Here is a 72,089-nt window from a genome sequence, read left to right as displayed (position 1 = left end):
GATGATGGGTTGGCAAAGGATGATGTCATGGAGAAGATGAGGACAAATGTGGGAAAAAGTTCAGATTGGGAAAAGTCCAGAGTTCACACTAGGAGTCAGCAGAGCTCATGGAGTTTCAATAAGCGGAATTCAGCTGAGTTACCAAAAAACTCTGCAGAATTCCAGTGAGTTTCACGAATGGGCAAAATTAGATGAAAGTTGCTCTACAATGTCAAAACAATGGTAGCAGGTGCTATATAACTTTGCATCGAGCCTATACCTTACTTGTGGAAGAGGTCAAGGCCGGGAAAACCCTTGACAGCTAACACTGCAGTCCATTTTTGTCCCAGTGCAGTCCTCAGAAAGAGATGTTCATTTCCTTATTTTTTATCATAGCTATTTGTAGTAACCTGTGTTGTATTTATCTGAATACTTACTCCCTAGCTGTTCAGCCACTGTGAATGTGGTGCATGGAATGTTTCTGTGAGAGTCTTGAATGGAATGTTCGGGTGCCTGAATGATTGAGTATGTCAGTTCGAGTATGGGCTGAGCAGCAGGCAGACTGCTCCTGGTGGGGCTGTATCTCTACTACCTATCTACTTGTAACTGAACTCAATAAATCTACCTGAAACTACATCCTGGCTATGGACTTTATCACTACAGAATTGTGGCGACGAGGATGGGATCCGAACCCACGCGTGCAAAGCACAATGATTGTGTTCTCACGCAGTGTCGCAGTTTTCTTCAGTGACGTTTTGGTGATGTGATCAATTTCCACTGCTGTGGGACACCCAGCTGCACAGACTCACCGTGAGCCATCTGGGCCAATGTCGTCTACGTGCCAAGATCTTTATTTGTGGTGATAGGCATGGTTACTGCGGAAATTTTCATTGTTTGTCATGTTTCCTAAGGACGCCAGCATATCACCTACCCAGGATTTATTTGCTAAAGCAGCGCAGATAGCAATTCAGCATGCATCATCATGTCGCAAGTCCGGGAAGCATGATCATCAAGCCTTTCTTTATTTTTCCTTCAAGAAGCTTTCCAAACTTTTACTAGTGCGCTGCTGCCTCTCATGTTTGGATAACCTACTGCTATAAAATTTTCAAGAAGATTGTGCCTTCTATGTACACCAACACACACACAATGCTTGGGGAAATAGAGCGTGTCATTTCTCCTACTGATGTATAGTGACACACATACCGGTTGTATTGGTTACATGTATATTGGGGTCTGGTGTGTTGTTGTCTAGTTGACTCGCACATATGTTATTATTATGTTCTTTTCTCTGTAAATTTTTAAAGTGCTTATGTTCATCTTCACTTGTCCACAATGCATGTCTTATTTTCTGACACTTGCAAGTGTTTTTTTTTTTTTGTCATGCACTGTTCTTTCAAATCAATGTTTTAGGTTGTTCAGGTCCTCTGTTCTTATAGCTCTCTTTATGGGTTGTTCCCACAAAGTGCATGTTACATTAGGGGCAGTTAGTTGGGTTTCAGTCCCATTTTTTGCTCACACTACTAACCTCCACATAAGGTTTCTAATGGATACAAGTCCCATGTTTTTTAGGGGGGTTCTCGTCCCATCTACGCAATTTGTAGTGGGTTTTATTCCCATCCACGTGGTTCCAATGGGTACAAGTCCCATGTGTTACATTGTTCTGTGCACATATCTAACCTTAACACAAGGTGTTCTAATTGTTACAAGTCCCATGTGTTACATTGTATGTTCACACTAACCTCCACATAGGGGTTCTATTGGGTTTTTAGTCCCATGTGTTTTATTGTTCTTTACACTTATCTTATCTTCATTTAGAGCTTCTAATGGGTTTGGGTCCCATGAGTATTATTTTATGTGCATAGTTGTGCACACTTGTTGGTTGTCTTCCCCTAGGCCTGATTAGCTGTATGGTTAGCAGCTAACATTTCTTCCACCTTAACCTCTTTTTTTTTTGTTCATGTTTGGTGTAGATGTTCCATGTTTCTGGTCCATTTATTCACCTGTATGTTGGGGAAAGTCTGTTTGGCTGTCCGTCACCCATTTCTAATGTTTTCTTTAAATAATATAGGAGGATGATTGGTGGGTAATGTATATTTTATGTATATATATCTTTGCATCTCCTCTACATTGTTCATTCTTATTGCATGTACTTATTGTACATCTCATGTATATTTTCTCTGAATTTTCTTTCCTTTCTCTTGTACTTTGATATTGACCTTTTATGTCATTGTCTCTTTCTATTGTACGTATTCTTGTATACCTCCATTGTATTTTCTTCTTTTCTCACACCTGATTTTCTTTGGTTTCTTTGCTATGATCCTTTCACGCTTTGTGTCCACTTTCTTCTCACTTTTTCTCTACTTTTCCATTTGTATTTTTATTGGGGTTCCCTTCGTTTGAACCTTCCTCTTCTTGGTGGTTGCTATTTTTGTTTTATAGAAGAGTGGAAGGTATGTAGTAACCTGTGTTGAATTTATCTGGTTACGTTCTCCCTAGCTGCTCAGCCAGTGTGATAGTCACATTGTAGGAGTCTTGATTGGAATGTTTGGGTGCCTGGCTGCTTAAGTATGTCAGTTGGAGTATGGGCTGAGCAGCTGGCAGACTGCTCCTGGTGGGGCTGTATGTCTACTACCTATCTACTTGTAACTGAACTCAATAAATCTACTTGAAACTACATCCTGGCTATTGACTTCATCACTACACTATTGTTTAGAGGCAGCACCGTCACAGCAGTGTGTTAAATTCCTAAACAATTATATAGAGAAATGTAACTTTCCTCTCTTGTCTTGTTTCTATGTTGTTTTAAACTATTTACTTCCAGTGCCATTGTTTGCTCTTTCACGTTAGTAGCCACCGTCCTTAACTTCTGTTCACAATCACATACATTTTCAAAAGCAATTAAAGTATTGAATTAATAAAGTTTAGATGATGCGGTGCACAATTTCTGTTCTCGTTCTTTTAATAGAAAAGGAGCGGCTTTTAGCTGTAGCAATGGGATTATTTGGGAATGTGTTTTCAACAATTTGGGTTTGTTCAATATGGTTTTCACGTGTGAGAACGTTTTATCATTAGAAAAAGCTCTAATGTCGTGTCAATGAAGGACGTGTTTCCACAAGGGACCAACTTTGCTCCATGGGTTAAAACCCTTGTATGCTCCGGGTTGTCTACCACTTGACTCATTTTGTTTTTGATTCGCCCTTAAGACAAATAGGATCTTCTTTTTTTTAATAATTCGATTTATTCGTGCAGCTAATAAAGCAATTATCCAGTCCTTGCCATGGCAGCGATCCATTGCCTAAATTCACACCAAGGCCCACATGCATCAAGCATTTTTGGAGTCGCAAACGGTGCGATTCCTTAAAATCGGCCGTTTGCGATTCCAAAAATGCTTTTTTGAGATGCATCATGCTATTTTAGAAATTGCATCTTTTTTGCGATTTCTAAAATTGCGATAGCATTTCAGAAATCGCAATTTAGCGAATTCTGAAATGCTATGCATCATTTGATTTCAAATTGCGAAATTATAAATTGCAAGTGCAAATTACCACGAAGTTGAACCTCGTGGTAATTTGCGAAATTGTTTAAAAATGCACAAAAATGCATTTTTTAAACTGTTAATTTACATAACACATGTCCTTAGGACATGTGTGTATGTAAATTATACTTAAAAGTACATTTCATGGGTGCAGGGGGGGGTCACTTGGACCCCCCTCTCCACCCTTGAAATGCTTTGATGAATTGCGATTTCAAATTGCGAATTCGCAATTCCCATTCATTCCTATGGGCATTTTAGCCCATAGGAATGAATGGGGATTGCGAAATCGCAATTGAAAAATCGCATTTTTTATGCGATTCGGTAAAAATAGCGATTTTTACCGATTTGCAAAAAAAATGCGAAAAAAATCATGCATAGGCTTTTGCGATTTCTAATTTGCGATTCCCTAATTTTCGCAAATTAGAAATCGCAAAAGCCCATATTGATGCATGTGGGCCCAAGTGTTACCGACCTTGGCAGGATGATGAACTCGCTGCAAGAGTATGAGATTATGGGGCACATGCATCAATGGAAATTGCATTTGCAAATGGTGCGAATCGCATAGGGGCACATGCATCAACCTATTTAGGAAGGGCAAACGGTGCAAATCGGTAAATTCGGCCGTTTGCGCTTCCTAAATACGTTTTTGGGATGCATGAAAGAATTTTTCAAAATTCGCTTTTTTTTGCATTTCCTAAAATGAGAATGCATTTAAGGAATTGCATTTGTGTGATTCCTTAAATGCAATGCATAATTTTTTTTTAAAAATCGAATTTTGAAATAGGAAGTGCAAATTAACACGAGGTTGACCCTCGTGTTAATTTGCGAAATGGTTTCAAAAAGCACAAAAATGCATTTTGAAAAGTGTCATGTTACAGACACACATGTCCTTAGGACATGTGTGTGTGAAACATGCACTTTAAAATACATTTCAGGGGTGCAGGGGGGGTCCTTTGGACCCCCCCTCTGCACCCTTGCAATGCATCAACAAATTGCGATTTCCTAAAAAAAGAAATGCAAAACGGCATTGATTCCTATGGGCCTCTAGGCCCATAGGAATCAATGTAATGCCATTCCTTAATTGCGATTCGCAATTAAGGAATCGCAAAATCCGAAATTTAAGAAATCCTAAAAAAAATTTGGATTTCTTGATGCATAGGATTTTGCAATTCCTAAATAGCGATTCCTTAATTTTCGCTATTTAGGAAATGCAAAATCCTACAATGATGCATGTGCCCCAAAATTCGGCCGTTTGCGAATGCTATTCCAATTTTTGGGATGCATTATCATTTTTGTAATTTTGCAATTTAAGAAATCGCAAAATTGCGATTTCTTAAATTGCAATTGCATTTAAGGAATCTCAAATTGAGATTCCTTAAATGCAATGCATCAAACTTTAAAAATTGGCGAATTCGCAAATAAGGGGAGTAATTTACCATGAAGTTGACCTTAATGATAATATGCGAAAACTTTGAGAAATGCACTAAAGTGCATTTTTCAAAGTTCCATTTTACACACACACATGCCCTTGGGGCATGTGTGTGTGCAAAATGTACTAATAGGCAGATTTCAGGGGTGCAACAGATTGTCCTTTGGACACCCCTGCACCCTTGAAATTGCATTCTCAATTTGCGAATTTCTAATGGTGGATCGCAAATTAAGAATGTCTTACCATTCATTTCTATGGACCTCTAGGCCCATAGGAATGGATGGGGAGGTATTCCTTAATTGCGATTCTCAATTAGAGAAGCGCAATTAAGGAATTTTAAGAAATCTCTATTTTTTTAGCGATTTCTTGATGCATTGCAGTTTGCAATTCCTTAATTGCGATTCCTTATTTTTCGCAATTAAGGAATCGCAAAATGCAATATTGATGCATGTGCCCCTATATTCTCATCTGACTAGTGGTTCTCTGTAAAAGATGTCTGTGGTTCAATATCACATGAATAATACAAGACTTCTTTCAGGCTACAGTAGGTTTAATTTCACATTCATTTACGTTTGGATTATATACGTAAAATACAGCCTGCTGCATTACATGCTTCTAGAAATAAAAATTTAAAAAACCAAGGATTTCCAAACAGTGATTAAGAGATGCAAATGTTCTTTTTTTGAAAGATGCCAGCTTAAGCACACTAACTTGGGTTGTCAGGCGTTCCTGTGCAGTGTAGAGGGTAGCGCTGCTGTCCCTTATGGGCATTTAAATAACTCTGTGGCCTCGGGTGACAGGTGGGCGCCTCTGCACATGTTCTGCCCTGCTGCAGAATGATCTCATATCACTATTTCAGACTGCATGGAAAGGATTTCGCCACTTAGTGTGTTTTTCTATTATAAGCTACTGGCTAGAGAGTAAAGAATCCTTCAAATGGAACTGGCCCAGTGGCTGGAGTCGGACAGGGACCATGTCTCTGGCAGGCACTGAGGTACCAACGGGGCAGGGCCTCGCAGCTGCTGGTTGAATGATTGTGTTTGAACGTGCCGAGACTAGAAGGTAGAGTTTAAAAGGGGCCATGTCTCTAGCATACCCTTTACAACAGGTCGAGCCTGGCGACTGGAGTTTGAAAGTGGCTAAATTAGGAAGGCAGGCTACAGACGGGTGTATTGGCTAACTGTGCGCTCTGGGGCCAATCCCTGCGACTATGGTTTAAAAATGTCCAGAGACAGACCTCTGGGATTACATAGGAGGCAGAAGGCCAACACTAGGTTTTAAAAGAGGTCGAGTCCAGGGTTAAACCGATTGCGATAGGTTGGTTTAAAGTGACTAAACGAAGGCTGAACTTTGTATATTATTGCAATCTAGCCTTGCCGCAAACCTATTCATTTCTATAAAAAACGTCAGTACAGATGGCTGTCTATTGGAGCCCAAGAGCAGTCAAACACAGGATGTGCAACATCGTGCAATATTTTCTGATGACCCAAACATGCATGGAGGGCCCGCCTGGAGGAATCTTTACGGGTTCACAAGCTGAAGCAGCTACAAGTGCTGCAGTGTGTATGTGAATAAAACCATTTGTGTACGTGGCACTCCGCTCTGTGCTCTCGGAGTAAGTGTTGTGCGCAAGCACTTGCAGTTGATGTTAAAGTCTCACCTTACGCTTACTGAGCACTTCAAACACCGTAGCCCCATGCGATCATCCAGGGGGCATTGACTTTAATTTAAACATATTCTAGCGAAAACGCCCATTCCCTCAACACAGTTCTAGGCTGTAAACACGCATGACCCTTAAAGCACATTACAAAAGGGTGCAAACTGATAGGATTTATGCCTCCGTACTACGTGCTACAAAACATTGGGTGTTATTTTCTTTCTTTTCTACAGTTAAGTTAAGAAGTTTTATAGAGTGCACGGCTGCCCCAGGAAGTGGGCGTCCCAGTGCTAATAACAACAGAAGGGCTGCAGACGGCAGAAGGAGGCCAACTATGGAAAGGGGGGAATCTAATAACCGTAACTAAAGCACAAAAGACTGACAGAAAGGAAGTGAAATAAACTATACTGAAGAGAGGGGTATAGTGAAGGTAAACTACTCTCTGCGCCAGCACTTGGCGGAGTTTTTTGCTCCACTCCATGTTCCAAGCAGAGCACGGAGTAGCAAAAACTCTGGGAACTCCACCGGCGAAGTGGAGTTTACCGCACACCCCTTGACTTCACACTCAGAAATACGTTGATCAGATTCTTTTTAGTACTGCACCCTGTGAAGTTGTCTACATATGGACAACTGGCCTGCTTTAAACGTTGATGACAGTACTCTTGCTGCCAAAGCAAAGTTTAGCCTACCTCATTTAGAGTCGAGCAGAAGTTCAGCATGTGGATCGCAGAGACTTTTAAATCTCTGCTGCCTATTTACAACTCCGACCACCTACAGGAGAATTGGATGTCAGAGGTTTGGTTATGTGTTAGCCTGCCCAATTTAAAATGGACAAATGCATACCCACTTTTCACTATTCGTCACTACTAGGTAAAACCTGGCAGTAAGAGTCAATGAAAACTGAAAAATGACCCCCCAGCCATGGGAAGAGAAACCTTTTATGGTGAGGCAGTAACTTTTTTTTAAATTTTTCAAAATCCAGCTTTTTTTTTAAATAAAAAATGTTGCATGTTTGGCATATGGATGTGGTCTCAAAGGAGTTCAATGTCATCTGATGCCACTCTCATCAAGCCAGCTGCATTGAATTTGGCTAAATGGTAACTGATATTATTTGTACATGGTTATTTAAAACTGTTACAAAGCAGTTAGAACATGCAACTTTAAAAAAAAAAAGTAATTTGCTTAAATGTCAATTTTTGTCCGTTTTTAAAATGAAAGGTTCATTGCTCCAGGGCACCGTATCAACATGGTCTGGGACTACCGGCCACCCCCCTCCTTACTTCACAAAATGCATTAGCTTAATTCAACAAGTCAAGACATGGGTCTTTGGAAGTCAGGGGGACAGGGCCCCCCTGGCCGTATTTATTAAAATATGAAATAAAATGAAAATTTTAATAAAATAAACATTTTGACAATTATTAAATGCACATTTCAGAACATTAGATTTAACATCCATTTTGACATTGTATGATGGGCTAACCTTAACAAATATCTAGTACAGCGTGTTTCCTAACCAAATCTAAACATCCTGAAAATTAAATGCATTCTAATAATTAAGTCGGACGGCAAGGTCGCTAACCGGTGTCAGATCCTTTACAGCTACGCTCTCACGTTCGAGATGGCGCATGCGCAACCCAGGGCACGTTTCACCCATGTGCGCTCTGAACTCCATTAAACCATAACAGGAGGGCCCACACTTGCGCACCTTGATGACGTCATAGTGTCTGTGAGGGGTGGCTACCAGCCTGAGGAAAGCGTGGACTCCCTCCCCCGCACCCTTCTAAGTAATGGATATCATATCCTGCCCCTGAAGTTCTGGGAGAGACCAATCCCTCCCGACGGGCGGCCCTTTCGTGAATGGGCCCGCCCCCCCCTAAGGACCTTAAAATGCTGCTCACCGATTATGACCTTACCGCCAAACCCACATAATAAATACGACATTGCTATCTAAGAGGGAAAAAAGGCCTAAGGAGAAAATTAGTTAAAACCACAGCAAAGCACAACACATCTACATATGTACATTTTCCTGTAAACGGGAAAAAAGCCTAAGGAAAGAATTAGTTAGAAAACCACAGCAAAGCACAAAGCATATACATATGCACATTTCACCTGTAAACGGGGGAAAAAGGCCTAAGGCAGCAAGCATTCCTTTCCTATGATCCTGGACATCGCTAGACAGTATACCTACCATTGTCTTTACCCCGATTCCGCTAACCAAGGGGATGGAGGGTGGGGAAAATTAAACAGCCCCACGGTGGGGCGAGGAGCGAGCCTGGGGAGCGCGGGCACAAAGAGGCCGCTACCCGCGCTCCCCAGGCTCTTAACCCCTTCGTGGTCGCGGCCCCGCCCTCTCGGCCCGGAAGTGCACAACTACTTCCGGGGCGAGGGGCCGGGGGCAAGCCACCACGAAGGGAACGGGATATGGGAGGGGCCGGGCCCCGCCATGCATGCGTGGGGGCCGATTGGCCCCCCCTTTTCTCATGGTCTGGGACTACCGGCCACCCCCCTCCTTACTTCACAAAATGCATTAGCTTAATTCAACAAGTCAAGACATGGGTCTTTGGAAGTCAGGGGGACAGGGCCCCCCTGGCCGTATTTATTAAAATATGAAATAAAATGAAAATTTTAATAAAATAAACATTTTGACAATTATTAAATGCACATTTCAGAACATTAGATTTAACATCCATTTTGACATTGTATGATGGGCTAACCTTAACAAATATCTAGTACAGCGTGTTTCCTAACCAAATCTAAACATCCTGAAAATTAAATGCATTCTAATAATTAAGTCGGACGGCAAGGTCGCTAACCGGTGTCAGATCCTTTACAGCTACGCTCTCACGTTCGAGATGGCGCATGCGCAACCCAGGGCACGTTTCACCCATGTGCGCTCTGAACTCCATTAAACCATAACAGGAGGGCCCACACTTGCGCACCTTGATGACGTCATAGTGTCTGTGAGGGGTGGCTACCAGCCTGAGGAAAGCGTGGACTCCCTCCCCCGCACCCTTCTAAGTAATGGATATCATATCCTGCCCCTGAAGTTCTGGGAGAGACCAATCCCTCCCGACGGGCGGCCCTTTCGTGAATGGGCCCGCCCCCCCCTAAGGACCTTAAAATGCTGCTCACCGATTATGACCTTACCGCCACAGGCCAGCATAGTTGACCGACTATCTGGCCCCCCCCCGCACCTACCTATAGAAAGGTCATAACTTACCTCCAAAGACCTCTACCCATGCCAGGATATACCTTATGAAAAGGGGCATTCCCCGCCTCTGTTAATGGACCCCGTCCCGCAGGTGGAAGTGCTCCCCCCAGATGCACCCACGAGGTATGGTCTGTAAGACCGGAGTTCTGAGTAACTTGTCCAGCTTGTTGTTGACCCTCTTTACCGAGTGATTCAACGCGCTAACTGAGTCCCCCCCCTCTCTACTGCATTCTCGGTATCAGCTGTGACCATACAATCACGGTCCCCGGTAACCGCTGAAAGGTCATAGGGCATTCCTTGACTCTGTCAACTGGGCCCCCCACCCTGTGAGTAGAGACAACCCCTCCAATAATTGTCAACTCTTCATTATCAGCTGACTGTTAGTCTACATTGTCCCCCTCAGATGCCCCCCTGTGGGATATACTGCAATTAAGGTGTTTGAAATAATTTCTCAATCCAAGTGTTGATCCTCTTTACCGAGTGATTCTTCACCGAGTGACTCCGTGCACTCGCCGAGTCCACCCCCCCTTTTACCTGCAGCCTGGGAAAAAACTGAGCCCCCCCTATGGTGCAGTCTGGGTTTTATATTTCGCTAACTTGCTTGCCAGTGCGATTTATCCCTTCCACCAGAACCCCTTTGCCAAATTAAACCCCTATCATTGTACCCCATGTCATATAATGACTGAGGGTGTGGGGGCATGCCTGTCGAGGGTCCCTGTAGATGCTGTGACCGGGGGTATCCTGGTACTATCAGTGTATCCCTCCCACTGGCGTATTGTGAAGTCTGCTAACCACCCACACCTGGCCACTACGCTCTGGGAAATGTTAAGTGTATGGTACTACTTTACTATGGAAGTCCCCACTTCCCGACTAGGGGTGATGAGGCGTTGCATAGGCCTATTATTCCTGGGGTTGCCAAGGCTAGCATTGCACATCCTTGTGCACTGCCCCATCCCTACCGTTGGCCCTACCAATTGGTAACCTATGAATATACCATGCTGACACTGGTGGCCCTGCGAGCGCAGGCGCCGTTACTGTAGAGATACAATTTCCTGTTAAGGAAAATACTGCCATTTTATGTGAAGCAACATCCCGCTACATTACTGCGGCCAGCCCAATCTAGGGTTTACACACCAAAAACAATCAACCCTGTGCTGGCACCTCCTGCGTCCTTGCTCGCTCGGCCATGAGACTTGCGTTGTTGCTTGCCATCCTCTACCTGACGTACGCATCCCTTGGGCTGTCCACCTGTTGCCGCCGTTGTGGTGTGGAGCACTTCACGGATGTCCACCATGGGCCCGGCCATACATAAATGGAAAAGATAAACACAAACCATCAGTGTTTCTGGCGATAACTGCCGTATACGTGCTCGTCTTACATTGCCATCACATGCTAAGTTTTAGATAAAAAATTAGCGCCCGATGCATACTCATTAACACTTCCAACTGTAAGTGTTCCGTGAGGGTGCCTGGTAGTATGACCTTCATGAAAGCCTAGACCTGTAGTCCACCATAAATGCGATAGCCCCTTAATGATTACTTCAGGACAATACACAGTGTGAAATGTCGTGCAATAGCGCTGTACGATGGGTAGGGTTCCTGGCCTCAGATGCTAAGCCCTAGCTGGCATTAACCCAGTCGGCTGTAACATGGCAACAGAGCCTTTTTAAGGTAAAGGGACTAGAGGGATGTGTTTAGAACAACTACATATACTTCATATATACCTGATGTCAATACCAAACACACTACCTGTACATGGAGCCTAGGGCTTTAGACACCGTCCCACCAATGCCTGTGTGATGCCGCGACTGGGCACCAGGACAACTTTGAAGGTATGATAACAGGGGCCAGGGTGTGTCGTAGTATCAGCACCCAAGAAAGAGGCCATTAGCGTGGAGAAATTCCCACGCTTGTTGTAACTATCAGTTTGGTCGATGCCATTGATAAGAGTTCTAAAAATGAGGGTACTTGTGAGATAAAAGCTTAAATAAGTTTACTGCTAGAGGGATGTGTTTAGAACAAATACATATATTTGTTATACACCTGTCGTGGTTCTCTTCATTTACTCATTCATGAGATTATACACTGGTAAAACAAGCTGCTCTACATTCCTTCAAGACTTAGCCTGAAGGCTGCTCTCCACAGCTACCACTAGGATAGCTTTCCAATAAGGTTGTCTTTAACCTACCATCAATAAGGGTCGTTTGGACTGGTGCCATGTGCCCCCTAGAATAGCGGACAGCATATGCCAGGCAACCTTCTCACACTATGCCCACAAGCACCTCAATGGCTCCCTGATCTGGCTAGATCAATGTTTAAGGCCTTCTGAACCATCTACAGATCAGCTCAAGGAAAAGGAGTAACACTACAAACAAAATGTAAGCAGCGCAGACAAAAACAGGGCTCCTCGCTCAGAGGTAGCACCTCAGATTTCAATAAGAAATCCACTTAGCTTTGGGTAAAATACCCTCCCATCCAAACTGACATAATTAGAGGACAACCCCTTACATGCGCTGCCCTCATTAAAGCCCTCGGAGAGGTATATCTCTGTCCCTACCCAAGGAAGCACCCAGTTTATGTGTACACGACACCTGTCCTCCATGGAAACACAAACTTTAGGGACAATAACTAACGTGCTGCAAGAATTAGGCTATAAAAGAAAGACATATGTGGGTAGTTCTCAAGTTTAGCTGGAAAGCGGCTCCCATATAGAGCACTCAACATGAGCAGCACACTAAATTTCCACACCTCATTAGAGCACTCAGAGGTATATCTCCGTCCCTACCCACGGGAGCCCCCACTGCCCGAAGGAGCACCCAGTTTAGATCTATACAAAAAACCTATCCAGGGGTAAAGTGCTGCATCAATCCTCAAACTTTCACACCTGGCTCTCTCCCATGATCAAATGTTTATATTTGGCTTGTTGGTAGAGTGCAGTCCTAGCCGCCAGGGGTGGCAGCACCGTACCGAATAAACTCATCTTACTAGTTGGTAAGAGTGCAGTGCATAGGTGGCGGCACTGTCCAAAGTAAATTAATATTGAATCTGGAGCGTGGCATATTGCAGCACACCCACTCGAATAGTGTACCCGGGCTTTCTACTGGATAAAGCTAGTTAACTCCACAGTGCTTAACTTGTCAAATAGAAACCTTGGGCCTGGGTCCTAGTCAGGCGGCCATCACAGTTAGCCCCACCCATTGCCCCCGCCAACCCATTAATAATGAACTGTCGCCCGTATTGCGTCAGTGCCATGCTATGTTCTTTCCATACAAGGAGACGCGACCTGTTGTTGGTGGCCGCCATGTTAAATAGAGGCGTACTAGATTGTACTTTATAAGTACTCCCGAACAATCAGTAGTTAGACAGTGTTTTTATCGAAAATAAAAACATTTCTTTGTAGAAGCAAAAACATTTTTTGTGAGGAACCACTATGCTACCGTTAGTATTATTTATACACATACTAGCTATGTATACGGTTCTAGTCAAAAATAACTAACGTGCTTGCCATTTTACGGTGACAAACAATACTTTGATTTTTGTTACATCTTTGGTGTCAGTCAGTCATGTTTCAGTTAGAGTTAACACGGCATGACTTCGCTTTAAAATGTCCGTCCCATTAGCCAATTCTGCTTCGAGGGTACGCCATCAACGTTTTACGTTAGCACATGACGCGCCAAACATGGGCATGCTTCCGAGCCAGGATTTCGTAAACGAAAAAGGCTTGATGACGTGAACGCTGACACTGTTTGATTTAATTTACAGCTAATTTCTGTTGTTTGCCATCCATGTAAACAGTATGCACGATAAAATAGCAGTACATTTTTCCCCTGATGGATTCACCCAGGGATACTCACTTTGGAAGTTCTTTAGGCGATTTTTTAAATTCTTATTATTTAATTTCCTTCCACTATAAACGTCCTCTTTCCACAGTTCTAAAACAGTGATTCTAATGTTTTTGTTTTTACAAAGTACTTGTCGAGTAAGTGTTGACGCCTCCCCTTTATACTACACGCCCAGGTTCCCCATTCCAAGCTGAGGCAAGCGCCCATACTACTCTAAAAAGCATAAGGAGCCGATTTATATGCTCCTCCAGATAGGGCCCCCCAAGCACCTGATACCTACAGTGGAAATTCCTTCAATTACGCGCAAAGCTTTGTAGTTAGCAGCCATGACAGGATCCCATAGTATCGTCAATAAGCACCAGACATGTTCGTTAGATATTTCGAGTCCATTAAACACCGGGTACATGTTACAAACGGTTTACACGGGAAATGCGGCACAACCAACATCCCCAAACTTCATGAGCCAGCGTATTTCATCGCTGGTTACCCCTCAGTGCTTCTAGCATGAAGCGTACCGTTACACAGCCTTAGAAAAGAGCATACTATCTCCCTCTCGTTACAACGCACACGGAGACAACCTGTTTAAAATGAGATAGCCATATTTCTAAGCATTTCACACGGCAAAACGTCTTCCCGTTTCAGTGGGCTGCTCATTCCCGTTGCATGACGTGCATCTTCCTTAATGATGATGCCAGCCTATCCGTCCGCCAAAAAATACAGATAAGCATGACATGACCAAAATCTGGAGATGCCGGGGATTAAACCCCGAGCCCCATACACGCAAAGCATGTATTCTACCATAGAATCAGAACTTTTATTGAAAAGTATAAATAAACTGACAATAAAGTGCCTATTAGTCATATCTGAAAGCAGGCCTGATCACCCTTTGCCTGACATCACATGCTATTAATTCTTTACAACACTTGCTGACGTCATTCAACTAAAAAAGGCTTGCCCCCTCTTTTATCATGTTATATGGTATCGTAACTTGCAATGAATGTTCTGATGTTGACAAACATGTAAATTATAGCACGAAGACCTCTATTAAGAGAGGGCTCTTTTTGGCCTCGGCATGTTTTGAAATCCAACCTCCACGTCGAACACTACAATATATTTATCAGGTTCGCTGTACAGTGAAACCCCTTTGTTTCACCTGCATGGGCACAACACCCGTGCCGAGTACGCACAGGACGACAGCAACCATAACATAGCGCAAATTCATAATCATAGCGCAAATTAAAATTGTGCTCCACATCGGGATAAAAAACCCACAACCATGGGGTTATGAGCACCACACTCTAATCTAGAGGCAAATCGCTCAAACGGGCTAAGCACTACCTAGGGAAAATTACCTATATCCACCGCCCCTGTGCACTGCAGACTTCCATTGGGCAAAACGATGGGTGGCCGCGACGAACGCTGCTCCAGCGTTGCTGAAAGGCTGTCCACCATGCCTCGGGGCCTCCGGATGGAATCCTCCTCCGTTTCGCCATTGTCCGCTCCTTCCCGAGACCACGATCCTCCTCGACTCTGCTTGCTCCCCAGGTACGAGACCGCAGACCTGCAGAGGAAACAAAGAAGAAAAGAAATTACGGGCCGCTGGGGGCCCAACAGCTCGCCCGATCTCCGGTCACGGCAGATTCTCCCGCTCCGCCACGAAAAAACGCTCCTCGATGCCTGGAACTCCCGAAATCACCGCAATCCTCAACAGCTACGAGGCACACCTGCAAGAAAAAACGGGAGAAAATTAAACAGCCCCACGGTGGGGCGAGGAGCGAGCCTGGGGAGCGCGGGCACAAAGAGGCCGCTACCCGCGCTCCCCAGGCTCTTAACCCCTTCGTGGTCGCGGCCCCGCCCTCTCGGCCCGGAAGTGCACAACTACTTCCGGGGCGAGGGGCCGGGGGCAAGCCACCACGAAGGGAACGGGATATGGGAGGGGCCGGGCCCCGCCATGCATGCGTGGGGGCCGATTGGCCCCCCCTTTTCTTGATTTTCAGTCCGCCTTTATTATTATTTTTTTATTTTATTAATCCGCAGTCAACCGTTTTTTCTGTCTTTTCGCTCTTAGCTCGAAAAATGTTGTGACCCGACAATTTACTTTTGCTTTGGTGGGATTAAAGCACAATTTGACCGCCTGCCTACATATTCGGACACCATATAGTTTAATCGATAGATGCAGTAAATTGCACCTCAGGTCCTTTAGTTTAGGGAAGATGCAGATTACATGGATAATATCTTCCTTGCCAGCTTTGCACAAGCGACAGTGTTGTGGAAAGTTTTTTCTTTCCCAAGGCGGCAGATGGGGAGCAGCCTATATTACACCTAGAGGTAATTTTAAAAACGTTTTCTTTATCTTTAGATTCATTCCAATATTAAGATACACTTGAGGTTTCAGTATTGCATAGTGGCTGAGTGTAATCCAGCCATGCGCTCTTTTGGATAGTGTCTTCTTGTCCTCGATAGAAGAGATGATACGTGCTGATTTTTTTGAGATTTTTTTAAAGAAAAAACGGTCACTAGGGATATCCCAGAGGTCTGACAGTCCCAAGATTTGAAGTGATTCAAATAAAAAGTCTCTGGCAGAGGATTTTTGATGGTGAATCAGCTCTTCCCATAGATTTGAGTTTGAAGAGCCAGCCTCAGCACTCCGATTTGTGTACCACGTCGTGACATACAAGCTCTGTCTTTCCAATGTTTGTTTTAGCAGACCAAATTCAAGCCTTGATTTTGGGGCTGTGGAGAAGAATCTAGGTGGAGCTGCGAGGTAGTTGGGGCAAAGGGTAATGCACCCTCAGCATATTGAGTTTACCTGTTGGTCAGTTCTCCAGAAAAAAATCCTTGAAAATGTTTCTAAATACCAGGTTTTAGGGTTATTTGGAGGGGTACACTGTGGCACTTATAAGAATTCTTGAGGACCTTAATGTCACCACTTAAACGCTAGGAGTTACTCCAGGAGAAGCCATGAGCAGTACCCAGGTCAGATACAGTTGAAACTGGTCAACTGGCCTCTTCCATATTTTGGGATACTTTCAGATTTTGTATCCTTGTAGCTCAACAGGAGGTTAGACAACTAACCCATGGAGTGCACATCTCAGTCCTGGGTAGAACTGGGAGCAGGTCCTGCCCATGAAGGATCTCCCCACAGGTCATACCAACTGGTGTAGTATATTTCTATCTTCTACAGGTCATATGAAGAGGGTACTGTGGGCGCTACATTTATGCCCACCAATGGTTGGGGAAACTCCTGGCCATTTTAATCCATGGGGTAAAAGTACAAAAGGGTGATCCTACCCACTTTTGCAGCATTTCCTGTGAGTCCCACAGTAAAAAAAAATCACAGTGCTCCTCTCAACCTAAATCCAAGCAGGCAGAACCTTTCTTCCCTAGTGCAGATCGCCCTGTGCCCATCCAGAGGTGTGACTTTGATAATGGGCAAGTACTTCCTCGTGGCCACTCAATGCTGGTTCTGTAGGCAGCCCTTCTGCTACTGGGATGGGTGACTGATAGCTAGCTGGACAATAGAGAGGGCAAGCCTACGTGTGTGGGACATCTCCCTGACTCGACGTGCAGCTATGCCCTGCAAGATTGAAGAAGAAGATCTGAGACATCACTTTAGAAGAAGCACTCCCTGTCCTGTGTTCAGAAGACCTTGAAGTCACGATCTAGCCACTCTAGAAGGCAGTGGCCAAACACAGGCATTTATTTAACACCTATAAAAGAAAGGGTATCTAAATATATCAGCCCTATCGCTCCGTTGTCAAATAAAAGAAAGTGAGGAGAAACTCCAGTCATCCAGAGCATATGTGACTATTATATAAAAAGGACAGCATATCTCACATCGTCTAGCCAGATTTAATGAGTCACATTATATGGTCCATAGGAAGGTGGTTTTCTACCCTTAACGCCACCAAAATGTACTTTAACAGCATGTTTGGGAAACCCCAGGTCCCAACAAAAAATATTTCTGGATTCATTGTAAGACGTATGTGAGACTAAGCTGGGACAGGAATGTGAGTTCGTAGTGTGAATGTGTGCATGGAACGAATGAAATAGAGAGTGAGTGTACATATGGGCCATATATGGTAAAAAGTGGGTGATGAAAAATGTGCACAATTCTGCAAGTGCTGCAAGATGTTGCCAGACGTTGAATAGAGAGCAGTCCTTGGAAGTATTGGGCCTCTTATTTCACTGTTGTATTTGATTGATGGGCTCTCTCCGTGCCCATAGCCACGAGGCCATCTTGAAGGGTCGGAGGCTTGGGTAACGGGTGACTTTTATTCTTTATGTGATTGAGGAGCATGACCCACTGAAAGCCTACTAAGGACGAGCCAATATGGTGAAAAGGTACGCGTGCTGGCGGATTCGCGCTAACAAACAATTACCGACGATCGTACTGTCAGGAGGGTTCTTTGCTCAAGTCCCTTCCTGCGAAGTTGCAACAACAAGAAATCATACGCACCTGGCTTTTTTGACATTATTTCCATTCATCAGTAGTGTAACCGCCAAAGAAACATGAATCATGCACTTTGCCACAAAAAAGGAGGACTTCCATCTGCCACTTTAAACATAGCGGGGCACTATGGGAACTGTATTTTTATATGTAGCCACATGACCAAAGAACTTTAAAAGCACACTGAATTGCACTTGCCTGTTTGAATCCTGATCTTCCACCTGTGAACAAGGCCTATGGGGCCGAAACTTTAGGAGATTGGAAGGTTTCACTGTGCTGCAAGATGTTGCCAGATGCTGAATAAAGAGCAATCCTGGAAAGTATTGGGTCTCTTATTTCGCTGATTTATATGTACCGTGAGCAAGACCGAGTTTCGGTTGAAACGCCTAGGTTGTGGTCAGTGCTGGATAATTGCACAGAATAAATCTTTGAAAATATATATATAAATATATATCCTGTTGGAGTGCAGAGTTTTCCTTGTTCGAGGAATCTTGGTGAAAAATAATAGGAGGACAAGCCTGTCCTCCGCACCGGCACCGGCTGTGGAAACAGCGTTCTCCTTGGGGCTGTTTGGTATTTGGAGATATATATATATATATATATATATATATATATATATATATATATATATATATATATATATATATATATATATATATATATATACTCCAACATCAGTTCACTTCGAACAGATTGCCCGGACACCTTTTCTGTGCAATTCAATAAAGATTTATTGGCAACAACAACGCGTTTCGGCGGTTAAGCGTGATCAAGGCTGAAACCCTTGTCATAAATGACCTTAAAAACCTGGCCAAAAACAAATGTTGGTTTAAAGACAATCTGAGTAAAGCGGAAAGAGTAGCCATAAAATCATTGGAAGAGGACCCCTCTATTGTCATTCGTCAATCTGACAAAGGGGGGAATGTGGTTGTGTTGAATGTTAATGACTACATAAATGAGGGTAATAGACAACTTAATGAAAAAGATTGTTATGAGGTTTCTTCTTTACAGCAGATTGAAGAAAGCAATAACAAATATTTTGAAATGTTAACAAACTGGCGTACAAATGGTATCATCGAATGGGATGAATACTCCTTTTTGTTAAACAGACATCCGAAAATAGCAGTCTTATATTTACTGCCTAAGTTACACAAAGACCCAAAAAACCCCCCTGGCAGGCCGATAGTATCTTCGATTGGTTCTCTATTAGAGAACATGTCAAGATACATTGACTATTTTCTGGGACCTTTCGTTGAGAATGTACCATCGTACTTAAAAGACAGTAGGGATTTTATCAATAAAATCACCAACTTTGAATGGCAGGATGGCTATTTACTCATTTCATTAGACGTATGCAGTCTGTATACGTCTATTAGACATGAAGATGGCATTGGAGCATGTTGGAAATTTTTGTGCACCAGATCTATCTCCTATCTGAATCATTCTGAGATGATAATCCAAATGATCAGATTTTGTCTGGAACACAATTTTTTCGTCTTTAACGATGTCTATTTTAGACAACGGCAGGGGACGGCGATGGGAACTTGTTTTGCTCCCAGTTTTGCTAATCTCTTCATGGCAAACTGGGAGCAGCAAGTAGAGAGGACTCATCCAATGTACCGCAGCCATGTGAAAATGTGGCTGCGCTACATTGATGATCTCTTCATCATTTGGGACGGGACATGTAGTGAAGCAGAGACTTTTGTGGCTGACCTAAACAGAAATGATCTCAATGTCAGGTTGGAAGGTCACATGGATACCCAGAAAATGGTATTTCTGGATCTACAGGTGAAGGTGCTGAATAGAAAACTTAAGACCACCTTATACCGTAAAGAAACCGCGGGTAACACTTTGTTACACGCAGACAGTGGTCACCCGAAAACCTTGATCAAAAGCATTCCTTTTGGGGAATTCCTCCGGGCTCGGAGGAATTGTAGTACGGAAGAAGATTTCAGGAATTAAAGTATATGCATGAGGAAGCGCTTTGTTGAAAGGGGATATCAATCCTCAATCATAGATGCTGCTTTAAATAAGGCCAGTGAAGTCAGCCACCGATCCCTGCTAACTACCAATGCTAATCTTGAAACTGCAAAAACAACAGAAGTGGTAAGGCATATCTCTACTTATCATTCCAAATCATGGCAAGTATTTAAGACTTTCAAACGCCACTGGAATGTTCTTAGAACGGAACCCACTCTGATTGAAGTCCTAGGTGAGAATCCCAGTATGACCTACAGAAAAGCACATTCCCTCAAGGACAAATTGAGCAAAAATGAGGTAAGCATGAACACAACCAAACCAAGTGACATCAAGGGCTTCTATACCTGCATGAAATGCAAAGCTTGCAGGTATAGTCAAAACATCAAGAAAGTATTTTTTCCTGTAGAAGCAGTTGAAAAACCTATTAACAAACACCTAACATGCTTATCTGAATATTGCGTGTATGTTTTGACATGCCCGTGTTCAAGGAAATACGTAGGGAGCACAATGTTCCCTGCTAAGAAACGTGTCCTTGAACACATGAGATCCATTGAAAACAAGGATCAAACTTCGCCCATCGCACGTCATTTCGAGGAACAACACAAGAGCAACAGAAATTTGCTCAAGTTCTTCGTTATTGACAAGCTCCCTGCCATGAGGAGAGGTGGGGACAAGATTCGCAAATTAAGGCAAATGGAGAACAGGTACATCATTGAGCTCGATACCCTGATGCCTAGGGGTCTAAATTCAGAGGAGGAAATGAAATGGCATCTAGGGGATTAATGTGAACTGCTGTCTGTATGGTTACCTAGGTATTTCCCTTGGATGTGACTAGAAATGCAAATGAGTCTTAGCCCTTAGTCTACTTAGCGCCTTCTGCTGTTTTTAAATATATTCTGTAATTTTAATTTTGTTTCATCACTTTCACTCACTCAGTATAAAACTCATAGCTTAAGTTATTAGTCTCTGGTTATGCATGATATAGATTCTGACTGGCACCTTCTTTTTTCTTTTGTGTCTCACTTATAGGTACTGACTATGTTATGATGCACAGGGAGTGACATCCGTCTAAGCCTATATATACTTGGATTGATACGAATGACTGCCTTATATACTATATCTCACTTGGGATTTCACATGTAACATGCAATGCACTGAACGTAGTGGGCACCTTTCTGTCAAGTCAACTCACAGAAGTTGGATAGTGAAATTTTCCACAGAATTAACAGTCAAATAGAGACAAAGAATGTATGTTGGTTAACCCTTAAAAATTAATACGACAGAATGCAAAACCTCACTGGGGGTCTAAACATGCGAGGCTACCTCAAAAAATTGATGCTTCGGGGCAATTGTATTTGAAGTCTGAATCTAAATGAGAACACAGAAACCGGTTGTTTTCTAAGTTATGATGTCAATTGAATTTTGAAATGTGCATATAACGTTTCTTAATTATTCCCTTTGCTTGTTGTGACACATATGTGGCAATATTGGGCTTATTCATGCCAAATGTTTTTTGATTTATGATTAGGTGCCTTGAACCATACATTTATTCATTTGAACTGTGTGACTAATATATGTGTACTCCATTCAAAGATGGCCACCATATATACAAGCTATGAGTCCTTTGTTTATGTTGCACTTATCACGTGAAACTTTATTTAAATGTTTGTCCATTGGATCTGTAACTACCCGTGATCAAGGCGAGTTTCCTCGCTGAAACGTGTTGGGTTTTGTGATTGCATGACTTATCACGATGCTGCACTTTAAATAAATATGGATTTTGGGAAAAGCGCACTTTGCTGAGAACTCTTTGATTCCTGATATTTCAAGGGGAGTGCATTTCACGTAGCTGCGCTACGTATTGTGGACCTGCATACAACGAAGGGGAACCTTTGCCCCTTAATGCACCGCTGTCCCGGTGTCCCGGCGTTACAAAGGATGTGGATCTAATATATATATATATATATATATATATATATAGACTCCAACATCAGTTCACTTCGAACAGATTGCCCGGACACCTTTTCTGTGCAATTCAATAAAGATTTATTGGCAACAACAACGCGTTTCGGCGGTTAAGCGTGATCAAGGCTTAACCGCCTAAACGCGTTGTTGTTGCCAATAAATCTTTATTGAATTGCACAGAAAGGTATCCGGGCAATCTGTTCATAGTGAACTGATGTTGGAGTCTATAATTCGGGACTGCCGGTGCCCTGCTCGGACCACCCGCGGACAGCGCTCCTCAACTACCGGTACTCGTGAAAAGAAAAAAAAAAAAATATATATATATATATATATATATATATATATATATATATATATATATATATATATATATATACATATTGATTTCCAAAGCATCCTCAATATGAAAGCGCACTCCAACAACAGCAATAGTTTCGTGGCAAACTGCATTTATTCATGTGCAAAGTTGGTTTCTTTCGCCTTACGCATTTCGGGGCTCCAGTCCCCTTGGTCACGGGCATTTAGACATGTAATGGGGCGGAATTCAGTTAAACAGACATTTTCAGCACATGACCTTTTGGTGATCTTCAATTGGCCACCTTTAATCACAGCATAATGCTGCATGCTGGTAATGAAAGTCCGTGCTGCTATTAGAACATTTCTTGCTCAGTGTTACCTATAATAGGCTCTGCTCCATTGCACAATTAAGTATATTTGTGCTGAAAATGTCTGTTTAATGAATACCGTTGAAATCAGTTGTTATGCATGTAATATTGTCATGTAATGACAGATCCAACTTACAACGGTATATTTGGTTATTTTCAAACATCATAAATATTAAATATTAAATACTAAGATGTCAACAAAAGTATATATATTTGTTCAAAAAAATAATATAATAATTTCTAGAAAAATATCAAATGACAGATAAAACTCATGTTATACATCCTAAAATTCATATAGATATAAATATAAATATAAATGGATGGGATAAAATGTATACATATTATATAAATAACCATAAATACATCATAAAAACCAATTGAGTTCATTTCCACATGGACAAATATGCATGTTTAAAATACATCTGTTTTCGAGAGCTGTCGCTGTAGGAGGTGTACGATTATATTTGCAACAACTAGAAACAGAGAAAGCAGTGTAACCTGAAGACCTAAGATAGGGGGTACTAGAGGCATGTAGACAAATCCTCTGTCATATTCAAGCCGGCTGGTTGTTTGGTTTTAAGCTCCAAGATATATCTAGTTTCTAATTGACGTAGCTTTTCTTATTGATTGCCTCCCCTTCTACTTGCTAGTACTGAGTCAATTACATAGAATCTGAGCTCCCGGCTGTTGGATTTGTGTGTGGATTTAAAATGCCTGGCTACTGGATATGTGTTGTCCTGATTAGAGATTGCTCCTAGATGTTGTAGGATACGTTTATGTACCTGGAGTTTTGTACTTCCAACGTACAGAAGATTGCAGGGACAGGACAACACGTAAACAGCGAATTCATTCTAACAGGTTAACAGCTGTTTAATTTTGTGTTCTTTTTGGTCAAAGGGTGAAATATACGTTTTAGTGTTAATACCTTGTTTACAAGCTTTGCATACTTTGCAATTGTAGAATCCACTGTGAGTTTTTAACCAATCTGTAGATTCAATTACCTCAGGGCTAGTTTTTATCAGCTCGTCTCTCATTGAGCGGCCTCTACTGTAGGTGATTGACGATCTCTTGGGTAGATTAGAACCTATTACTGGGTCACTCAATACCAGTGGCCAATGTTTTTTTATTACAGATTCAATCTTCCTATGTTGTTGGCTGTATTGGATCACTAGTCTAAAAGAGTTGACCTTTTTAGATACTATGTTCACAGTAGTTTCATCACTGTTGGGTATTTCCAAGTTGCCCTGATTGTTCCTGTCTGTTAAGAGCAGAGTGGAACGCTCTTTAACCATGGATTTCCTGATGGCAATATCGATTCGTTTTTCACTATAACCTCGTTCTAGAAATCTAGCTTTACTCTCTAACTGTGCTTTCAGTAAGTCCTCATCTTTGCTATGTATCCGCCTTAGCCTAACCATCTCCCCATAGGGGATGCTGGTAATAAGGTGGTGTACATGTGAACTTGTGGCATGCAGTTGCGTCGATTGATGATTTTTCTCGAAATTTTACAAACATTTGGCCAGCTCAGTCCCGCTCCTTCCCTGAAAGGTTGGGGGTGATTGGTGAAGTGGGAGCGGAGAAAAAAGGGGGTCCCAAAACGTGTTTTCCCCATGCAATTTCCCATAGGACCTTTAGCCATGGCTACAGCTCGAACAGCTGAACGGAATTACACCAAATTTGGCAGAGAGGTAGTACTCAGTTCCGACTTGTGCCTTTCGCTTCTCTGGTGTCAATCTGTTGAGTAGTTTCTCTGAAAATTACGGGTAAAGTCATTTATATATCTATGGGCGCGGTGGATCCGCGGATTGTGCGAGGATTGGCATTGTAGCATAAGCGCCTCGTCCCGATCACGCACTCAATTCTAATTGGCTGTCAAGCGGTTGTAAACATTCTGCAACAGGACCTGTTGGCAGCCATTTTGTGCCTCGTAGAAGCAAGGCTGCGGAAGTAAGTGAAATATGTGTACAATAACGTGAACAGGGCAGAGTAGAAACACCCTGAACCCCTCGATCTGCTCAGGGGGTCTCATAAGGACCCATAGGGCAAAAAAAGTAAGGACATTTTTTACTACAAAAATGTTATGGGATGCGCGTAGGATACGCGTATTTTGCCACTGAAAAAAACAAAGCATGTATTTTTGAGATATATATCAAGCTTATGTGCATAGATGTTGAGATAAAGTCATTATGCAGGACAATATTTTTTAGGGCTTATTTACAAAACTCTTGCGCCACTTTTGTGTTACATTTCTCATGTTGAAAGTGACACAAAAGTGGCGCAAGGGGTTTGTAAATAAGCTCTTTTATTTCTAATGCATTTAACTAAAGGTATTGTATATCTAGGCCGCTCTGCCTACCTTTTGTAAACACTGTGGCCCACAGAGTTCACAACTTGAACTCCGCTTTGGTTGGTTACTTGCCGGAAATGCAAGACTACTTTCAAAAGGAGACCCCAATAAAGAGTACTGACTGGTGTGGAACTGCAAGTATGCGGAAGACTTGCAGACTAAGAATCCAGACAGCTTTGGAAGGGAAGAGTTAAGAAGATTGAGAGAGGCTCCTTCTGCTTCATGAGAAGGCCCAAGTACCAGCGGAGCAACACCGTACAACCTCTACTGCACAGCCTAATATTCGTCCCCAATTTGGAACCCTTTAAGAGAAAAAGTAAGAAGGTTGGGAGCTTTGAATGCCATCGTAATACCTAATCATCCATTAGTTATACAGAGATGCACCCTGTATCAGACCCATCTGTACAAGTGTGAATTGGACATTATCTGCCACCAAAAACCCCTCAAATACTTATATCTGTTACTTTTTAACTTTGTCAACTAGTCATATTGATAGTATTTACCTTAAGGTTATCCGTTAAAAATTTGTGAATCTCTAAGGCTTCAAACAACTAGTTCATGCCATATTTGAGACAACAATGTACTCAGCTGGGGGCGTGGCTTGGACGCCGGAGGGAATGGCGGCGTGAGCTCGGAGCTCCGCGCCCGATCCCCACAAATATCTTGGAAATAGGTGCAGAAAAACCCACAACGGCCCCGAAAAAATGGGTGCTCTGGCAGATGAACTCAAGGGGCACACGGAGAACCACCAACGGAGCCGATTGATAGAGATTTGAAGCTAGAGCGCTGATCCGTCTCAAAACGAAGTGAAACAAAGACGCTCCCAAAATGGCGGCTGAGGTGTGATAAAAGTTGACCAGCTACGGATCCACCTTTCTCCTTGAAAGAGCCGGAGCACTGGATCCGGATACCGTCGCCAAACAAAAATTGATGACCCGGGGACGGACTCGGACATATGTCGAAAGGGTAGCCTGCCCACCGAGCCGTCGAGCCCGAGAACAAAGACTAGACAAGATGGCGGTGTGACCCGAGGTACTGAGTCACATAGAAGGACGAAGGCCAATGACGTGCGGACCTACAACCAGCAAAGAGTCGAGGAGTGGTGTGGATTGATGAGGACGAGACGCCCAGGAGAGGGACTGCTCCAATGGTCTTGGCCTGAGTGACCCATGGAGCTCTATAGCAAACCGCAGACCCGAAGCGGACCAGCGAGCTGGGTGATAATCCAGAGAGGATCCGGAGACAGGAGGGGCTGAGAATGCAAAGGTCCCACACCCAGGATCCAAAGCCCGTGAAAAGGTCCGGAGATCGGCAGAAGATCTGATTTGTGATCGGGGGCCGTGGACGCACCTGAAAAAAGGGGCTGAGAAACATGGTGAAGCCGAAGGGGAAGACCGACGGAGCGGCGGCCTCAGATATAGCAGAAGGTGACCCTGCAGGACCCTCTGAGCTGCAGCAGCTACAGAACCGCATCCTGGAAGCCATAGCAGCCACACAAGATACTTTGCAGCAAGATATTACACAAGTGGTCTCGGGACTGGGCCTCCTACGAGTGGACCACAACAAACTCAAAGATAGGGTCAAAGAGGTTGAAGACACCCTACAGGACCTGGCTCCTGCACATAAGACTCTAGAAAGCAGACTAACGGATGCCCTCGATCGGATCCAAGTCCTTGAAAGGCGAGCGGAGGACGCCGAAAATAGAAGTCAGCGAAGCAATGTCCGTATCGTGGGAGTACCGGAAAAGGAGGAAGGGGAGAACATGGTGGAGTTCCTTGATACCTGGCTCAAGACTGTGGTGGCACCAGAGGGCCTGTCGCCCTTCTTCACTCTAGAGCGCGTGCACCGGGTTCCATCCGGACCGCCTAAAACTGGCCTACCCCCGAGACCGATCATCGCTAAATTACTGCACTATAAGGACAGGGACCTCCTACTACAGAGGGCCCGGGATACTGGTCCATTTCAAATGGTGAACAGTGGAGTAACCTTGTACCCTGACTTCACCTTCGAGACACAGCGATTGCGGGCCTCCTTTCTATCGCTTGAAAAGGAGCTCCGGACAGAGGGCACCCCATACTCCTTTCTCTTCCCGGCGAAGCTCAGAGTGGTGATTGATGAGAAGACACACTTCTTTGGCACGGCAGCGGACGCATGGGAGTGGTGGGACACATATAAGGTCCGAGAAGAAAGAGAACGGGAACGAGAACGGGCGCCAAAGGGCCTACGGAAATCGCAACGATTGCGCAAGAGGCGACATGGAACAAGGAAACCATCGGCATCACAAACGGAAGCGGAGCGGAAGGCCGCGCTGCAAGCCGTGGAAACGTTGGCGAGATCCGGAGGCTCCCAATCCAAACAGGACACGGACACTGAGACACACGCCTCGGGCTCGGACTCGGATTTATCTGGAATGCACAGTACCAAGGGCCAGCTGGTGACGCCACAGACATCGGAGACAATCCTGAACAATTGACTCGGAGCTGGCAGGTAGTGGGCAGGATTGCCAATGAGGACCTCACAAACTAAAGAGTGGGATGTCCGGGGGTTGCGAACTGGGTTTCAAGCCTGCTGCTGATCATGGGGAACAAGGGGGAGGGTGCGGGGAGAGAGCTTACATGGCTCCCTTCTGGCCTTGGCCGTGCTCCACTAGCCCTTAAGGCACCCACGGTTACGTCCGTGTTGTAGCAGCACTGTTTGGGGAAGTTGCATTAGTTTGGATGGGATCTGATAGTCCAATATTGGGGCCTGTTCTGGGGAGAGAAATGGGCACACTGTTGGGGATTTTTTCGACGTTTGGCGATTGTTGTTCCAGGGAAAACTGGGTGATGGAAAGCTCGGTATACTCAGTAGAGTTGGGACGGTAGACACCATCCGTGAGGGGCTGAAATTTGATGTGTGACAGGGATTTGACTTACGGGACAATAGCTAATGTAGGTGTATTGAAGTGCATGACCTGGAATGTGCGGGGGCTTCACACGATGCAACGAAGGCATAAGGTACACGCCTACTCAATTCGAAGGGGGGTCCACATTGCGCTGCTGCAAGAAACTCATCTCACGAAGCAGGAGGGGACGGCACTTCAGAGGAGATGGAGGGGACAGGTCTTTCACACTTCCTACTCAGCGTATGCTAGGGGAGCACTGATATGGATTAGGGCGGGGACGCCTTTCCAACCAACACAACACTTAGTGGATCCAGAGGGGAGATACGTGGTGGTGGAAGGCAGGCTTAGAGGGAGGGACATGGTCCTGTGTAGTGTGTACGCCCCGAATACAGAGCAGTCGGCCTTTCTAACAGGGTTGTCGGGAACACTGGCACACTTCCTGGAGGGCCCGATCCTGATAGGAGGGGACTTCAACTCCATAACGGACACGACGCTGGATAGGTCCCACCCACCATTGAGGGACTCCCCTGTTCACCGACTCACAAAGGGTACATTGGAATGGCAGGAGGGATGGGGGCTGACTGATGTATTGAGGGCGCACCACTCAACGACTCGCGATTATTCCCACTTCTCCAGCCTGCATGACCTACACGTCCGGCTTGATGCGATATTGTGCTCGCAGGGTGTGTTACCAGCTGTAACTTGGTTGGAGTACCTCTCGAGGATGATTTCGGACCACAACCCACTAATCATTAACTTGGCCTGGGTGACCGAGGTGCCTAGAGTGCCGACCTGGAAACTAAGACCTGAGACCCTTGAAGACCAGGTATTCCACGCGGCACTGGAGGAGGGTATAACCCAATACTTCACCGATAATGCGGGGACGACAGCCACCAGGGCGATAGAATGGGATGCATTTGAAGTGGTGGTGAGGGGCCAATGTATAACAAAATACGTGGGCGCGCGGAAGGTGCTGCTAGAAGATATCAGTAAGGCAGACTCCAAGTTGCGAGAAGCAGAGAAGAAGCGACCTGGCCGTCCCGACCTCCAAGAGGAGGTTTGCTCGGCTTGAGATGCAGTGGCGGTAGAGGTGGAACGACTTTGTGCCTTTGACCATTGAGCGTACATGCTTAGAACCCACATAGAGGGGGACAAGGCCGGCACACTGTTAGCGTGGTTGGCGAACCCCACGAAGCGATGCTCCCCTATACTAGCTGTAGAAGATGACGTGGGCCGCACCTGTTACTCCCAAACGGAGATACTGGATGGCTTCCAAAGATATTATGAGGCCCTCTACAAAAGCGAACAGGGGGACCGAGAGAATGAGACCGAGGTTTTTCTGGATGTCCTCCAATTGCCCCAGCTAGACGAGGAACAGGCGAAAGATCTGGGGAGAGACATCACCCTGGGAGAGATCAGGAGAGCTGTCAAAAAAATGGCCCGCAACAAAACGCCAGTGTTAGACGGGCTTCCCATTGAATTTTACAGCAAATATCTAGACATCTTAGCGCTGAGACTCCAGACAATATATAGGGAGGCCAAGGCAATGGGCCGCCTGCCCCAATCAGTGCAGGAGGCGTTAGTGATACCGCTCCTGAAGCCGGGTAGGGAAAAAGGCAGCCCTGCCTCATACAGGCCACTCTCCATGCTAACCGCTGACTATAAGCTATTGAGCTCCATACTAGCAGCTAGACTCCTACAGCATATGCCCCGCTTAGTACACGCAGACCAGAATGTATTCATCCCCGCCCAGAACATGACGATCAACATCAGGAGGCTTACACGTCTGCTAGAGAGTTCACAGGCTGTGTCTCAAGCGCCTCTTGTCCTATCCATAGACATCGAAAAGGCCTTCGATAGTCTAGAGTGGGACTATTTGTACAAGGTTATGGACCGATTCGGACTAGGAGAAGGGTATATTAAATGGACGCGGGTCCTATACTCGGCGGCAGTGGCAAGCGTGCGGATAGGGCCCCTGGTCTCGCAACAATACCCGGTGGAGAGGGGCACCCATCAGGGCTGCTCCTTGTCCCCCTATTGTTCGCACTAGCGATTCAACCATTAGCGGCAGAGGCCCGGACGGGAAGACATTTCGAGGGCATAGGTAGCAGAGACGGGCAGCAGTTTATATCACTGTATGCCGACAACTTGCTGTTATTTCTAGAAAATGACACAACAGCGCTGGAAGGAGCAGAGGGATTGCTAGGGCGATTTGGCATAATATCGGGCCTAAAGGTCAACTGGGCGAAAACATGCGTATTCCCGCTACAGAGGGACACCAGTCGTCCTGACCATCGACCCACACTAAACTGGGAACCGACTTGTCTTAAATATTTAGGGGTGTATATATATCACACGGCCGCGGACATGCTCGAGGGTAACGTCGGTCGATGCATGCGAGCTCTGAAGGGCAACATGGCCTTTTGGGCTACGCTCCCGCTCTCTGTAGCTGGCCGCATATCCTTGTTAAAAATGGTTGCTCTACCGAGATTGTTATATTACTTTCTGACACTCCCGGTCTGGATCCCCAGCTCCTTTTTCCGCCAACTCAAATCCCAGCTGACTTCGTTCCTGTGGGGCGCGGGCAGGTGCAGAGTAGCGCTGGCGACGCTCACCCGCCGCAAGGATGAGGGTGGGTTAGCGGTACTACACTTTGAGCTTTATTATGTGGCCGCCCAACTGCAGATATTCACGCAAGAGGTGGCGAGAGTGTACCGAGGCCCGGAAGGTGAGGAGACTAGAGGCACGCCAAGACACGTCTTGGCCTATATAGCCTTACAGTAGAAGATCGCTACCCGAGACCTGACACTTGAGCAGCAGACGTTACGGCTTTGCTGGAATCGCTCTCAACGACGGGCAGGGATAAGGCATCCATATGCCCCGGAAATTCCCCATGGCATGCTGACGGGGCTACCCCATGGGGGTGATTGGTGCGCAACTGTAGCACTGGGAAGAAGCGGGTGTACAGGTTGTAGGTGACCTGTATGAGAACGGGGCGCTCCTCCCATATCAGGACCTTCTAGAACGTTTTAACCTACCACGAGGAGGATTCCTCCTGCAGTTGGCGGTGGTCGGGGCGATGCAGGCGCATTGGGGTGGTGGCCTAACGGAGCCCAAGACGTCCATGGTTTGCGAGTATGCTATGATGGCGGCGGGGACAGTTAAGGTGGTGATACGCCTGTACTCAAGAATGCTCAGTGAAAACCTGTTGCCCCTCACGGCGCTGAAGGCCAAATGGGAAACTGATTTGGGAAAAGATATTCCTGACACGACCTGGGCCCGGCTTGTGTGCCGAGCCCGTAATAGTACGAGGAATGCGAGATTCCAGCTCATCCATTACTACGTGCTGCACAGGGCCTACATGACCCCAGGCAGAATTAAGAAATATTTTGGGGTGGCCAAGTCGGCGTTCCCTCGCTGTACAACGGAGGGGGCGGAGCTGGAACATATTCTATGGTCTTGCCCGGCCCTCCGGGAGTACTGGCAGGCCATTGGAGAAACCCTGAATGAGGTGATGGAAAGAGCCATTGACTTCGACTCAGCGGTCTGCCTTCTGCATTGGTTTCCTCACACGCCCAAAAACACAACCTCCAGTAAGTTCGTGGATATGGGACTGATGATAGCCAAAAGGGAGATAACTAGGCAGTGGAAGGCGAAAACAGGCCCAACGCACAGGAGATGGTACAACAAATTCCTCAAATGGGCAGCTTGCGACAGCACGCACAGATACCAGTTAGCGCGTAGAAACCCTGACCCAGAGCGTTAGAGTTGGCGACAGCCTGGGAGGCGTTAGTACAGGCCCTTAGGGATAACATGCTTACAGAAGAAGAGGAGACCCTCAGTGCAGATGGGAATAGCACCCAAGAACTACCAAGCGCAGCACAAACTTAGACATTGGCAGGTTTCAAGTCACACCCTAGGATATTCTAACACGAGACCCTATGAGCGGATGGTGGAGGGGGGAGGGGAGGGGTGCATGGCGTTATTCAGGGACGGGGTAAAGGGGGGTTATATAGTTTAGTTAAGTTAGGACAGAAAAGTAGACATGCACACTTTAATGCGAAAACAAATGATCCTAAACGTCGCTACCAGACACAAATATCAGATCGACCTTTTGCTGCCTCCCGACCTCCGGGTTGTGGGCCCACAGGCTGTGTATATCATGACAAAGAATGATTGATGATAATAAGTCACAGAAATAATATAACTATGTGTATCCTGGTCTGAGCGCTGTATGTGTACAATAAAAATTACTTTAAAAAAAACACCAAAAAAACGATGTAATCAGCTGGAACAGGAGGTTATACTTTCTTCAACCTCAGCAATTTGCTGCTGACTTATGTAACATTCTGCAAACTGAAAAAAAGAGTTAAAAATGTACATGTTGTATATATGTCCAAGATTAATTTTGATGTATATAAAAACATTTGTTTTCAATAGGATTGGGGTTGAAAAGCAATCATCAGAGGTTAACTTTGGCAAGCGAAATAGGAAACAGAATTGCATTATACAAATGTTAGGCCGAGATTGGTCACTCATTTCATTTACAAACTCATGGCCTTGATCTAATAGAACCCTTTTTGGACTGCCATGATCTAAAAATTGAGAAATAAAAATCAAGAAAAATTGAAAGACACATATTCAAATAAAAAAATTAAAAACAACATTTTGAACGGTAATTAAGCAGACCACTCTTACCCAGTCCAAAGATCAGGGCTTGATCCATCACTGTTTTTTAGCTCACTGCACCATCCCAGCTCAGAACCTGGCTACATGCAAATTAGTCTGTTCCTGTCCCAGTGCATGATGGGAACAGGGCAAACCAAACTACCAAGCCAATTCTTATACTGGGAAGGAAACAAGCTACTGGGGACCGGTTTCTGGCATTTCAGCCGTCGTCGGCCCGGCTTGCTTGAATCCTGATGGTGCAATGAGCATGGGACTCACATCTGAGTATACCCTTCCACGCTTATGGTGGACAAAATGATTCAGAAAAGGGGGTGCAAGCCGGGCCGACGACGGCTGAAATGCCAGAAGCCGGTCCCCGGAAGCTTGTCTCCTTTCTGGTGAAGAATTGGCTTGGTAGTTTAGTCTGCCCTGTTCCGATGATGCACTGGGCCAGGGACAGACTGATTTGCATATAGCCAGGTTCTGAGCTGGGATGGTGCAGTGAGCTAAATAACGGTGATGGATCAAGCCCTGATCTTTGGACTGGGTAAGAGTGGTCTGCTTAATTCAGACACTCTGTTCATCACCACCCCCTTTTCTGAATCATTTTTGGCCACTATAGGTGTGGCAGGGTATACTCAGACATGAGTCCCTTGCTAACTGCACCATCAGGATTCAAGCAAGCCGGGCCGACAACGGCTGAAATGCCAGAAACCGGTCCCCGGAAGCTTGTCTCCTTTCTGGTGAAGAATTGGCTTGGTAGTTTAGTCTGCCCTGTTCCCATGATGCACTGGGCCAAGGACAGACTGATTTGCATATAGCCAGGTTCTGAGCTGGGATGGTGCAGTGAGCTAAATAACGGTAATGGATCAAGCCCTGATCTTTGGACTGGGTAAGAGTGGTCTGCTTAATTCAGACACTCTGTTCATCACCACCCCCTTTTCTGAATCATTTTTGGCCACTATAGGTGTGTCAGGGTATACTCAGCCATGAGTCCCTTACTCACTGCACCATCAGGATTCAAGCAAGCCGGGCCGACGACGGCTGAAATGACAGAAACCAGTCCCCGGAAGCTTGTCTCCTTTCTGGTGAAGAATTGGCTTGGTAGTTTAGTCTGCCCTGTTCCCATGATGCACTGGGCCAGGGACAGACTGATTTGCATATAGCCAGGTTCTGAGCTGGGATGGTGCAGTGAGCTAAATAACGGTGATGGATCAAGCCCTGATCTTTGGACTGGGTAAGAGTGGTCTGCTTAATTCAGACACTCTGTTCATCACCACCCCCTTTTCTGAATCGTTTTTGGCCACTATAGGTGTGGCAGGGTATACTCAGACATGAGTCCCTTGTTCACTGCACCATCAGGATTCAAGCAAGCCGGGCCGACGACGGCTGAAATGCCAGAAGCCGGTCCCCGGAAGCTTGTCTCCTTTCTGGTGAAGAATTGGCTTGGTAGTTTAGTCTGCCCTGTTCCCATGATGCACTGGGCCAGGGACAGACTGATTTGCATATAGCCAGGTTCTGAGCTGGGATGGTGCAGTGAGCTAAATAACGGTGATGGATCAAGCCCTGATCTTTGGACTGGGTAAGAGTGGTCTGCTTAATTCAGACACTCTGTTCATCACCACCCCCTTTTCTGAATCATTTTTGGCCACTATAGGTGTGGCAGAGTATACTCAGACATGAGTCCCTTGCTAACTGCACCATCAGGATTCAAGCAAGCCGGGCCGACAACGGCTGAAATGCCAGAAACCGGTCCCCGGAAGCTTTTCTCCTTTCTGGTGAAGAATTGGCTTGGTAGTTTAGTCTGCCCTGTTCCCATGATGCACTGGGCCAGGGACAGACTGATTTGCATATAGCCAGGTTCTGAGCTGGGATGGTGCAGTGAGCTAAATAACGGTAATGGATCAAGCCCTGATCTTTGGACTGGGTAAGAGTGGTCTGCTTAATTCAGACACTCTGTTCATCACCACCCCCTTTTCTGAATCGTTTTTGGCCACTATAGGTGTGGCAGGGTATGTCTCAGCCATGAGTCCCTTACTCACTGCACCATCAGGATTCAAGCAAGCCGGGCCGACGACGGCTGAAATGACAGAAACCAGTCCCCGGAAGCTTGTCTCCTTTCTGGTGAAGAATTGGCTTGGTAGTTTAGTCTGCCCTGTTCCCATGATGCACTGGGCCAGGGACAGACTGATTTGCATATAGCCAGGTTCTGAGCTGGGATGGTGCAGTGAGCTAAATAACGGTGATGGATCAAGCCCTGATCTTTGGACTGGGTAAGAGTGGTCTGCTTAATTCAGACACTCTGTTCATCACCACCCCCTTTTCTGAATCGTTTTTGGCCACTATAGGTGTGGCAGGGTATACTCAGACATGAGTCCCTTGTTCACTGCACCATCAGGATTCAAGCAAGCCGGGCCGACGACGGCTGAAATGCCAGCAACCAGTCCCCGGAAGCTTGTCTCCTTTCTGGTGAAGAAATGGCTTGGTAGTTTAGTCTGCCCTGTTCCCATGATGCACTGGGCCAGGGACAGACTGATTTGCATATAGCCAGGTTCTGAGCTGGGATGGTGCAGTGAGCTAAATAACGGTGATGGATCAAGCCCTGATCTTTGTACTGGGTAAGAGTGGTCTGCTTAATTCAGACACTCTGTTCATCACCACCCCCTTTTCTGAATCGTTAAAGCTATGTATGCCGGAAGGATAAGTTATCTGGTGTATGTATAAAATATCCTGTACTGTATTTTACATAATTTTGCACATGCATTAATTGCACTAGGACATGTTAAGTATTTTTTTACTGTCTATGATCCAGTGGGTCAAATGCCATTTCCTATGTTGGGTGCACTTTAAATAGCCTCCTCCTCCGTGGCAATGCGTCATGTGATCAAGACCCAGTGGGGGTCGAAACGCGTCACGGCGGACTGGCTGGTCGGATATATGAAACAATAAAGATTTTATTGGCACAAGAGTTGCGGTAACTAAAAAAAGCAGGTGGGGGGTCAAAGGGGAATTTTTAATGACCACGGTAGCTCAAACCCCTATACCAATTGAGAAAACAAACAAGAGTTACCTGGTCCAAATGATTACCTGTGTGTTGTGTCGCGCAAAAAGACCGCTAGACCAACATGTCATCACAATGATAATACTGGGTTGGAAAAAATTCCCATCAGCCCACCATTTATGGTGGAGTCTCGTCATGTTGGATGCATATCATAAACCCAAATCTCTCCCAGCGCACCTGATAATGATGCGGAGATGGATTTTGAAAAAAACTTTTCCAAACCACAGTATTTCAAAGGTAGGACTGATGGAGTGCAGTGCTCGTGAAAAAGGAAAATAAAGTGTGAATAAAATTGGCTCCTGAGACAAAAAATATGTTTATTGAGTATTATCTCAGGGTCAAGGTTAAAAAACAGCGCCTAATAGTCTTAAAGAATGACTATATAACGGCGCAGTGCATGGAGGTCGACATGTTTCAGCTTATATGGACCATGAGTCCAAGCTTTCTTCAGGACCAAAGGTGTCCTTCATAAGCATTTCCAAACCTACTCCAGTCAATGTGCCTAGGTAGTTTCAACCACAGTGCACAATCAAACAGAATCCGCGACCATGCAGATCTGTGACATCGCGTCCGGCCATCCTGCCGCCTGCTTGTCCTGTGAACATCCCGTCACAAGACCTGCGATAGCGCAGCCCTTGGAACACCGAATATGGCTACCGGGCTGACACATCCCCTTGATCCCATTAGGGATCCCCATGCCACTCCCTAACAGTGAATTGGTTTGGCCTGCTAATCCCCCTCCCGGATCTCACACACACTGTGTCATACCTTGCCATGCCCCGCTCAATTGACTCGACAATTGAGGCTTCTTATCCTGAGGCATAGTAATTATGTCCTGATGATGATCCGCATATCGCTTTGGCGGATCGAAACGCCGTTGACACTCTAGAAACACCTTATACAAGTCAAACTTTATGTGTACTAAAAGTGTAAAGGTGTTGTGGTTACCTTTGTTTGTACTGTGACATTGTCTAATTTTCAGTGCAATGAACCTTTAGCTTTTGCCTAAAAGCCCCCTGTTCCCCTTTCCGCTCTTGATTGTATGTGTCTTTGTGGTAAGTAGGGCACAGGCTTGTGCCCCACCTTGTGTATTGCTGTGAAATACTTTCATATATTGCTCTTAATATCAGACCTCTGTCCGGCTGGATATGTCAAACAAATATAGTAACAACTGTGTCTATATTTATTGTTCCTAATTCCCTTCCCTCCTAGGGACCACTGTTGTTTAAAGTTATTTGTTCTGTAATCACACTGACAGTACTTATGGTGTTCTAAAGTGATACACTCATAGAACTCTTGCAGTTGTACAATTACCCAGGCTTCATTTGTCTAATAGTCAGTTAGATTATGTTTCATAGGTGCACTCTAATAATAAATAATGTTGTCCTTCAAATATCCTATAAACAGATGATTTTCACAATAAATAGTAGACAAGTGTTGTCAGAAAAACAAGACCTATACACTGTTATTTATTTGAAAAAAGTAAGCTTTATTAAAACAGAAATAAATAGAAATGTAACTGTAATAGAACAGTATAATAAAACTGAAATGAAGTAGCGTAGGAAACCTGCAAGACAAAAATGAAACATAAGTATGTGTGCTATTTGGAAGAGGTAAAGAAAGGTAGTCCAAATGAAATGACCATAGTGAGAATGGAAGGGAGGGAGGGTGGGTGGAAGGGAGTAAGGGAGGGAGCGTCAAAAGAAGAGAGGGAGGTGCAGACAGAGCTTTGGCCTATTGCACCAAGCCCTTAGTGTTTACCGTCCGTCACCCGTTTGTCTAGGACGCTGGGGTCCTGGACAAAATTGAAAACATGAGGCCAGACATTATGGGCCATATTATGAAGGAAGGGGGATAACATCATCGCCACTTTAGAGACAGAAAACTTGTGAATTTCCTCAGAAGCCCAGGTTCTGGTGTGAACCTGGGCTTCTATGGGAATTCACAAGGGCATATTATCAACCCCTTATCGTCACTTTAGCAAGTTTCCTGTCGCTAAAGTAGTGATACTGTTATCGCGTTCTTTGATAATATTGTCCTACATTATTAGCTCTGGGAATATCGCTTGCATGCACTTGTGCACCCCGGGTGCTGCACCCCAACCCATTCCTCTGCACTGTGCTCAATTGTAGGTCTTGCACACCGAGGCTTCACTGCTCACCAGCCACCACATGTGTGTCCCACAATGTATTGGTGCAAGCTCCTAGTCCGAGGCCCGTTTGTATGGTAGACCAGGTCTCCGGTCAGAGACGGTGTCTTAATACCACGATGGAAGGTGTCAGAATGCCAGGGCATCATTGCGGGGTCAGATCCCACTCCGCCCTTCTTGTGGCAATCAATGGAATGTCTGAAAAGGGAGAAATAATTAAATGGTGGAAATATCTGAAGGTAAATGAAGGTTTATTTCAAGCTTGATAGAAAATAGGAGTTGAGTGCATCCTTCGTTTTTGAAGTACAATCTACCAACTGTTAGTGGTAATCATGGTTCAAAGAGGAGTTGGAGTGCACAAGAGTACACAAGGTTGAATAATAATATGTAATACCAGCGTTCACATACAAAGGAACAGAGCATATGCTAGAAGCATAATGTGCGCGTGTAATGCAGTGGCGGGAGCCTGTGAGCATGTACACTTAGTAAGGAGCTTACTACAGTGTCCTAAAAGCATGCATGCATCTGTAGGGCAGCACTGCCCGGTGGCTCAGGCCTACAGTACAGTCCAGCAGGTCCTTAAAATTAGACCGATGTGACTGAATGAGGTCAGAGATCACATCATTTTGCACTGCAGCATCGCTTTTTCGTATGTGCACACTCAAGGTGATGCACTCCACCCCTCCATCAGCATCACGCTCAACAGGTGTCTGTAGGGCAATGCTTCCCGTAGGCTCAGGCCTACCTTATGGTACAGCAGGTCTTTAAAATGAGACAGAGATGTGACTGAATGAGGTCAAAGATCACATCATAACACATGGCAATATCGCTTATTCGCACATGCGCACTCTGGCTGATGCATCCCACCCCTCCCGCCGCACCGCGCACAAGAGGTGTCTGTAGCGCAGTGCTGCCCTCTGGCTCAGGCCTAGAGTACGGTCCAGCGGGTCTTTAAAATGAGACAGAGATGAGACTGAATGAGGTCAGAGATCACATCATTACGCATGGCAATATTGTTTGTTCGCACCTGTGCAGCCAGGCTGAAGCACCCCACCCCTCCCGCTGCACCACACTCTATTGAAGTCCCTGTGCACCCAGGCCGCTCTGCTTACCTGCTGTCATTGTTGTGTGACCAAACACTATGGGCAGCAGTACTCACAATTCAGATTGAGTGTTGATTGCAGGAGAGTGTACACCTTATGTATCCGTTTCATGGACGACGGGCATTAGGGCTCACAATTTAGAGCCGTGTTGATTGCCAGAATGGTGTACACCTCATGGATCCATTACTTTTTTTATTGCACATTGTGATATGCGAGGTGGATGCAGCATATCATTTGAGGTAGTGTGGAAGAAGAGGGACGTGTGGCATTGTGGTTATCCTATTTATATGTACGCAAAGGGGGCTGGGCTTGCTTTCGCCAGGCCAGAGTAGGTGTGAATAATTATTCTGGGGACTTGGCGTTGTTCATTTCCTGCCTGGCCAGGAGTTGTACTTCTGTGTATTTCTTTTGTGATTTTGACCTTGCAAAGTGTGCAATTTAGATTAGTGTAGCATGCGTCGGGCGGGTGAAAACTATCGTTAATGAGATGGCATGTGATCTAGGATGTGCAGTCTGCCCGTGGCTGATGATACTCCTTAGAGCCATCAATACCCAGGCCGAAAGGCAGCACAATAATGTGCACACACACACACCAGGGGCATCGCGTAACACATATTTTATTTTTTCATTGATTGAATGTTTGATTGGCATGACAATCACACATGGAGGGCTAATGTACAGAACATGAATATTGATCAAGATGATCGTTGCATGATATGTGTATACAAGAAAACATTTTTCAAAACAGCTTTCTAAGCAGAAGAGGTGTCTCTCATCAAACGCTGTAGAGAGAATGAGTAAAATGGGTGTGGTCGTACAACTGTTACAATAGGAAATGTTATGAACCAATCAAATGCTTTTTTAAATGTCACATCGCAATCGCGCACCGAGCACGCAAGGAGACCGCACCCGATGCGATTTTGGCAAAATATATTTACAATAATATAAGTTTATTACAGTTAGAAATATATAAATGTTTAAAATAATTTAGATTTTCCTGTGCTCTCATATACTGTTTAAAGTTATTTAGATATACTTTTGAGACAAAAAAAGGGACTGGCGTAACCAGTGCGATACTATACGTCTGTGATGTAACACAGGGCCTGGCAGCGTGTACTCGTCGAATACGCGACGTGCAGCAGGCACGACCCCATACATACATGATGAACGCATGGCTTGGTTCTGCATACCTGTCGGATACCAAAATAGTACCTGGGGTGACTTCATCCTTATATGAAGTTGTCGGATTGGAAATGCGCATCACTTACGAGTTTAGCAATATGGCGGATCGGATTCGTGTGGTGATGAAGCTTGGTACGCTACAGTATGGAAGAGCAGTTTTCTCCCCCCCAAAAAATATAAATATTTTTAAAGGAAGACATAAAACATTACATGAGTTTTAAAGTTAAATAAAAGAAGTATAATAGAGTTCCAAAATATTCAAAAATATAATAGAAAAAATATAGGTTTTATAAGCATTAAAATATAAAATTACCATTTAAAAAACCTTAGAAATTCACTGCAAAAATCATAGGTTTTACAGATGATATAGTTAGGAATTAGCATTTAAAAAAACCTTAGAAATTCACTAAAAAACCATAGGTTTCAGGGACGTTATAGTTAGTTGAACATTTCACTCATATAAAACCAGAGAAATTTGCCTGTTACTGTTAGTTGAGACAACAATAACTTGAGCGCCTCCAATGCACTGCTGATGATGTCACATATTACATCACTCATGACATGGTCAGTGACATCACTGATGACATCACTGATGCCATCTCAAATGACATCACTCAGGACAATCGGATGCACATACTGATGCTCTAATATAAACTTTGATACACCCATTCTAAAATGCTGACTATATTTTTGAAACCATTCACAGACGAATGCCATTAACTACATAGCACTCACTATATCCTAGGTCTACACACACATCCAGTCATTTATAAATGTAGTTACTCATCAATACAGGACTATAATATTCACTCATACATCTATACATCCACACACGCTGCCACTCATCCATAGAGTTACTCACACGCCTAGTCAGTAATGCAAAGAATGAATCATATACCCATTAAATCATGTATACACACCAACTTCGTTATTTTTTGACATACCACATCACTTATGTGTACAGATTCTAACACATATTTACAGTATTATACAATCACTGATAGAAGCAGATACCTACCTATACACCCACTCTAGAAATAACTTAGTCTCACGTATACTCATTTATATACTCCAACACTCACATATAGTGGCTTAAAACATATGTAGTTAGTCACAGATATACCACTGAGACATTTATTCACTCACCAGCACACCCATAGACACTCTAACTCACCCATACAGCCCTTTCCAGATGCACATTTTAATCCATACAACCGCTGAATCACCCACTCAGACATCTAAGCACAAACTCATACACCCACCCACCCACACTGACACTCAGGGACCCATACAGATACTCAGACAACAAATCAATACACTATATTGACCCTCATGTAGCTATTCAGCAACCCATGCAGTTGCTTACAAACCAATGGAGAGACTAATACAGAGTTTTACACAGTTTAGTCCCACCGTCTAGAATGTCTTCTTAAAGCGCACAAGTGCTCAATCATTTTTTACTTTGTACTGCTGTCAAGCAACTAGACTGTGCATCCCCGTATACAATTCATGGCAATCTAAGTCACCATTTGACAACTTATATTTTCTAATTGTTATGAAAATAGTACAATTATTTCAAAATATTTAATTTAAATTTAGAAAAAGTGCAAATTGTGACCTAGATCATGTGTGTCTGTGTATAAACAATTTTGCGATTATTTACTCTTTTATAATTTTTTAACATTTGTATGTGTGCTTGTTGGTAACAAGTGGGAATAAGAAGATCTGAGACATCACTTTAGGCAACCACGCAAAGGCCACCCCATCATCCCCAAATCCCTAAGTTTAGAGACTAAGGTTTGATGGTTAACAGTGCGAAGGCTGCACTAAGGTCCAAAAGAACGATGGCTGCAGTGCCTCCTTGGTCAAGTATTTTCCTGGACTCTTCAATTACTGCTAAGAGGGAAGTTTCTGTACCTTGTTGGGGAGGAATGCCAGTCTGTGAGGGGGGAAGCAGGTTGTGAGATTCCAAATATGTAGAAAGAACAGAATTGATATATTTCTCGACAATCTTAACTATCCCGAGAGGAGGGAAATAAGGCGATAATTATCCAGGATATCAGGGTTGAGATTTGGCGTTTTTAGCAGCACCTTCACTATAGTGCATTTCCACGGAGGGGGACCACTCCTGTGCCAATGGCGGCATTGATTAGATCAAGTATCACAGGTGAGACAGTTCCAGCTACTTGGTTCTGGAATGTAGTACATCTAGAGGTGATATTAAAGTGACTGGTGCAGGTATATACAATGGGTTTAAAATTGGGTTAAAAATTAATTCATGGTAAAGTACACAAACAAATGAAACCCATTATATATTTGTGTCCAGTCAAAATCTCCAGAACAAGAGAAGAAAAAACAGATGTATTATTCATTTAGTATAGATGAGTTCCCTTGAGACAGAGAATTAACAGGGAGCTCATGCTTAGTTGACAAGACTAACTATTACTTGTTCATAGAATCATGAGGTGCCAATGACTAAAAGTAAAGTGTCAGTGAAAAAATGGAAGGTAATCACAGTAAAGTGCTGGAATAGCAGCATGTTATAATGCACCTTAATACTTTATGAACCATTTAGTTGATCTCTGCTACTGTATCATAACTCTGGATGAGTAATACACTCCCTATGGAACCACCATGTTAGAACCTAGTAAAACTATTAAGGTCAACTCTGAGACTGGTTGTCTTTATGTAGGCATGACAATATTTTTTTAGCATGAAAATAGTGTATATATATCAACAAGTGTCCAGTTGCAGATAAATCAAAAAATTGAAGTAATCAAACAACAAAATGACACATCTCATAATTCCCCAATTTCACATTAAGAAAGTCTGGAGCAGAATGGGCAGGAAAGTTGGTAAGTCCATGGTTTTTAATGATTACAGATTGTTTGGTCATTTCTCGTTACTGCAAATGTATATGTAGGTCTGCATTCAGATTATGCCCTCGCGGGCTTTCAGTGCTTATGGACAAAATGTATTCTGATTCTGATTTTCTTAGTTTCCGTGTCTTGTCACCGCCTCATTCTTTTGGCTTAATAATTTTAATGCCAAAGTATTTCAGTTTTTAGTTGTCACTGGAGTGGAAGTCATGAAAGTGTTTGGCCATAGGATAAGAAAAATCTTTGTTCTTATTGACCCGCAGACATTGCAGAATCCTCAATTTCAGTTTGTTAATTGTACTTCCAACGTAAAGCTTCTGGCAGGGACACTGTAGTATATAAATCACACATTTGAACTCATAGGTAATGTGATCAGAGATCTGTTCAATTTTGCCATTTAAAAGTTGAAATGTTTTGGTATTTTGACCATTGGAACATGCCTTACAATTTTGGCATCTCCAGAAACCCGGAGTATTGAGCCAAGCAGAGATGATGGGTTGTGTTATTGTCAGATGACTGTGTGTAAAAATATCACCAAAGGATGATGTTTTTCTATATGTGATGCTCAGATGCAGTGAAAGAGTTGTTTTTAAGCTTTCATCCAGCAGAAGTAGTTTCCAATTTCTTATTATGATTTCTCTTAGTTCTTGATTATTGACTGCAGCGATCAATCGAGTTGTGTTGTATTTGTTTTGCTATGACCCTGGAGTATCCTGACATTTAGTCAAAAGATCTTTCTGGATTCTAGATTCCACTTAAGTTCTAGCAATTTCAATAACTTTCAATGGATATCCCCTATCCAAGATGTGATCACTCATTTCATCTAGTTGGGCCTCCATGTCCATGGTTACTGAACAGTTCCTTTTGGCCCTGAGCATCTCTCCGTAGGGTATACTACATCTAAGGTTCCTTGGAGGCCTACTATTGGCATGAATAATGCTATTGTATGAAATTGTTTCCGGTGCTTTTTTGGTGCATATTTTTTGATCTTTAATGAAAACGTCTATATCCAGGAACACTACATTGGACTCACTGACCTAAACATGAAGGACAGATTATATATGTTGGTATACAGTGTTTGGAGAAAATCCTCAAGCTCCACCAGACTTCCCTCCCAAATCACAAAAAGATAATCTATAAATCTACTCCATTTTAAAATACTGCAACTCGCTGATGATTTCAAGATTTCAGTCTCCCAAACTGCCATCACAAGGTTTGCATAAGTGGGATCAAAAGATGTCCCCATTGCTGTTCTCTGCTTTTGATGAAAAAAATCACCCATGAAAATAAATACATTGTGGTTGAGGCAGTATGTTAACATCTCCACCAACAACTCAGACTGTTTGAGGTAACTCACCAATCTGGTCCTTAAGAAGTGTTTAACAGCGGCAATACCCACAGAGTGGACAACGAAAGAATATAAAGAGGTGACGTCAATGGTTGCCATGATAAAGCCCTCTTTCCATTTAACTCCCTTAATCTTATTAAGAAAATCCATAGTATCTCCTAGATAAGAGAGCAATGATGTTGCATATGTCATTAGAAAAATATCAATGAAATGTGATGTGTTTTCCAAAAGCGAACCTTTAGAGCTCACTATTGGTCTTCCAAATGGATTCAAAATAGATTTGTGGACTTTCGGTAGAAAGTAAATAGTGGGGACAATGGAGAAATCAATTTTAATGCACATGTATTCTTCATAAACAATTAGGCCCTGATCGTTCCAGCCAATCAGCATAAGATGAGCTTCCTTGGTCCGGTTTCCATGGGATTAGCTTTTAGCTTCTGATAGTGTTCCTCATTTCCCATCTGTCTGTTGGCCTCATTGATATATTGTTTAAAATGTTGTAACACTATATTTCAGCCTTTGTCAGAGGCGTTGATGATAATCTCTGGGCCATCTTGCAGTTCTTTCCATGCTCGTAGCTCACCAGGAGTTAGGTTCCAATTTCTCTTTATATTTTTATTTAATTTATGACTGGGATTTTTAAAAAGCATCAGATTTACATCTTCCACCATGATGTTGTGAAATAGGTCAACTTTATTGCCAGATTGGAGTTGTGGGAAGAAAGTTGATTGTGTTTTTAATCCACTATTACCTCCTTTCCAAGTGGTAATTCCCAGTCGAGTGCAGAGTTGTTTGTCCAATTCCTGTGATTCGGGTGATCTGATCAGTAGATCACGATCCGCCATTGCTAGTTACGGATCGTGAACTACTGATCAGATCACTTGCCGCCCTCCCGGCCTCCGGACTTAGACGGCGGCCTGACTTCACATCCACGGTATCGTGACCAGGACGCAGACAGCAGATCTTTCCGACCCTGCCTCTTCTTCCTCAAACCACACCCAGTCATTTCTCAGGCCAGAACGGGGCTCCTAGACCTCTAAACACAAATGTTTCGAGTGGACAAACTCTCCAAGCCGAGTGCCCTCGCCATCACTCCATCTTCAAGTTGCCTCGCTGGCCAGAACGGGGCTCCGTTCCTGGACCATCTCCTATCCGATCCTTCCATTTTATCGAGCGACCTACACCCAGCATAACTACGCCAAATCCTTGAACCAGAGCAGGGCTCCGTCTTTGGGCCATCACCCTCCTCACTGACCCAACGGCCCCCCCAGTCCTGATGAAGATCCTAAATCGATAGGATTGAAACGCCGTTGACCCCCAATACAGAGCAACTCATGACGCACCATCTTCTTTGTTTCCCAATCAAACATTAATTACTCATTTACCTTGGATGAACCACCATTGTGTATATTCTGTTATTTCACTGTGTCACTTTGCATCCCTCGCTGTGTTCAACCACATGTCACTTGCGCTGTCACTTTTTGTTTCACTACCGGTTAGTGCACAAAGCCCCCTTGGGTTGCCAATGCAATTTATGCCTCCAGTGCTGTTTCTTGACTGCTTTTTGACTGCTTTGAATAAAATATTTCTTTGAATATATGATGCTATATGCACTTCTAAAAACTGAAATTCTGAGTCTCTCTTCCTTTGTCGTTCAGGTTCTTTGTAATGTCTTGTACATGCAAATATACCTGCTGCTTCAGTGAATCCAATTGAGATATTGTTTTTTTATGCATATGTACACCCAGATATCAATCTAGTCTATGGGTTATACTCCTGTTGTTTTTCCCACAGTTGTTTAGTGGCATTTGACTTACAAGCCCTGGGTAGGGCTGGGCCGAATTTTTCATTTAACCTGCAAATTAGGTGGAATCTTGTTCAAGCCATGTTACTTTTTAACATGCTTTTCTGGCCAAAATCTGCCAACGACTGAGGAGCTGAATTTTTACCCCAAGTCTCCAGAAAATGCAAGTGGCGAACATGAGTGAGATTTGGTGTCTCCTCAAGTGATTTTCAAATGCTGAAGGTCGTTTGAGTAGATTTGCTGCTGCTTAAGTAGATTTTCCACTAAGCAGCAGCATAAACAACTCAAATGGCACCATTCTCTTGCGCTATGCACTGTGCCTTTAGCTCTGATTTTTCAGTGCTGCTCACGCTCCCAGCTCAAAATTCCAGCACGACCAGCAAAAGCTGCATATTTTCTGATCATTGGCTGGAATCATACACAGTTTTTATGTAGCTTTGTGGAATTCCTCAGAACGAAACTCCATGAATTCTGCCCACACAAAACCCGGGTTTACTTTTGTATCATGTACCAGGACTTATAGGTAAATTAAATATGTCAATCAAGAGTGTAACCAATGTTAACATGTTTTAGGAATCGGAGCACATGGTTAATTGGTTCCCAGTAAGCAGAATTAAATAACCAGCAGCATATGTCCAGAAAAAATGGGGGTAACTGTACAGAAAGAAGCATATTCCTACACTCTACCCTGATTTAGATATATGGCTTCACAGGTGAGGGAAGAGAATTTGAAATTTGAAATGAATTCCTGCAGTAACAAAGAATCTGTGTAATACGGTCAATTTTACTGTTGTAGACAGGCCTTACAGAAGAATAGGGAATAAGTGCCCTGCTTAGAGTGAGTGAGGACTATAGGACACCAGCTCAGCTTTTTATTCTTAAAGTTAAGTTTTAAATTGAGGGTTGTGGCGTAATTTTTCAGATGGTTAGATGTTTTATCTTCAATATAGCATGAAGCAGGACATTTGTTCTCATGACCCCATGGTCGATGTGTATGGAAAAAAGTTAATAATGGAGTAAGAAACCTTATATTTTCAATGTGTTCAGAAACGTATAATCAAATTCGTGTCTATGCTTTAGAGCCATGAGCAGAAATTCAGTTGTTTGTATTTAACATTAGAAAATTTTCTTAACATCAAGTATTCATGTTCTCAAAAGAGGCTCTTGGAATTAGCATGTCACGGTCAGATGCTTTCCAGCATATTTGTCTCTCAGTCATGCATTCCCAAATGGAGGCTCCAATATATTTTAAGACTTTGAAAAGTGACTTCCATTTACAGATTGAGAAGGACAGGATTTAGGATCAATCTTTGTGGAAGCCTCACATCTACCACATATCTATCACACATAAATCTCCACAGCTTCACACCTCAATGTAAAATATTGAGAAAGTACAAGATCAGGCATAGGACATGATTGCGAAAGTCCAAGAATACTCCAGAGTTGTGATGAACCTACTATGATAACGTTTGTCAATAGCCACTGTTAGATCAAGGAGCATCTGGGATTCTTCCTTACATGTGGTGCACATCTTCCAAAGCCTTTATTGTGGGAGCTGAAATGCCAAATTCTGCAAGTAGATGGATCCTGGCTGATGAAAGTGTTTAGATTGTATGCCACACATCTCTCAATGGCTTTACTAGCCAGGAAAGGTTACATATCAAAAGTTGAATAACAGATGCTAGTTCACATCTGCTTTTTGAGAAATGGAAATCCTTTTAGAGAGTTTGTAATGATTTCTTGGGTCAAGGGATACTTTGATTAAGATATAATTGGTGGATTACAAAATGTGTGAAAATCGTCTTTCTTGACAGTTGCAAGTACAGAGTCCAAATATTAATTTGCTAACTAGAGCGATTTAATAGTTAAGGATAATTCATCATTGCTGAGAGGAGAGGAGACATCCCAGGAGTTAGCAGCTTCTAGGGACTTATTAATGATAAACCATTTCTTGAAATTCTCTTTGGTTGATCTAATTTTGGCCCTACAATATGAAAATAACTTTTTACAAGGGTGGGAGTGGGGAAGAGATTTGACTGTGTGTTATGTTACAGTGAATGACAGAGTTTGAAAACAAGACGATTTGCTCTTGGATGAATGACAATGTTGCCAATCGAATGGCAAGTTTGTATTGACTTCTTAGCTTTTATAGTTTGGTATGAGATTTGAATTTTCTAAATTTTCTGAGGTTTTAATCATTCTCTTTTATTCCAAAGTGTTATAAAAAAACAATGATACCTCAGGTCTTCTGTGCTCTCTTCAGTTGAGGAGGAGCTACAGAGTTAACAATGATTTGTATGACGTTGTTATGACATATTGCATCGCTTCTCTGGCTGGCTATCATCACAAGGGGCTACGTCTCCCAGACTGCACTGTGCCTTGGAGGCTGAGGGTTCAGAGACTACCACCAGTGGGAATGCTTAAAGTACCTTCTTTATCCTGAGGCTGATTGCTTCTCTATCTGGCTGTCTTCACAAGGGTCTTCTTGTCCCAGACCGTATTGGGCCTTGGAGGATGAGCGCCCTGGGTCTACCACCAGTGGGAGTGCCTAAAAGGACCTTCTTCACCACACAGCATAGGATGCATGAGGGCTGTGACTGGGCAAAGCCAGGACCAAGATTGGGCTTGTTCTAGCCAGTCAGAGACTAGGGAAGACTGAAATGGGGAACTCCTTTTGGCGGTAAAGCTGAAAGTATTGATATGTCCTAATTAAGGAACTCATTTAACTGTTAAGAATATTGATGAGATAGCTGCAGCCACTCAGCCTACATAAGTCTTGATTGCTGCTTGAGCTTCATGTATATAGCTACATTAGTAGTGATACGGCCAAACTGCCTCTCAATTGATTTTTGCTAAGTCATGGAAAACTGCAGTTCAGAGGTTTGCAGCGCACTGTAAGTCTGTTCCTTTTCTTATGAGAAGGGTTAGAGTTAATAGTGATATGGCTGTGAGCCTGCAGTTTATCAGTTAAGCAAGCCAGCGCCAATTGGGGGTATCACATAACAGGAAAAGTACTGGAGAAGTGTTTTTGTTATTTTAATTGTTACTTTATTGTATCAATGCTCAGTCATGCTTTGATATTTTTGTGGCGATTGTAGTGAACATACATCAATGGAAAATAGCTACTTTCTTTCTAACATGGGGAAACGCAAGGCTACTAAATCTGCCAAAAGAGTTTCCAAACAAAATATGGCGATAAAGAAATCTAGAAATTGAACACTTAATTAAATAGATTTGCTGATTGAAGAGGTGGACGCATTCATTTGTAAAAAAAGCTCATCTCATTATACCTCAAGGAAGGCAATACGAAAATGGAATATGCCTCACAAACACTCCCTAATTTATAAAAAAAACTATATGTAAATTAGGAGCTAAGGTAGCACCTGAAACAGGTGATACTCAGTCTCCTGCCATTTCTAACCCTAAATGTTTAGATTCACCACAAGAGCCCCCCTAGAGCCAAACATGGTTTGCTGAAACCTTTTTTTGCCTCTTGAAGCCGCAGAAGCTGCCCAGGGTGCCCCTTAGGCCAAAATTGAGACTGTGAGTAGTACTCCATGAGTTCCACCCGCCACTAAAAACAATTAGGTTTTGCTAACTTCTGTAGCCTCTCGACCCTCCACCCCAGGGGACCCTGTTCTGAGCTATACATGAAATGGAAGTGAAGTACAGCTAGGCAACTAGATATAACTAACTAGTATTTGAGTCCCCAGAAGGATTCTGGTGGGGCTCGACAGTCAATATGAAATGTTAATTTGGGTATTTTGATCATAAATGTAGGAAAGTATGATCTACTTCGTATGGCTACCCCCACTTTCTGCTGGATGTAATGCTGTGTTTGACTAGTCTTTCTGGGATCCTGCTAATCAGGACCCCATTCAATCTGCTTTCTCACTACACTGTTATGCTATCTACTTAGTTACACCCAATATTGGATACTGGTGTACCCTAGTCAGTCCCTAGTATATGGTACCTATCTACCCAGAGCATAGCTACCCCAGAGGTCTCCCATGATCTGCAGCATGATTTATGCCACCCACCAGAGACCATTCAAAATGGAACTACAAGCCTGTCATTACTCCCTATGTAAGTCGGGTCACTGCACTTAAAACCTATAAGTCACCCTCATAGCAGGGCTTTACAATACTGTGGGCAGGGTGATTTGTTCTTAGTGAGTGGGTGCCCCTGCATGAGCAGGACACACCTGCAGCCTATGGAGTCCATTCTCCCGGGTTGTCAGAGAAGCAGCCATATGCTAGTATTGAGGGTCATTACATGACTGTGTGATGACCATCTCAAAATCGGCTGCTAAAAAAACCCTATTGTGTTTGGTGTCAAACATGTTGGAATCATAACCCCACACTGGTGTATTATTCCACCCACCCATAGGAAGGCCCTTCGTGGGGCCCACTGTGTTCCCAGTACCATCCTTCCAACTCCGCACAGCACAAATGGTGGCTGCAGACCAGACACCCATTTCTGCCTACTCCTGCTGAGCCAAACCCAAGCAGGGGAAGGTAGAACAATAGGCATCCTGTCAAAAGGAGGTATGACCACCTCCCAGACATGATTTAGTTCATTAGGGCTGGGTGGGTGCATCTGCCAGCACCTGAAAATCTGCAGCAGGGGCACATTTATTGTCCCTGTGCATAGTCAAGTTCTGTGGTCTCCTATGCATAGGAATGACTTCGAAGCTGGTTAAAGTCCGGATGATGGAAACCAGAAGCAACTTCAGATGCCAGAAAACAAATACTAAAATGACCACACACTTCCAACAGGCAAAACACCATCCTGACTCGGTGATGACCAAAAATTCTCTGTTTTGCTTAGAACAACGATGGGTCCTACGGCTAGCCACTGATAAAGAAGGGCTAAAAGAGGATATCCCCTGGAGCATTTTGACTTGACCCGCTCCCAGGGTTTGTTCCTCATCAATCTGCAGTTTACTAATACAACCTTTGTTATGCGCCTCATGTCCACATTAAGAGAGAGCCTCAACATACAGTTGAATTCACTTACAAATCCATTTTGAACTAAATGTGGTACTCCATCAGACCAGACACATATGCTATACATCGACTTCAGAGCAATTGACTCTAGCTTTACAACAACAGGCTTATTTTGATATGTTTTGACATCGGAGCATTGGACTCTATCTTTACAATAACAACATTGTTGTGGGAGACCCGAAATGGGCATATAGTTAACTGCTCTAAATTATGCTTGAATCATTACATTAACCACCCACACACAAAGTGCAGATCTGGACCAGATTGTTGCCACCTTTGGTACATATCCAGTAAATGTCTGATCATGAAAAACCAGATATGGCACCATATCAGCTGACATCGATCCATTTAACAAACACCCACTACCTATTGTTTTTCCAAAACTAACCCTACAGGACTTTTAATATGGCACCCCTAGTCACCGCTGACATGCCGTGTGACATAATTTTCCCACGGGGGAACTCTAACATAGTGCCCAATACGAGGGTTGGCGCTCCAGCTCTGCAATGTTACTTTCCCGGAAGTACCGCCCCTCCCACACAGCCGGTCGAGGGAATAACTAACCAAGCCACTGTTGACTCTGCACACTCGGACCGCCAGTGTGAGAGGTAGGACAAACGCTGACTCATTAGCCACAAAACTGTAAGAATTGCGTTTGGGCTGAGGTAGCCTCTCTGGGTGACTTGAATCATGCATAGTATAAGTTAATCGATGGGCTCCTCTCCGGCCCTGTAGTCTGCAGCCTAGTCCCATGTGTTTTTTAATAAATTACAAACGCGTCCCAGCGAACCCGACAACATACAGTTTCCCACAGGGAGTTGGGATTAGCGTCAGATTTTGAACTTCTGCATTGTAATGAAGGCTCATGAACGCAGCGCAGATTGAATGTTATGGACACTGAGTTGTTTACGGGGGGCGCGCATGTATTCTTCCCGAGTGGTGTACATCGGATTCTATCTGACACTGACCTTGGTTGGTGTCTAAGGAGCATGCTGGTAGGCGCTGGGAGGGGCCATTCATCTCAACCCTCGTTTTCACCACAACAGAAGGGTAACATAGAGTTTCCCTTTGAGACGTATGTACATTAACATGATGAGACACAACTAGGGAGTCCAGTTGTAGTGTCTTCTGCTTTGGTCCTTGATGCTGCCCAAAGGTTGCTGTACCTAGTTGTCCATATTTCAACTCTCCTTTCTCTCATTATCAGGACACTACATTTGAGTGTTCATACCTGCCAGTACACAATGCTGCACGCTCTTGACCCAAATAGGGTGAGTGTCACTACTGTGCTGTCCGCGCAATACTGCTCAACATTACTGTTGCTCCAGATGTGTTTTTGTATGTGTTTTTAATTGTACCTTGTACGCGTGTATCCCCAGATCACATACAACAACCTGCTTCTTTCAATAGGAACTGCATACATCACTGTTTAGTCATACTTTTGGGCATGTATGCTGGACCTAGTTAAAAAAAGGCCCCTATTTCCCTTTCCTTGGATGTACATAGTCAAGTTCAAACCAGTCCTGGGAGCTGTTGGCTCATGCGCTGGCACAAAACTGGACAAAGGACAAGGGAGAAATCCCTCCCTGTCCAGACCCTACCCTGGGAGGATCTCCTGAATCTCTCCAACCCTCTCCAGTGGAAACGTGAGGGATTACACGGCTGTAGGACCTTAGATTAATCGTGGACAAGATTCAGAATTGAAACCACTTCACTTCGACCGTCTGAGCACTCTGACCTTCGCTGCATTGTCTGTGCCTATGCATCCTCCAGGAACCTTCCAAGACCTGTGAAGCATCAAGGACAACCAACGTAATCTCCTGTGGAGTAAAGGAGTCACTTCCCTGCATTTACAGGCACCACATCAAAGATGACCAGTCTGCAGATCCCCAGCTCCTCCGGACTCCGTGGGCTCTGCAACTCTAGTGGTAGTTTTCCTCAGCCCCTAATACTTGATTTCCCCTCTGACCAAGGTTGAGGCCAGTACCTTGAGTGGGAGTTGCAATAACCAAACCCCTGGGTACTGCCTCACCTTTGCAGTTGCAAAGGCTTGTTGACATATTTGCAAGTAGATCTCTGGGCTCCAAGTAGCCTCGTCGCTGAGCAACTCATTTGACCAGAATATTTGGCCTCAACGCACCGTGTGCATCGTGGTATGCCTCTTTTGGGGAGATGCTTGAGGTCCTTTTGTGACTTCTGTGCCACTGTCCTGTGGGTTCATTTGAGGGTCACCTTTGATTTCCTTGGGCTCCCCTGATTGCTCAGTGCCTGCCCTGAATCCCCTGCCTGTGGTGAGTCTCCAGGACCTTGCTGATCTGAACCGTACACTTTCTTGACTTTCTGTGTGGGTTGCTTTTGCCAAGGCTTGTTGGTGCTCCAGCCAGACTCTGTCCCCTCAACTCTCGACATCCTTAATGAGGCAGCTCCTATCCAGCTCCTGGTCCTCCTCAGAATCGCCTGGTCCTTACACTTGCAGAGTCAAGGTCAACGGCATCCATCCTGAAGCACACAACATCAGTGGGCATTTATCTACCGAGCCCCTGGCCACACCCAAGTGACCCCGACTATGTCCCCTCTGCTTTCAGGTACTCTCCATCAAGAATCTGTGCTTGGATTCCTCCGGACACGTCCTCCTCTTCCAGCAAGGGCACTTTCCTGAAGTCCTCCATTGCGTGCCACATCACACCTATGCACTAGCTACCCTGGGATAGGCAACTTGGGTACCACAATATCCAAGGATGGTTTGGCTCTCCAACTGCCAGTCTTCCATGGGGTTTCTTCAGAGACCACTGAAAGGGTCCTTAATCTTTAAAATTACAATCACGACTTGCACATAGACTTATGCGTAGCACGCAGTCAAGTTCACACACTCCACACGCACCCTGTGGGGTTCATGTCTACTCACCTTGGGTGGTTGCTCTGGGTCCCAGCAATTCTATGTCCTCTCAACATTGTCCTGGGTCGAGTCGTGGTTCTTATACCACTTTCTTAGTATATAGTTTTGACCCCAGGGGGGTACGCTGTGTAATAGTGCTATTTTGTGGGATTTATTTGCTAAAGTATTGTGTGCTTTGTGTCTATCTCCATGTGGGAGATACTGTAATGTTAGACTTGGCACCATTGGCATGGGTCTCCCTTCCATTTTTTGTTTGCTGTTGCCTCCTGTGTTTTGCTTTGGGCACTTTTCCACTGCTGCTCAATGCCATAGTGCATGTGCTCCCTTTTGTAAATTGTTGTTTTGTATTAGGGATTCCATGATTGGTTATTTTATTACTTGTCAGTACAGGGCATCATGTGTGCCCAGGGCCTTTAAATCAAATGCTGCTGGTGGGCTTGTAGAACTGATTGTGCCACCCACAGAAGCAGCTTGTCAAATGTGACATAGGCCTGCCATTGCAGAGCCTGTGTGCAGTCTAGGACTGCCATGTCGACTTGGCAAGTGCACACACTTGCCAATCCCTAAACCTTCCCTTTTCTGCATGTCAGTCACCCCTAAGGTAGGCTCAAGGTAACACCTGTGAGCAGGTTGCCTTGTATGTGTAAGGTAGGACATTCCCTGATGTGTGTTGCATGTCCTGATAGTGAAATACTGCCAATTTCGTTTTTCACTATTGCAAAGCTATCTGCTACCTTAGGCCAGAATGGGCAAACTTCCCCTGCTAATTACCGTCCGATCTCGCTCCTCCCTTTTTTGGGTAAGGTCCTTGAGACTCATGTCACCCAGACACTGAGCTCCTTCGTTGAGGACAGTGGCTACCTTGCTCCCTGCCAGTCTGGTTTCCGTCCCCGACACTCGACCGAGAAGGTGGTCATTTCGGTCATGGACCAGCTGAGGGAAGGACTAGATACCAACACCCCCCCAGGCCCTTGTCCTCCTCGACCTATGTGCCGCCTTCGACACAGTTGATCACTCCATCTTATTATCTCGTGTCAGGGCGGCGGGGATGGGGGGCTCGACTTTGGCTTGGATGAGCTCCTTCCTCAATGGCCGCACTCAGGCTGTTCACCTAGCTGACTTTTCAGCTTCCCCGCGAGAAGTTCGGTGTGGCGTTCCCCAAGGGTCCTCCCTCTCTCCCTTATTATTTAATTTGTACATCCTCCCCCTCGTGCTTGCCCTGCAACAGATGGAGGTCACGGTGTACAATTACGCCGATGACCTCCAGCTGATCTTTAACCTTTCCCCTTCCCAATCCGGTGTTCACTCCTTTCAGTCGGTCATGCTATTTATCCGAGATTGGATGAATCACAACCATCTGAAACTCAACCTGGATAAAACTGAGTTAGTTTTGACCAGCGGCAGTGGCAGTCCCTGGTCACCCATCTTTTGGCCTCCGTCTCTAGGTTCCCCCCCCTCACCCTCCCCTTCTGTTAATACCCTTGGTATTACCATCAATCATCAACTCACCCTCCACTCCCAGATCAGTTCTGTTGTGTCTTCCTGCTTTTTTATGCTCCGAACCATTCGGAAAATCTCCCGTTTCTTTTCTGTCCCTGCCCTCAAACTGATTCTGATGGCGATGGTTCTTTCTCGGCTAGACTACGGGAACATCGTGTATAATGGTGTTCCCGCCTATGCCCTCCAACGCCTTCAGTCAGTTCAGAACCAGGCGGCCCGACTGATTTTCGGGTTGCCCAAATTTCACCACTCTTCACCTTTACTGAAGTCCCTTCACTGGCTGCCGATTAAGGAGCGGGCTTTATTCAAACTAGGTTGTACCACCTTTCAAGCCCGAGCGGCAACGGCGCCTGCCTATATTTTTCCAGCAATTCAAGTTTATCAGCCTACTAGGGAGCTCCGCTCCTCCTCCATGTGCCTTCTGACAGTCCCCCGTTTTAAGACGAGCCGGATGGGGGGCCTGAAATTTTCTGTCCTGGCCCCTTCCTTCTGGAATTCCCTGCGCTGGCCTTACGCTCAGCTGCCTCCTATATGGAGTTCCGAAAATCACTCAAGACCTTTCTCTTCCTGAAAGCTTTCCCAGCCTAAAATCTTCTCCTTCCCCTGTTTCTGGTTTTAGTGTTCATCAGCGCCATGAAGCCGCATGGCATACGTGCGCTTTATAAATTCTTTTAAATTAAAAAATTAAAATTTGTTTATAACATCTTATAAACATAAGTGGATGAAGGCAGAAATATTGTGTTGCCGAATTACACTGATCATGTTGCAGAAATTGGCTGCCAATTACACCAAACCAATTGATATGCCAAATTGAATTCCAACCCTACCATGATAATTGAAAATAACATCAATGCTGGGTTAATGGAATGGTGTGAGTCTTGCCTTATCACTGATCTTGAATACAAATATCTGTATGCACAAAATTCTAGACATCCTTGTATCTACGTACTCCCTAAGATACATAAAAGAGGTCCCTTTCCTCCAGGAAGGCCAATTATATCTTGTAGTGGGGGGCCTACAGAACACCTAGCAGAGTACGTTGAGTCTTTCCTTCAGCTTTTTCTTCAAAACCTCCCCCCTCCTGAAAGACAATAGGGAACTTCTGTGAAAAATGGAGGATTTTAAGAGGGAGGAAGATGTCTTCACATTTGTGACAATGGATGTGGAGAGTTTAGATGTGTGCATTGAAAAATAGTATGGATTAAAAGCATTGACTTACTTTTTATACAAGCGTAATGCATGTCACCTGGAGCATATCAGAATGTTATTATAAATGTCAGAAATGATTCTCACACAGAATGCCTTTATCCATGGATGTACATGTTATTACAGAGACAGGGAACTGCGATGGGGTCCAGGTTTCCTCTGTCTTATGCTAACCCCTTTATGGTGCTGTATGAGATGGAGCATGCCTGGGGCCCAGGAGCTAGAAAGTGGATTGAGAATATCCTTTTTTACGTTAGGTACATAGACAATGTCTTCCTTATTTGGAAGGGCGGGCCAGAAGAACGTGAAGGATATTTTGTAAACCTTAATGATAATGCTTTTAATGTCAGGTTTCCGATTAACAGTTCGAAGCATGAGATCACTTACTTGGACCTTAGATGATATATAACTGATGATGTCATCAATGGTGATATTTTCAGAAAGTCGACCTCTTGCAATAGTGTGCTGCATGCCACTAGTTGCTGTCCAAAATCAACCATCTCTGTAATACCATATGGTGAAATGGTTAGAGCTCGCCGTAATTGCAGATAAGAGCATAACTTTGAAAATAATCTCCACAAAATTAAACAGGACTTTGGGGAAAGAGGCTATGATAAAAATTGCCTCCAAAGAGCTGAAAACAAAATGCAGAAACTAAATAGTAGTGATACTCTTGTTCCCAAGGCCTGTAAGTTTAGCAAGACACATTAGACCCTTACAGCTTTCATAACTGAATATAACATGTATAGTGGACAGATTTTCAATATTTTAAGAAGAAATTGGCATTTACTTCAACCGAATCATTGCCTAATGACTTTGCTGCACCAACACCTTGAGTAACGTACAGTAAAAGCACAACAATAAAGGATATTTTTTGCCCAATTTTTGATAGAAAACTCAAAATTTTGCCAACAACATGGTTGCCTGAAAAACCACATGGTTTTTATACATGTGGGAGTTGTGTCTAAAACTATGGAATGAATAAACTCACAAGTTTCAGGTACAACAACTCCAGTGAATTTAAAGTCACTTCCTTTATCAATTGAAACATGACATATGTTGTTTATTTGATCAAATGTTTCTGCGAAAAGGTGTATGTTGGCAGTAGCATACAGAGTTTAAAAAGCCGTATTCAGGAACATGTGAGGATTATTAAAAATAGAGATGAGAATATCCTGTTACAAAGCATATGTTGCCTCTCATCCAGAAAACATGAACATCACTTTCCATGCAATAGACCATGTCAGTCAAGGGGGGCGTGGCTTGGACGCCGATCGGGATGGCGGCGTGAGCTCCTAGCTCCGCGCGGAATCTCGCTAATTCTCCTGTTTTTCGCACCCTGGGCGACCCGAGATCGACTCTCCTGCCCTACGACGTGTGAGGGGACCTCTGGGCACGGACGGAAAGTTGCTAGGGGACTGCTGGCCCCGAGGAGACCGAGTTGGGTGTCGGCCGAGGTGTTGCCGAGAGTGAGAAGAAAATGGCGGCGATGAGGTTGGACAGCTCCGGACATCGACTTTGAGCCGAGCTGTCGCCGGCTGGCGGGAGGCCCTGCAACCGATCGATCAAGGCATTGGGGATGAGGCGACAGCTCCGGAGGTCAAGGGATAGTGATTCGCCCTGCCCGGACTTTGAGGACCCTCGCTGGCTGCCATCTCTATCTTCTCCCTCCCCCCCCCAAGCTTCCGAGGGGGTCGGCCGAACGGTGCTCACCACGTTGGCATTGGACCTGGGGGCATCGGTGGTGGCACTTGATCCTGATCAGCATCGGGGAGTTGGCACCGAATCACGAGTGCTGGAACTGGACGGGCTTGTTGGCCTGTGACGCAGTAACCTGTAATGGCGGCGGCCGGAGGGCTGGTACCCGCGGAACGCGGTGAGGGGGACCTGGCAACGTCGTCTCAGATGGGTGAGACTCCCCCGCCGGAGCTGGACCAGGAACAGCGGCTGAACCGACGTCTAGATGCCATACTTGATGCGATCACCTCGACCAAGGAGGCGTTGCACCAGGACATAGCACAAGTGGCCTCGGGACTGGGACTACTGCTGGCGGACCACGCGAAGCTGGCGGATAGGGTCAAGGACCATGATCAGCTGTTGTTGGACCTGAAACCGTCGGTGGTGACCGCGGAACACAAGATCACAGACATACTGGCCCGGTTGGACTCGCTGGAACGACGGGCGGAGGATGCCGAAGGCCGCAGTAGACGGAACAACGTGCGGGTCGTAGGCCTGCCGGAACGAATTGAGGGGGAGGATGCGGTGGCCTACATGGAGAACTGGTTTCGTACAGTGGTGGCACCGGAGGGGCTTACTCCTTTCTTTACTCTGGAGCGAGCCTACAGGGTGCCTGCTCGCCCGCCAGGGCTTGGCCGCCCCCCCGACCGATGGTGGTGCGGCTCCTCCACTATAAGGACCGGGACCTCCTCATCCAGAGGGCTAGAATGGCAGGCCCGTTTGAGGTGGAAAACAGCAAGGTCACGATCTTCCCGGATTACACTCAAGCGGTCCAGAAGAACAGGGCATCGTTCCTGGCGGTGAAGAAGGAGCTGCGGGAAGAGGGCATACAATATTCCTTGCTCTTTCCGGCCAAGCTGCGGGTCATACTGGACGAGACTACGCACTTCTTCCTGACTCCGGACGAGGCATGGCAGTGGCTGGAATCGTATAGAGCGGGGACGGACAGGTCGCATAAAAGTAGGCGAGATCTGCCTAAGCAACCCCGGATCAGACAATCGCAGCGCATCAGGTCCCGCAACAGGCGCCAGCGGGAGAAACGGGAAGCTCAAATGGCTGCGGAAAAGAGAGATGCACTCGCAGCGACGGTGGCCATCACGGGATCGCAACGGAACAGTGACTTGGTGGAAACGGACTCCGGCGGGGAAGGCAGCAGGACAGGAGAAGACCTTTCAGAAGCGGAGAGCTCGAAGGGGCCGGTGGTAACCCCCCAGACCTCTGATGGGATTTTTTGCGGTTGAGACTGTGTTGGGACTAGGACAAGATCTTATGGTAGGGCGGTATCCTGTTGGTGATGAGCGGGTTGCCGGAGGGGGGCTAAGTGTGCAGAGTGGGATGAGGACGCGGGGTGTGGGCTCCGCTAGCTGAGGTCGGCGATAACCCACCCCCGTGGGCCCTTAAGGCCTCCTGTGGTGGAGACCACAGGCTAGGAGAATGGGTAGTTGGTTCGAGGTTTGGATTGGGGCTGACACTGGGTTTGTAGGCTCTGTCCTGGGGAGTGGGGTTTGGGGTGTTCTTCTGTTCAGGGTTTGTTTCGGGGGGGGCAACTGCTTTGGAGGGGATGTGAACTCTCGTTGTTTGACTCGGACTGATCGATGTTGGTATGGGGACGTTACCTAACTTGAAATGCCTAACGTGGAATGTCCGAGGGCTGCGGACTATGGTCAAACGCCAAAAAGTGCACGCATATTTGGTGCGCAGGGGGGTCCAGATTGCTATGCTACAAGAAACCCATCTGACCAAAAAAGAGTGCGCTGCGTTGCAAAAAAGATGGCGGGCCAGGTGTTCGGCACCACTTACTCAGCATATGCCAGGGGGGTATTGATTTGGGTGAGGGCAGGGATACCGTTCCAAGTGCTGAATCAAGTAGTGGACCCTGATGGCAGGTTCGTGGCAGTGGAAGGGAGGCTGTATGGAAGGGATGTGGTTTTCTGTTGTGTGTATGCACCAAACACTGACCAGGCCCGATATTTTGATGGCCTCTCTGGGTCCTTGGCCTCTTTCCTGGCGGGCACGGTGGTGTTAGGGGGGACTTTAACTCGATCACGGATGTGGCGCTGGATAGGTCCCATCCTCCCCTTGTTGACTCCCCGGTGCGCAAGTTGGCCATGCACAGGAAGGATTGGCAGGACAGATGGGGGTTGCTGGATGTTTGGCGGGAGCAGCACAGGGATGTCAGGGATTACTCCTTTTATTCAGCCCTCCACGCACTACATGTGAGAATAGACTCGGTGCTCTGTAGTGGATCCCTAGCCCCATTAATTTCCCACACGGAGTACCTGGCTAGAACCATCTCGGATCATAACCCCCTATTGGTACATATCCAGTGGCAGCGGGAGTGCTCAGCGATACCAACATGGCGGCTCCGTCCAGACACATTGGAGGACTCAGTATTTAGGGACGCTGTCCAGCAAGGCATCAATCATTACTTTGGTGAAAACGAGGGTACGGCCACAAGAAGGTCCACTGAATGGGAGGCGATGAAAGTGGTGGTGAGAGGGGTGTGTCTGGGTAGGTTCTCGAATGCTCGTACGACTGTGTTGAATGCGCTTGTGAAAGCGGAGGAGACTTTGAGAGATTTGGAGCGCCGCAGGCCAGCCAGCCCGGACTTACAATCCCGGTTATTGGAGGCGAAGGAAGTGGTCGCCGCTGCGACGGAACGATTGAGGTGTTACGACTACAGGCAATATGCCATCAGAGCGCACGCTGAACGGGACAAGGTGGGCACACTCTTGGCCAGACTTGCGAACCCGGAACTCAGGGGCTGCCCGATCCTTAGCATTAGCAACGCACGGGGGGAACTGGTGTATTCCCAGGCGGCGGTGTTGGAGTGCTTTCGGGTGTACTATCAGGAATTGTATCAGAGCCAGTTGGGAGTGGAGGCCCAGGAAATTGCGGAGTACCTAGGGGCGAGGCCGCTTCCGGTTCTAGATGTGGAGGACGCGAAGGAGCTGGGTGGCCCGATCATGCTCACTGAAATACGGGTGGCCATTAAACATATGGCTCGTAATAAAACGCCAGGGGTGGACGGGATACCAATAGAATTTTATCAGCAGTATGTTGATACCCTGGCCCCCAGGTTGCTGGTGGTGTACACGGAAGCCTATGAGACAGGGGGTTTGCCTGGGTCCATGCGTGAGGCCTTGATAGTTCCGCTCCTAAAGCCCGGCAGGGATGCAACAGACGTGAGGTCCTATCGCCCGCTGTCCATGTTGACGGTGGACTACAAGATCCTGAGCCGAATTCTAGCTACCAGACTGGCCCCACACATGACGGGACTGGTGCACAGGGATCAGGCTGGGTTTATCCCCACGAGGAGCACGGCGCTGAATATCCGCCGCCTGGTGGGGCTAATGGACGCCATCTTGGATGGGGACGGGGCCCAAGCGGTCCTGTCCGTCGATATTGAAAAAGCCTTTGATAGTCTGGAATGGACTTTCCTGGACGAAGTGCTGGGAAGGTTTGGCATAGGTGAGGGGTTCCGCCGATGGACAAGGGTCTTGTATTCCTCGGCTACGGCGCAGGTACGTCTGGGTGGTCTGGTGTCCGTGGCGTACCCAGTGGGTAGGGGCACGAGACAGGGGTGCTCCCTTTCCCCCTATTGTTTGCTCTGGCGATGGAGCCTTTGGCGGTCCATGCTAGGTCGGGTGACAAATACACGGGGATAGACAGCGGCGGGCAGCGGCATTACATCTCGCTGTATGCGGACGACCTACTCCTGTACCTCGGCGATACGGAGCGGGCCCTGGAAGGAGCGATGGACCTGTTATCAGAGTTTGGCCGGTTGTCGGGCCTTAAGGTCAACTGGGCAAAGACCTGTGTGTTTCCAATGAGAGCGGAGTCGCCCAACCCTGCTCGCGACTTGGGGGTAGTTTGGGAGCCATCTTGCTTCACCTATCTGGGAGTCCGTATTTACCACGCGACCGCGGACCTGTTGGAGGGCAACATAGGTCGGTGCATTCGGGCACTGAGGGGCAGCATGTCCTTCTGGTCGACCCTCCCCCTGACGGTTCTGGGCAGGATTGCTCTCTTGAAAATGGTGGCACTTCCCCGCCTACTGTACTACTTCCGGACGCTACCTATCTGGATTCCTCAGGGGATTTTTAGAGACCTGAGAATGATGGTCATTGGTTTCCTATGGGGCCATGGCCGCCGTAGGGTGGCTCTAAGCACGCTGCTTCGGCCCAAGATCGAGGGGGGTATGGCCGTGCCTGACTTCGAACTATATTATTTGGCGGCGCAACTGCAGGTCCTCACGCAACATGTGGCCAGGGTGTTTAGGGGACCGGAGGAGTACCGAGAGCTGGGGATACAACGCCATGTGCTGTCCTATATAGTCATGCAGCAGAGACTTGAGTTGCGGGTCCTCACTATGGAGGAACGGACACTCAGGCTGTGCTGGCAGAGGAGCCTTCGGAGAGCGAAGGCGACGCGGCCTTATGCGCCCGAAATTCCGATCGGCATGCTAACGGCCCTGCCACACGGGGGCGATTGGTCCCCATTACTGGATTGGGAGGAGGCGGGCCTACAGGTGGTAGGCGATCTGTACATGGATGGGGCTCTGGCACCCTTCGAAGTGCTTCGGGAACAGTTCGGGTTGCCTGACGGGGGGTTCCTCCTGCATGCGGCAGTGGTGGCTGCTGTACAGAAGCACTGGAAGGGAGTGCTCATGGAACCGACCACGACTATGGCGGTGATGGCAGCGGGCACCTTCAAGGCGGTAACATGCCTCCACAACAGGATGCTGAACGAGGGACTGGAACCGCTCCAGGGGCTCAAGGCCAAATGGGAAGCGAGTGTGGGCAGGCCCATCCCAGACACGGCGTGGGGCCATTTTTTGCGACGCACGTGGAAAGGCACGAGAAACGCGCGCTTCCAACAAGTACATTTCTATGTGCTTCATAGGGCCTACCTGACCCCCGATAAAATACGGCGGTATTTCCAGGTACAAGACGCTCGGTGCCCGCGGTGTTCGTTTTCAGGAGCGGACATGGACCACTTGTTTTGGGGTTGCCCGTGTTTGGAGGCATATTGGGCGGAGGTGGGGGACCTTCTAAATGAGGTGACCGATAGGGAGGTGGATTTCGATATGGCGGCGTGTTTGTTACTCTGGTTCCCGCACACCAAACACACCAAGGTAACAAGCAAATTTATTGATTTGGGCCTGATACTGGCGCAAAGGGAAATATCATGGCATTGGAAGTCCAAGGGCGGGCCATCCACACGGAGGTGGAAGAATGAATTGTTGAGGTGGTCTGAATGCGAGAGTGTGCTCCGGATGAAGCAGGCTGTCAAGCTTGGCAATGAGAATGCTTTGGATGCAGCGCGTGCGTGGGAGTTGGTGGTGCAAGCTTTGCGTGACTCTTTAGTGGAAGATGAGGATTGAGTGAATCGGGCCTGTGGACACTGCGAGGCGTACTAACTCGGAGTTGACATTGACTCTGTAGCGGGATCCATACTACACATCGGGAAGAAGCACACCATTAGCAGTTGCCGGGGTGGGGACATAGGGGGATTGTTTAGTGGGAGTTCGGGATGGGTTGGAAGCCTAGGTGTTGCCGGTCCGCGAGAGCGACTTCGAGTTACGTAGGGCCAGTGGGGAGCTGCACGGAGAGTGGGATGGCTGAGGGGAGTGGTCGGGAATGGGGGGCCCTATAGTGCTCGGGGTGGGTTCGGGTGCGGGTAGTAGCATTGATCGCGCAAGTAGAATGGCTGACGGTTGTATTGTTGCGGGGGGGGTAAAATGCGGATACATACAACGATCTTTAGACCATGGTCCCTATGGGACATCCACCGTGAGGTTTTTCCTACTATGTAGAGGACTATGCCGCCCGGCCTCCGGGATGCGGGCTGAATGGCTGTGTATGGTATACGTTTTACTGTTGTTCGGGGGGGACGTCACGAGTGGACTGGTTGAATAATTGTATTCTGTGGTTTCTAACTCTGCAATAAAAACAAATTTAAAAAAAAAATGATAAATCAAAATGATAGAAGTGAAGATAGGATTAACCACCTTAGACAAACAGAGGCACGCTGGATTTGCTGTCTGACGGCTACAACTTTTGGTCTGAATATCAATAACGAGTTTCAACACTTTTTATGAGACTTTTAGACTGCCTGTTAAGCCTGCGTTTTGCATTTTTGCAATCCACTGTATATCATGGGTGGACTTATAATTCTAAATTGTGGCAATGTGTTTCCATAGCCATAAATATTTTAATAACCCTTTTTTTAATTATAGCTCCCATTCTTTGGGAGGTACTTGTGGCTTTATGCCTGGATCTAACGTTTCTCCTGCAATCAATCTCTTTGTAAATGTGTGCTCCTTACATGAATAATGTGGTTTCGCAGTTGCCTTTCTCACTGGCTTTTTGTCGTATAATGATCTTTATTGCATCAGGAATATAAGAGATGCAGGTTATCTACATCATGTAATTCAATTCTGTTGAATAGAATGATTGCTTAAAAATGTCCGTAGTTGACATCTCATTTGATATATCTTTTTGCCGCTGATTATTGATAGCAAGCTTTGATAATTTTGACCTGTACTGTAGATGTGTCTTGCACCATCAATACACGTCTGATTCTATAGATGTATAACATCAGTAGAGAAATGTCTCTAAAATACGGCAATTTGCATTTACTTGTCGCAATCTTCACAACTATTAAATATTATTTGGAAATGGCGCGTTGGTTGGGTACCATTGTGGCTCATTTTCACTAGATTTTGCAGATGCAAGCAATTTTATTGTACACATTTTATTGTATTGACCATAATAGATCTGTGGTTAGTTTGATATTAAAAATTTTATAGGCATATGAATGGGAACTTTGGGCATTCATATCTTTGTCAAAAAATGTAACTTCAGATTGGGCAAGTCGTCAGATTTCAAGATGGCGCCCTATTAGATTCACTTTTTCTTTGCTAATTACAAACGGCATCTCTCCGGACAATCTGTGCCTTTCAATATATTTTTACACAATAAGGCTTGTGTCTGTTTCAATTATAAATTACAAACTGTTAGTATTAGTTTAAGCAAGGCATTAGATAATGATAATATATAGCTGTGGAGATACATTTCTCTTTTCTCAAACAACATTCTAAGATGGCGCTACTAGTGCACGATGGAGTATTTTACTAGGCGCCGGTTACCACGAGTTAACCGGCAAATGTTCTCAGGTGAGAACTATTTTTTAAGATTATTAATGAGTAAGCGATATACTATATGTTTACTTGATAATGGTTTTGCCCACACCGAATGCTTCTTTTACATAAAAAGTATGTCTGTTAGGATATTTCTCAAAAAGCCCGCCCGAACATAACGTTGGTTCAAGTACTTGTAAAAAACCTGGATGTATTGCTCGTACTGAGCGCGCCTTTTCTCGAAATCGCATTTGCTCTTATATGGCCTGGATACCCGTCACCCCCTCCCAACACAAATCCCCAAGAATGGGAAGACGGATACAGTTCTTGAGCTTTTGGAAGGCGGGAGGGAGTTACCCTCCCGGCCGTATTTATTAAAATATGAAACAAAATCAAAACATTAAATAACAGTTTCATATCATGTACAATTTAATTTATACATTTCGATGTTTATTGGCTAACCTTAACATGTCTCTAATACAAAGGTTCTCCTAGCCGATTCTAAAACATCCTGTAAATGCATTTCTCAAAATTCAAATTGTACATCCTAACATTACGGGCCAACGGCAAGGTCGTAACCGGTGTCAGATCCCTAATACCAGACTCCCCCCTTACTTGTAAGGGGCGGGTGCACAGAGGACTGCACCTCTGTGCCAACTTCCAATTTCCCTTGTCTTAATGGGGGCCCATACTTACTCGACGCCATCTTGGTGGTCGTCCGAGGATTCGTGTGAGGTGTCTAGAAGGTAGCGTAGACCCCCCTCCCACCCCACACTGCTTACCACATCCGCCGTCGCGGATATCCTGGCCCCGGGAAATTCCAAGGATGGGACCCGTAGCCCCTCCTCCCCAGGGAGGGGTCTTGACCGCCTTCCCTTTCGGCGGTCCCATCCTTAGAAGAGTACCGCCTCCCCGTGTGAGGGGCCAATGGCCGCCTCCCCCCGGGCGCTCCCATCCATAATGGGTGGCGCCCCCACCTCTAGGGATCTTCCAATTACTGCTCACCGATCATGACCTTACCGCCACAGGCCGGATAGTTGACCGGCTATCCGGACCCCCCACAAAGCTCCTACTTAAAGGTCATGGTTACTTAAACCCTTTAACCAGGCTAAGAAGTCTCCTATGAGTAAGGCATTTCCCTCCCGGGACAAATGGACCCCATCCGCCAAATACATATGGTCCCCCCGGATACACCCGTGTGAAATACACTGCAAATTACCTGTACGAAACAACCTACTCAACTTGTTATTCACCTTCTTTACCGATTGGTTCAAGGCTGGCACAGAGAGGGCCCCCCGCCACACTTTCCGAGGAATCATGTGTGACCATGCAATTGTACAGCCCGGGACCTCTCTTGCCAACCAACTTACTGAGGACAAAATTAACTCAAGAAGCACTCGTCGACCAATGGTCACCAAATCATTGCCCCCAAGATGTACTATGATTACAGATGGCGGTGACCTCGTCCGCCCTAACAGTCCCTCAATAAAACTTTTAAACTGGTCAATACAGAGTCCGCCCCTTCCGTGGAAGGTCACCCTGTACCCATATTCCCCAGCCACGTGAATCATGTCACCTGCTTTGAATACGTCCGCGGCGCGCCTCACGTATGAGTGGCCAACGACCCACACCACTCTTTCCTCAGCCGGTGATCTTTGACCGCTGGTTCCCAGGTGTCGGGTCAACTGCACAGTCCGCCCCGCAAAGCCTGCTCGCGAAACTGTAAACCAAACAGAAACAAGAAGCGTGAGTGCATGACATTAGCTTCACAACATGTGCAAACGCACATACCTTTTATAACAATTCGAGGACCAACGCCCCAACTGTTTCACTTTTTCAACATTCAGACCCCCGGCTGTAGCCTCTGTAGCAGCCCCTATCCGGAAGGAATGAGTCCCAAAATCGCTCGGGTTCAAGCCCGGTGCCGCGATTGCCATTGTTAACACCAGCTGAAACTGAAACTTGGTCAGTGGGGTGGCGTCGGTGTGCCTCAGCAAGCTTCCCCCCATGATGCCGCCCTCTGTGCTAAATACTCCTCAACGCATTTTACCGGGCACATGGGGGATCCTGGAATCCGCTGGACTACCACACTGTCCCCGATCGCTCCCTGATCGGTCTTGGACCGGGCTATTGCGATCACCATCGTGTTGCCCTTAATCTGAATGTGTTCTCGACACAAACCTCCCCCCGTATCCTGCTTGTTCTTTGCTACCAGTTCGCTTACCCGCATAGCCCCATGAAATGCTAATGCAAAAGCGGCCTGGAACAGCACCGTCTCTGAGTGAGATGAACAAGTCGCAGGAAGTACGGACATTAACAGGGACAACCTTTCTAAACCTATCGGGTGTCTCTCATCCACTCTACGACCCTCAAGGCGTTGCCACCCCCTTAGTGCCTTCTGTACAATAAAGGACGATGTGGGGTCCGGGATGCCATGAGCCCGCGCCATAAAAGAAATGGCGGCCCGGTGCCTATTGGCCGTAGCCACTGACCTGCCTGCCTGATGTAAGGATACCAGAAATTTCAGGACATACTCCTCCTGCCCCCAATACTCCCCTCTAGCTGAACCCAAAAAGGACCAATAGGAACGGAACGCCCCTTCATACGTCTTCCTTGTTCTGGGTGCTAGACTCTCTCCCATGAGGTTTTGTAATCCGGGGCACCGAGAGACCAGAGAGCTTCGGGAAATGGTGCCGCCACCGAATCCGCTGAGGGCAGAAAACCCCGGAAGGCCTGCATATGGGAACGAGAGAGTGCATCAGCTGCCTGGTTTAATACCCCTGGCACGTGTCTTGCCCTAAAGTGGACGTTCAGTCTCATACATAGCAGGACTATTTCCTTCAGCAAACTCAAAATCCATTTGCAGCGTGCTGCCTGATTATTGATGCACTCAACCACGGTCATATTATCAGACCAGAACACCACAGAGCGATCACGAAACCCCTCTGGCCAAGTTTTCAAGGCTACCAGAATGGGGAACAACTCCAGGAACCCAATGTTGCCAGTGAGTCCATTATCATGCCACCACCCAGGCCAGGTTCGTGCCGACCATCGATTGCCCAATATGGCGCCAAAACCTACACTCCCAGCCGAGTCGGTCCACAACCCCAGTTCTTCTGAGGAAACTGGTGAATCAGTCCATACGACACAACCGTTAAAATCCGCCAGAAATGCCAGCCATATGCGCATATCCTGGCGAACCTCTGCTGACAGTCTTGTGCGGTGATGCCCTTCTTTGAGGCCCACCATGCTTGTGAGATAGAACGGGAAAAGGGGCGAGCCATCGGGATTACTCTCAGGGCAAAATTCAGCTGCCCCACGGCCTGTTGCAACTGATGAAGAGTTACCTTTCTCTCGCCGAGACATACTTCGAGCGAGGCCCTGAATTTGCTCACCTTCTCTCTGGGCAAGCGGAAGCACCCCTCTACAGAATCAAGCTCAATTCCCAGAAACTCGAGTGTAGTAGAGGGCCCTACCGTTTTACCTGGTGCCAGTGGCACGCCAAAGTCTTTCATAAGATTACAGAATTCCCTCAAGGCCCGTGCACATTCGAGTCCCCGGCTGCCCCCAGAAACAGAAAATCATCGAGATAATGCATAACATTCGTGAAGCCCGTGGCTCTTGTGAACGCCCATTGCAAAAAACTACTGAATTTCTCAAAATACGCACAAGAGATGGAGCAACCCATTGGCATACATTTATCCACGTAATAACGTCCTTGAAACATAAAACCAAGTAGACGGTGATCATCTGGGTGTACCGGGAGCAACCGGAACGCTGACTCGATATCTGATTTAGCCATCAGCGCCCCGGGCCCCAAGCGATTCAAAATGGCGATGGCCCCATCAAAGGACGCGTACCGCACCGAACAAACTCCCGGGTCAATCGCATCGTTCACCGAAAGACCCCTGGGAGCTGACAAGTTGTGTATTAACCTGAACTCCCCCGGGTCCTTTTTTGGGACCACTCCCAAAGGTGAGCAAACAAAATCGGCAACTGGTGGCTTGTCGTACGGTCCAGCAACCCGACCTCGGGCCAACTCCTTCCCAATCTTTGCCTGCACAACCACCGAATTCTGTTGAACCGATAGTTGGTTCTTACACTGTGCCACCCCCCGAAAATCCCCCGCCGGGATGCGGAAACCGTATGAGAATCCGTCTCGCAACACCCCAGCGGAGACATAATCAGGGTATTCGTTCAGCCAAGGGATCAGTGCCATAACATCCACAGGGGTAGGTAATGGTGCCCCTCGGTCTATTTCAGACCTGTTTGACGCCTCCTCTACCAGGCGTATCACCAGTCTTGGCTCTGCACGAACTCTCGGGGTGCGAGGACTGCCCGCACCCTGTACACTCATGCTTGAACTTGCATGACCCCTGTGGCCTAGAACACTTGCCTCTGTTGAAGCTCCAACAGACCCCTTTCCTACCCGAGTTGCCATTATTCTTCGTGTTCTGATCACTGCTTGTACCCGCCCGAAAGGGCGCCCCCAAAGAATGACGGGAAGGCTCGGCCCCGTTCCCGCCTAAAGATGGCGACTTCGCCGTGTTTGACCTCTCAATTTTCTGCCAGGAAATGGAGTCGAAACAATCCCACGTCAGGAATGAGTCGTGCTCCTTGGACTTACGAAATATGTTGTCATAACAATACCACTGATTACCCCCGTACAATTCATAGTATTCCATAATGCGTGTCTGATAAACGGCTAATTCCACCACTAACTCGGGCCTACGTTCCCCCATGATTGCAGTGAACATTCCAAATGCTCTGGCCCAATTGGCGATCGTTTCATCAACCCTGAAACCTGCCATCTTTGAGCGCCATACACTAGGATGCAACAACTCTTTCTGGTTTCTCACATGCTCAATCTCATAGTGATCGGTCAGTAAGGAAAACATGTTCACATATTTATCTGCCCAAATCCTTTCTTTTACATCAATCGGGATATGTTGTACGATTTTTTCCCTTCTTGAGGGTAACGATCCCTCCCCCGCCATTGGCAATGGCTGTTTACCTGAAGCGGTAGCTGTTACTGTTGTCGCTGCCGAACCCGCGCCCGATACCGGTTGTTCCACGGGGACCTGCAGGGAAACAAGAGGACACGGTGCCTTTGCTGCATCTTTTGATTGCCGCAACTGCTTCATTATTGACCTGGCTTCTTCAGCCGTGGCCCCCTCATTCTCTCTGCCCAACCATGCCGCCAACTGGGCGGCCAGCTCCGGAGGCATCTCCTCCTCGTTCACGGGAGTGACCACCACAGGGATCGGTTGTCCCGCGTCCGGGACCGGAACCGGGGGCTCGATCGGAGTGACCGGGTTCACTGGAGGGACTTCGGGGACCGGAGCCTCCCCACCTGATGGCCCCCTCTTGGGCCGTCTACCTCTCCCGTTAGGGACCACTCCCGGCAATGCTGGTCCGACGATTCTCTTTGGTCCACGATTCATTGCCGCCATCTGCTTCTTCATGTCCGCCATGTCCTTCACTAGCATACGAAGCATCTGCTCGGTTCCGACCCTCTTTCCGACCTTCTTGCCAGGCATCGTCCACGGATATTCGGAAATCCCAGGTCAACCAGCTTCGACGGCGCTGAAAAAAGAAACACAAAATTACAAGTTCTCAAAAATGGCTCTTGTTCCGTCAAGGGCTCACGTGCAACGAGGAGGTGCAGCTTCCAAGCACGGGAACAAGAGGATGCTTCCTTGGATTGCTGCTCCATTTATTCTTCTCCGGGAGGGCGTGGACCCTCCTCCGACCGCCTACAGGGCGTGGCCAATGGTGTAGGTGTCTAGGACAACCCCTCTTGGGCGGGAAAAGGCGCGCCCCCGCTACGCCGCTTCGGGCATACCAGCCGTGACACGCCCCCCGCCCAAAATGGCTTCCCGGGGGGATCGGGGCACCCGACCATACGTTCGGGGGGACCGAGTGGTCGCCCCTTTCCAAATTGTATGTCGACTGACATTGGCCTGCATATAGAATCTTTTGCAAGTCGTTTGATAATTGAGACCTGATAGATGTGGGTCAATCAGGATTGTGGCGAATGCAGGTGCATCTTCTGTCTATTAAGACAGGCACCCTTTCAAGTATGGCGCTGTTTTTTGCCAATTACAAACAATATGTAAGATGTTTTCCACTTATCGAGGCTTCCTTTTTTCTCTTCATGTGTTAAAAGGTTACCTATTCTATGCTTGTTCTCAAGCATAATGTTTGATAGAGAGAGTCATGAGGTATTTGGTTCATCACCATGATGAAGCTTGCTGTTAGTGTGAGTGTTGTGGTATTGTCAGAAAGTTGAGGCTATTGTATTATGGAATTTTAATCACCACTTTTGATTAGGCTCTGTAAATATCGAATGAATGGCCTTGTGGTAGTTGTAGGGTGAAGATTTTTTTCTCCTTTTTTGATATCAATCCTTTCCTTGCACATATCTACTTTTGCCATAGAAATTCAAGTAAAAATATGA

This window comes from Lissotriton vulgaris, chromosome 1_1 (assembly GCF_964263255.1).
Source record: "Lissotriton vulgaris chromosome 1_1, aLisVul1.2, whole genome shotgun sequence".
NCBI lineage: Eukaryota > Metazoa > Chordata > Amphibia > Caudata > Salamandridae > Lissotriton > Lissotriton vulgaris.
Note: the sequence above shows the minus strand (reverse complement) of the source record.